General features: G+C 39.1%; 2 protein-coding genes across 9 annotated transcripts in view; both read left to right on the top strand.

The window, feature by feature from the left end:
- The window catches only part of impg2a (interphotoreceptor matrix proteoglycan 2a), a 23,633-nt gene extending 22,568 nt beyond the window's left edge, over positions 1 to 1,065 (top strand). For both annotated transcript variants that reach the window (XM_023430618.2, XM_087169718.1), the window contains exon 22: positions 1 to 1,065. This exon is cut by the window's left edge and continues 1,074 nt beyond it. The gene's annotated coding sequence lies outside the window, so the exon portion shown is untranslated.
- A 31,156-nt stretch (positions 1,066 to 32,221) lies between these two features.
- LOC111673027 (target of Nesh-SH3-like) lies at positions 32,222 to 59,037 on the top strand. 7 transcript variants are annotated; one of them, XM_023430636.2, is made up of 23 exons: positions 32,222 to 32,588; positions 39,662 to 39,841; positions 39,982 to 40,050; positions 40,154 to 40,286; positions 40,720 to 40,910; positions 42,114 to 42,157; positions 42,922 to 42,970; positions 44,191 to 44,256; positions 44,462 to 44,539; positions 46,070 to 47,914; positions 48,434 to 48,511; positions 48,922 to 49,098; positions 49,853 to 49,921; positions 52,556 to 52,618; positions 53,736 to 53,858; positions 54,231 to 54,320; positions 54,484 to 54,693; positions 55,235 to 55,340; positions 56,046 to 56,125; positions 56,657 to 56,686; positions 56,795 to 56,953; positions 57,360 to 57,482; positions 57,860 to 59,037. In XM_023430636.2, exons 1-23 carry the CDS (start codon positions 32,474 to 32,476, stop codon positions 57,973 to 57,975), a joined length of 4,194 nt encoding a protein of 1,397 aa, XP_023286404.1. In that variant the 5' UTR covers positions 32,222 to 32,473; the 3' UTR covers positions 57,976 to 59,037. The 7 variants fall into 7 exon arrangements, with proteins under 7 accessions (XP_023286404.1, XP_023286405.1, XP_023286407.1 ...); XM_023430637.2 differs by having other exon boundaries at positions 49,856 to 49,921; XM_023430639.2 differs by lacking the exon at positions 44,462 to 44,539.
- Positions 59,038 to 65,759: the final 6,722 nt, after the last annotated feature.

Raw genomic sequence — 65,759 nt, forward strand, 5'->3', positions numbered from 1 at the left:
TTCTTTTTCCTTTTTAAAGGGCTTCATCAATCAGACGCTTTGGTGTATGTTTGTAAATGTATGGTGTGGCAGACACAGGAAAATAAAAAACAGTGGTGAGGCGACAAAGACAGAGAGCATGAACCCACTATAGCTCTGGGATCCAGAAATAAATGAAAACACGTTTCACTGGAAAAACGCTCAGGGGCAAGCTGCCCAGGGATTTGATCAAATGCTCCGCTTTCAGATGTCATATGTAATGCAACAGAAAGAATGGGAAAACCAGGAAAAGCAAGCTGTGCTCTTTGAAAAGACAACCTCAAGCTGTGTCTCCTGTTGAGAAAAAAAACTTCAAGGTTGCCAGCAATTCTTCCTAAAAAATGATCTGTCCTGTGACTACTTGTTTGGCCATGATCCTGCTCCTCCTCCTCAATCTGAAACCTTCTGACAGACTAATTCTAGTGTTTTCTTTGGTATTTTCATACGTTTCTCCCTGGACTTGTTGTGCTTGACCCGTGTCGCCCCTCGAGTGGCTCCTCACAGCTGCAGCTGATTACAATCTATAGGTTTGCGTTTGTTGTCGGCCAGTGTGACCGTCAGTTTCTGTTTAGGAGGTCAGAGACAGACACGTAGATCACGTCCTAGCTTCTTGTTTACATTACATGCTTCTCATCCTCTGCTCCTCTTTAGATGTCGTCTACACAAGCGATAAACACTGGTGAAACAGACTCTTGTGACAGTGACATGCCTTTCGCAATCTGCATATACAGTTTTATTTTTATATGCGGCTTTTTATGTGTCTGCAGACAGTTTTTGTCAACACCCTCCATCTGCCACCTGGACAAACAGCCAATCATCCCATACACTGTTCTGTCATGTAAATAACACTGAACATACTGTATTATTAACAGTTGTATTGTAGGATGTGAATTGTGTGTGTCTCAAATGTTTCAATATACAAACATATTCTTTTTATACTGATAACTGTTTCACCATTTTAACTGTGTTATCATACCGTGCAGCTGTGTAAATCACTAATAAAAAAGTGTAACATGAACAAAAATAAAATGTTTTTTATAAAATGCAGACTGAGGTCCAGTGGTTAAATGTAAAAGAAGTGCATTTACTTAAGTACAGTTTTTAGGTACTAGTTTTGAGTAATTCCACTTTGTACTTTGTACTTCTACTGCATTACTTCACAAAATCAGCCTGTTATAAAATATTTCATTATAGATTGAACTGAAGATCTCAGACACTTTTATTTGTAACAGCATACATTTATGTTGTGGTATTGATACTTTTTCTTAAGTAAAGGATTAAAATATTTTTTTCACTACTGCTTACCCAAAGGGAATGTGACAGGACTTGCTCTTGCTCTTAGAGTCACTGATATATTGGCTTCTTCCACTATGCTGTTGGGCCAGGTGTTTAGTCGCTCCCGGATAATCTGAAGAGCAGATTAGCCTCATATGGATTATAGGCTCTCCTGTGGCCATGACAGTTTCTAAAAGAGTATATACCAGTAATCATCCTGTGTCACATACGTGCCAGAATCTGGCTGTGTAATTTAATGCCTATGCAAGTGCTGGACATTGTGTAAACATGCCATTGGCCTGGTGAAACAATAAATACTGAACAATGTGTCATTGTACTGCATGCAAAAAAAATTGCATCCAGCTGCCCCCTTCTTTGTTATGTTTTCAACAAAAGCATTGTTCCAGAGGTTTGGATTATATTTGGTGTGGTTTGGTGAGGTCAGTGGGTGGGATGATGACCAACGATGGCGTCATTTAATTTTTACTGATTATTAGAAAATCAAAATCACAACTTACACAACATTGTAATCGAGCAGGAGGGTGTGTCTGCTTTAGAGCTTATTGTGTTAAATGTGAATGTTGGATGAAAAGTGGCAGGCAGCAACAAGTGGTTCTGCACAGACCCAGTTTAGACTATTTACCAGTATGAAGTCAGTGTCACTTCAGCGCAGAAAAATGGAAAACACCATGTGAGGGAGGAAATCATTACTACACGCTGACAGACTGACCGGTAATGTTTTCATGCTGGAGCATAATTTGATTAGAGGAGTGAGGAACCGATGAGAGGTCGAAGGTTGTTCTTGACCAGGTGGGTTGATGTTTGCCTGTGTGAGAGAAGCACCGCTTCCAGCGTCAGACCTCTGCTGTAGTTGCTGGGTTCGTAATGTATGACAACACAATTCCTGTGCAACTGCTCTGGAAAAAAAGGGACAACTAATTCAACCCATGTTTTTAGTCAACATTGGCATTACTGCATATTGTCTGGGGTCCCACAAAGCTCCTCTCTGTATTATAATTAGTAAAGTTTTTAACTATAATAATGATAGCAAAATGCACTTTGTTTTTCCTTTTAAATATTTTTGTCATTTTCTTCTTCGTCTCAATGGGATAGATATTTTGAATTATATGTTTGTATATATATATATTTATATATATTTAAATACATGTTTGCTTTAATGCATGATTTGGGTACTGTTTGGTACATGATTTGGTCTTGTCCTGTTTTTTTCTTTTCCACAAAAGCAGTATAAACTAACAAACAAAAAACACGCCTAACCAAATCACAAGACAAAGGGAAAAAGAAAACACAGAAATAAATCGGCCTCAGGAGTTGTCAAATTCAGGCCCATATCTACAGTCAGACCTACAAGCACTACAAAATAAATAAATAAATAAATAACCTAACGACCACAGCAACAAGATAAATGTAATAATTACAGCAACCATTTTATTATGATTTTATCCTCACCTTCATGGAATTGTATAAAAATCTCTGTTTGGTAGTTTAATTTGACAAAGCATGTCAAATCTTGTGTAAAGTAACAACAAATAACTATGGCTGTCAGATGAATGTATAACATACAATTTCCTTCTAAAACGTAGTGTAGTATAAACTAGCATCAAAATAATCAAGTACCTCAAAACTGTACTTTAGTGCTACTTTGAAAGAAAATGGATTTAGTTACTTTTCACCGCTGCCGATTGTATCACTTAAGACGCGTTTTCTCAAATAACCGAAACAGCGCCCCCCTTGTAACGGCTGGTACACATTAGCCAATGTGTGTGGTAAAACATGGGTATTGCAGCTTTACCGACATTCTGCAGGAGTGAGAACAGGTGAAACTAGCATTCTTTAATTAGAGAATCATGAAGTATCAATCAGTCGTGTCACTGCAAAACACCTCTGGAGAAGAAACTCTGAAGTGGACGGTGAAAGCCAGTCATGCTGTGGCCTCGTAAGAAACATTTGAAAGTCAACAACAACTTGATTTAAATGAAACGGAGTTAGCTTGTTTTCCAGAAGTGCTAACGATATTAGCTCCGGTGTTTTTGCAACAGGTGCAGTGGGACATTGTGGACACTTCGTCCGCAGGAAAGAGACGAAGATGGATTTCGATGTCAAATAGTGAGTCAGATATACTTTTTCTTTTCTCTCTCCGTCTGAGTCTGACTTGTGTCTGTTTGTTCGCTGGTTTCTTTCCCGATAGTTAAATGTTGCTCTGTGGCTGTTGGTGTGTATTTAACACTTTTTTAACAGGTCATATTATGAACTGTTGACATCATCATCTTTAATAAATGAGCCGTTGGGACCCGATTCACCCCCACTATACATATCTATACCAGCCTGTACTCTAGAGTTGAAATGGTTGGTGGGTTAATTGATTAGTTGGTTAACTGGGAACAATTTTGATAATTAATTAATTAATAGTGTATTTTTAAAGCAGAAATTACAAAAAAATCTCCTGTGCAAGTTTATCAGATGTAAATATTTGCTAGTTTGTCAGTATTTCAGGATAGTAAGGTCAACATTTTTTTTACTGTTGGTCAGTAAAAAAAAAAAAACTATTAGAATCAACAAAATGGAAAATCGAGGATCTGTCAGTTGATATTCTACTTCAGGAGTGCACATTGCTAACAAATGTGCTATTAACCAGATTATGTAGATCCAAATGACATGGAGTAAACCTTGGAGTCTTGTGTCCTGGTTGGTAATCCAGCCTTTGCTGTAGGTTGATAGTCTGCACACGGACCCTGTTGTGTGGGTCTGTCTTTGGTTAGTATGGATTTTTTTTCCCAGTCACTTGTGAATGAGCCTGTAAGGCAGTTGCTTGTGAGAATTTCATTTCTTCATTCCTGTTTTTAAATTGTGCTGAATAATGAGTTTAAAATAGCAACAATACTGTAGAGCCTGTAATGTGTGGCATCCTTCATACTGACTACTATAGGTCTAACTTCCTGTAAATCTTCATATGGTCTCATATTTGCTGCTTTCTGAGTATCTTTGGAATTTGGACTGTTCGTCAGACAAAACAAGAATTTTAAAGACGTTACCTTGGATTCTGGAAAACTGGGCTGGACATTTTTCACTGCTGCTGGAGATTTTATAGTTAACTGGTTAATTGAGACAGTAATCTGCAGATTAATCGATAATGAAAGTGATTACAACTGGTGTCTCTGACATGTTCAAACATGTCACCAGTTCAAGCTCATGTTAATGAGTTTCTAATGCTTAGAACCAATTCTCATAAAATTGTGAAAGGTCATTAAGTGACAAAGTGATAAAACAATGTTATGTATGTTTGTTTTTTTTTTTAGCTAATAAAGAGGGTCCAGGGTCTCCAGGGCCCCAAACAGAACATTGAGCGTAAAGGTAGATAGAGTCTCTTTGAGTTTTTCTGTCTTCAGTAGCAATAAAAAGATGCATGCACCCAGGTGGTATTTACGGCATGTTGAAATGGAACAAGAGCAAGGATGATGAAAGGTCGTCTCATTTAGCTTAGACACAGTTATATTTTAAATCTGTCTCAGTAATTAATTGATGATGAATACTGATGCTGTTTTGTTATGTTTGGAGCTTTGATGGCATGTCTCGTGTTTAGGTGTCTCATATTTTTTTAACTGAACCAAAATTTTCCCCTGAGGAATTAATCAGTCAGAGTGATTAATTAATCAGTCATGTCGGTATTCGTAGCTGGACGATTTACAGGTTTTAGTGGGAGTTAACCTGATGGGGAACTACACGTCTTCCAAGTGCACAAAGTTACTAAGGGTTTTGTGTTTGTAAAGGAAACCCGGAGACCTTATCTTGTGGAATCTAGTCATAGCTGAGAAGATGTGATAAGTCTGTGGTGTGTTGGATGTGTCTGATCCAGTGTAACCACAAGAGGGCCATGTATCTGTTTATATGCTTTTAAATGATGGCTGCATCAATCGCAGCTCAATAAAAAAAATAAAAAAAATCATCTTTTGTGTTTTAGTTTGAAATGGACTGTAAAATATATATCACACATCAGGGAATTGAAAACATTATTTAAAAAAAAAAAACGAGACTCTTTAGAGACAGTTTTTGTCTTTGTTCAGTTTTTAATTCTGTAAGTCATATGTGTGTGTCGGCACGTATGTCTCAAGTCTAGATATCAGTTTGGCGAAGCCCCAAGAGTGATGGATATATGTGGCAGAAGCACATCAACTTTTAAACTTTGACTAAATACCTGATAGCATGGGATTCCAACTTTTTGGACAGACACTGTAAATACTTTCTGCTTCATCGTGAAGGTAATAAATCATAGGATTATGTAAGGGAATAGCTCTTTCCCTGTTTCCGAGGCATTTGTCTCAACAATAACAGGTAATTATACTGATAAGGCTACAGAGGTGTTATTTGATATCTCAATAAGTCTGCAGCTCATTCCCTCCTGTCTGTGCAGACTCTTGTTAAGTGTCTTATAAAAGTCTGCTGATTTATGAGCAGATACATGACGGCGTGAGCGGGAAGTGTAACCCTAGCCCTCACCAGCTGGCTGTGAAATGCTGTGCAGGAACTATGTTACCTGCTGTACCTGTGCAGCATGAAAAAGAGTTTCTCTGCACTGGTTTGCTACTGGAAAGCTGGTACCTTTTTGAATGTGACCCGATTTACAAGGAAGGCTTTTATTCACTGCTCTTACCAGCTGCCTGGGAAGGTTTTTGTTATGAGTGATCATGTTAAATTGTTATGTCTGGATGTAAATCAGATATAATAAATAATAAAATGTTTTACTGCAACAAGTAAAGCCACATGGCAGTTGTTTTTCAGTGGAAGTCATCTTGAACTGTCCAAGGACACGGACGTGACATGGAGATCATTTTATACTGACTTTAATCTCTTTCTATCATTCGTAATAGCACTTTCTTTCTCTTTCTCCTTCAGTCTCTCACCAGTCCCTCCTCTTGTCATTTCCTTTTTTAGATCTTATGACTATGTATTTTATTTCTAAGCCTGATGAGGACCCATTAATGTCTCCAGGATGTTTTCTGTGGGTGTGTGTCAGAACGAGAAGGATGGAAGGGGAGGGCGAATTGTATCGAGGGAGAAAGAATCAGAAAAAGGCACGTGGCTGGATGACTGCTCTCTTTTCGGCCCACGTGCCTCACCAGCAGTGTAATACATGTAATGGGTGACCAAGAGTTCACTGGCTGATAGGAGTGTCCAAGTCATTGTTAGCTTTTCCCAAGTCCTACTGGTCCAATAGTCATTGCTACAGATCCATATCTTTTCAGTATTAAACACCCAGTGCAGGGATACTATTCATCAAACTGCTATAAGTGAATTAACATTAATTAGCCCACTGTTTTGGTTTTCCAGCCTGCAATTTTAGTATTTTTGTTCACTCTTGCTGCTCTGTATTAGCATTGTTTCCAGACGTAGCAGGGAGCTTTTCTCAGTGCTGTTGTCAACAGGCCCACTTGACAGATATTTCCAGTTCAAGGAATATTTGTTGACATGTAAATAGGAAACTGTGTTCACCATATTCATCTTTTAAGGTGATAATTAGTTAATGTTGTGTTTACAGCTTTTTGTGCTACTGCTAAGTCTCTGAAAAGAAACAACTAATGCAGGTTTAACAGTCACATACAAAATTAGCTTTTATTAAAATTCTGTATTCATGTTTGTACGTTATATTATAAAGAGACTGTAATAGGAATGTTAATGTTGGTTGTTGTCCAAAAGCTCTCGTTTAGCAGGTCTGTCTGGCTGGTTAGTCAGCGTGACGTGTGCCTATGACATAACAGCGAAGTTACTGCTCTCTGCCAAGATTTGATTGGCTCATAGTTCTCCATCTATGTAGATGGATAACGATACTCTCGCAAAAATAGGGGCCACTGTCATGGACAAAAAATATAAAATCTTAATTTCTCCCTTTTTGGTCTTTTTTTCTTTTTTTCTTTTTTTTTTTTTCCTCTCCAAGGAGAACACATGATGTGATTTACAGAGCAGATACACATGTGTACTGTAGCAGACAAAAACAAGCAATTTCAGTTTGAATCCTAAACCTAGTTGTAAGTAAAAAGTTGCCTGATAAATGTCTCATTCTGCATTTTCATTAAATACTTGTATTAAATTTTTAGAGCATTAATTACAACTTGGAACTGGGGTATTGATGAGTTCAAGTCCGTTCTCAGCAAAATGGAGTATTTAGACTTCCTAATTTTCACCATTGAATTCATACTAGTATAGAAGCACCCAAAGCAAGACATGTTAACATCTACAGTTATACAGACTTCTGGATATACATTTAGCATAATGGGGTGTTGATTTCTGCTTGCTGTTGCATCAGTCCATTTTTCAGCCTGCTTTTACTTCTCATCCCCAAATCCCACTTCAAGCATAATTTCAGGGTTTTGGCAATTAAAGATGATGTATCGCAGTTTGTGATAGTTAAATTCCTTTCTCTTGCTTGGCGGTCGTTGCCAAGGGCTTGTCTCTCTGTCACTCTGAGGCCTGGTGGTTTGTGAGGTAACCTCTCTGAGGGTGATTTATGTCACACAGATGTTCTGGGATGAGCAGTTTTCCTGTTGGGAAGTAGTGTGCGTGTCTGTGTGATGAGTATAACGCCATTAGCTCTGATACACAGCCATCCAAAGTAGTCTTCAGGGGAAACACTTTAGGTCCTATGGCATTGTAATGAAAAGAGCTTTTCAGCTCTTTTTCCCATTAGGAGGATTTGGGTCAATCCTTTGACTATCGGTCAGAAAAGGCTGATTAGTGAGTTATACTGTATCACAATTGATCTTTGTAATCATATTCTTGCAGGTCTGTCAGACGAACTCAATTATCCCTTCATTGACACCACCTGTCAGCTTCCAAAAGTGTTCATTAGAATTGATTTGAGTTGAACTGTAAACAGGATGGGGTTTAACACTGTTAAGTATATATAAAAACATGTTTTACTACAATCTATGTTTCATACGATTTAACTGTCAATGTTATTATGTTTTATGACGAACGGACTATGGTTAAGATCGCGCAACCCTAATTAAACCCATTACTTCTAGCTTACTATTGGCATTTTATGCATTACTTTTAGGTAACTATTTCAGCCATGTATCCATCAGAGGTAATCTAAATATTTGAAAAATAATCACTCAATATTTGGATATATTTAAGAAATCTTAATTGTAATTTTTTCAGTTTATTTGAGCTATTCCATTATCTCCATTATCTCCATACACCCCTGGAAATTCCAGAAATATGCGTGGTAGGTAATCACGTTTGTGATTACTTTGCAGGAAGTTGTTTCTCCTTCATTAGATTGATTGTTATTATAAATTTCCATGCAAGAAGACGTGTTTTAAGATAAGATCTGAACTTCTATATATAGCAGTGCAGGTTTATCTTTAAAGTATAAAGTCAAAAACAGGTCTTATTGTCATCCTTCTTTAATCGGGGTTAGATTCAGACCAGGTTCTTTGGCAGCAACAGGAACCATTGGCTATTTATCAGCAAGTATCAGTAAGATGTTTGCCAATGGTTATTCCTCTGTTTTGGTGATTGTTGTTGTGTTGTACAAACACTCGGCCTACAGTAATAGGCTGGGACAGTCTGTGTAAAAAATTCCCCTTTGATGTGATGAGGCATTTGTCCCCACTGACATAAAAAAATGCAAAATGAATATTAGTTTCGTTTTCCTTCCAGTTATGTTCCTTTGCTATTATGGGTGTAATGGAGCATTTACTCCGTGACTTGATGTGTAACTGCTAAATCAAGAGTGTGAAAAACATGATCTCACCTGTCTTGTTCCAGACCTTCTGTCAGCAGAGTCAACAGCAGGGGCGGGTGGGAACAACTAGTTCCTCACAGGGAATGGATATTGCAGGAAAACCTCCTCAAGCCTGTAATAATTTCATCTTTATAGTGAAAGACAGATATGCCTTTTCTGGATTGGAAAGAAGTTGCTCTCATATCCACTGAGCTCACAAATGGATGTCTTTCACACTGGCTTGTAGTGGCTACAGTGTTAATTGTTGGAAAAAACAATGAGTCTTGCTCCCTTATTATAAATAAATGTGCTGAGTGTTTATGGGATTACGATTTTACAATATTGCTTTTGTGGAATCAGAAGTGATCATCTGGAGGTCTTTGCTGTTTTGGTTGCATAACCGTCTGCTTCATGTTGACTGTTAATGAGGGAAGACTGTCGTGTCACAAAGGACAAGACAAGATCCTGGACAAATTTAGATCAAAGTCATAAACGTTTCTGTGTGGAATAAAAAAAAACTCATTAATTTTAATCCCAAGTGTGTGCTTACATCACAGGATCTAAAATAGGAGTTAAAATGAAAGTGCTGCTTGAGCTGCTGTTCACCATATTGACCAAAAAGTTGGACTGTTGACGTTGACTAACCTCTATTCCACTAGCTTCTGTAACTCAATACAGTCTCTCATTCAGGAGTTTTGTGTTTATGACAAAATGAAACATGTTCCTGGGCTATATATAATATAATATATATATATATATATAAAATCTTTTCTATTGGACTTTTCCAACATGTGCATGACAGACAGAAAGTCTATGGCACCATACTGTGAACCAGTAAGTGCAAACACTCCAGGAGATACTCAATATGTGATTCCTACAGCTTCCATGAAAATTTACCATTGTGGGTACTTACGTAACTGTAATTTGATTTCATCCATATCCATTTTTCTTTCTTTTTTTTTACATTTTTAACCCCACATATTTTATGTGACTGTTGACCTGCTGGCATGAGCATCAAGGCAGCATTTGGAAAAGAGAGAGACACTGTGTGGAAAAAGAAAACGGTGTGAGACAGTGTGCAGACCAAAAGCCCTCTGAGGACTTCTGCTCATGTGGACAGAAGAGCTGGAGTGTTTAATTTAAGTCTGTAAATAGCAGACAGTAGCATAATAGTCGCACTGCTGATCATCATAAAGGAGTTCAACCAAACCCAAATCCTTTAAGTTAATACTTCTGCTGTCAGAGCCATGATATTACACTTTTACTCAACTCTCTACTCTCTCTCTACTCTTGCTATATTAATGTTTTTACTGTGAGGAGAACTTTTTATTTATTGCTCTGTATTCTTGTTGTTGTGACTTCTACTTGGTGAATGACGGCACATGTTGCTCTCAGTAAAAAGCCTTTGATGGTTTTTTTTTTTTCTTTTGGGGTTTCTTTTTTTCTCTCTTTTTCTTCAAATCTTTTATGTATTGTTGTTGTTCGCAGCATTTTAACAGTGTTAACCATTTTCATATTCTTTTACAAACAGTTTGCCTTTAGTGGGAGTCTGTGAAATAGGTACTTTACAGCAGCACTAAATATAAGAGTAGATACAAACCAGTCAATTAACTATGTAGAAAACTTGCCACAATCATTAATCAGCAATAAACTTGCATACATATAACATCTCAATGCCCTTTGCTTCAGTATAATCAATTTGTCAGTACTCCACAAGCAGTCTTTAATGAGCCGTACCTGTTTTCTTAACTATTTGTTTGTTTTCCTTTTTTTCGTTAAGCAAAAGTCATGTATTACCATGGACCATTTTCAAAAGCATACCAGAAGATTTACACATTTCCTGTCTTACAGGTAGCTATGGGTTTCTGGTTATTTCACCTTATGAAAATTAACTTGTTGGAAACCAGAAAGTTGGAAAACATAATCCATCACAGAGGAAATGTTTTTTTTTATACTGCAGCTGGCAACATGGATTTATTTGAAAACTCACTCTTTGGCAGTGTGTAGTAAAGGCAAACAATAACCAACATGGATGTGAGGGAAAGGATAATGTAAGGTGCTTGCTTGCTTTGAAAAGACTGGTGTTTGTCTGTAACACTGGAGTTTCCTTGAATGCACTTTCAAAGAACTTTTTCCAAATCCTTCCCAGCTTGCAACTGCATTGCCATGCATCAATGTAACATTAGCAAATAGTAATTTGAAGCCGGTTAAATGTTCACTGTGATCTATCTCAACTGAACCCATGGTGTGCTAAAATTAATGGATAGCTGTGGCTGCCTGAAGGCAGTACATCAATCTAAAAACTTGGAAGTTCAGATGTAGAGTAAAATATAAACTGCTCTAAATCAAGCAAAACTATTGTACGATCACATAAAACAACAGGAAATAAAAGCACCTCAATTAATGTTGTTAATTTTGTATTTTTTTTTTGTTTGATTAAAGGTGCTGTGCACTACATCCTCCAGGGTGTTCAGCTTTGTTGCAGCTACCCTTACAGCTTAGTTGACCACTGTATTCAACCAACTACAGGATTACAGTACACATTTTCTATCTAAATGCATCTTTAGATTAAACAGGAACAGCAATCTTTTAAATTTATTGCATGTCAAACTGTGCGAGATGAGTCTAATAAAATCTTGGTCTCAATCTGTGTCAGACTGTATGGCATCACTTTGAATGTCAGATTGTGTGATTAATATATGGTGAATCGTAATTCAAAGATGTAAATAGAAAAAATAGACAGCAGGGCTACGTCATCAGCTTGTCTTGTGTCTGTGCTGCTTCATGTTTTCAAAATGCAGCCTTGCAAGGTTTTCTTTTTTGCCACTTACACAAATTTTTTTTTTTTTTGTCTTTATTTCGACTCCATCCTTCAGTTTTGTGTGTGTGTGTGTGTGTGTGTGAATTTTTTCCTCCTAATCTTTATTAAAATGTGCACACATGTTTTGCAAGGTCAAGGTCACTGTATCCTCACAAAACAGATTTTTGGCAACAACTAAAGAATTCATATTCTAGTTATGATAAATACACTTCATACCTTTTTTGTTAAATTCCCTGTGTTAAGTCTTCACTACATATAAGAACCTGGACGGACCGGATGTAAACTGTCTAAAAATAGCAATATACATGACTGTTTGAGAGAGGCATACAACTGTAATTCTAGTTATTTTTATTTATTTATATAAGCGTCTCTCACTTATGTCAACTTAAATCTCAGATGGCCCACAGTGTAAAAGCGACTTTAGTTAAACATATATGTCACAGATTAATCTTTTTTTTTTTTTTTTTTTTTTTTTTTATGAGACAAAAAAAGATGGGGATTGGACTAACCACTGTGTGGCGGGTTGAAAGACTATGTCGTGTAACAGATGAGGAGCAGACAGTTCAGTTCTGTCAGTCACATCATGCTCCTCTCTCTTCCTCTTGGGACAGGCTGCTTTCCTGGGCCTCAAAACAGCAATAAAATCTGTGGGGCCCTCTGTAAAACACTGTCAAAGATCATATGAAAACGACAAGCATCGGTTACTGCAGCAATCCCGGATGACTGACTGTTTTCACCTGTTCTGCTCTTGTTTTTTTTTGTTTTTTTCTAAACATTGTGGCCTATCTTATTACTCTCACTCTTACTCTCTTTATTAGTGCTCACAAAGGTTCCAACAAATTATTTTACTGTGTTTGAATCTGGCACACACCAAAGCTAAATCAATCTGATACTATCATAAAAAAAGCGAGAGACTTGTAAGGAGTGGAATCAGATCTCTTAAAAGACGAAAGAAGATTTTTTTTTTTTTTTTTTTTCATAAAGCAATCAAGCATTTTTACTATATCTATATGCAGCCATAAAGCCTTTACATAACAGGACAGACACCACAAATACCAGTACAAAAAAGTGTACATTACAAAACGGCTACTGATTGTTAACAGTTACAGTTCAACTGAAAGCCACTGCACTCAACCAAGAGTAGTTCAACACCTAACCTCCAGTAAAACCATTACTTTTTGTTTCTTCGTTCCTGGCTTTCGAAGTGCTGGTAGATGGATATTGTTGCCTTTGAACAGAGCCAGGCTATCTGTTTCCCCCTGTTTCCAGTCTTTATGCTAAGCTAAGCTAATCAGCTGCTGGCTCCAGCTTCATATTTACCATACAGATTTGAGTGTTATCAGTCTTCTCATCTTACTCAGCAGGCAGATGGGGGGAAAAAACACATTGAAATGTTTCTTTTTATTTTCCAGACACTCCTTTCATGAGTCCTTTCAATGTGAGCCAATGTCTTTCAACTTTAAAACGAAAGGATAACTGTTATCCATCAAGAAAGAAAAGAAGGACATTAAGACTTCCAGCTGATCAATACCAATAATCTTTACAGCAGTGATAAACGAGTTGATGTGTATTGGTTTGCAGTTCAGAGGGAGGGTGAAGGAAGGATCCTGAACCAAGCAGACAGCAGATTTTGTACAACTGTTTCTATACTTTTTTTTTCTGCAAGCTACTCAGCCTTGCTGTCTATTAGTACTTTGGTTTGTTTTGCTTGGCCATACTGTTGAGGTATCTCTCATCGTATCCATGGTCGACAGCGATAATGTTTTAGAGACCTGGTGCTGTGAGGAGGAAATCGTGGCTTACCGACCCATCTGAAGCAGAAATAACATTCTGGGCTCAATGGGAGAGGATGTTTTAAATCATCTCTGTGATTACAATACTCCTTTTTAAAGAATCTCTTGATCCACTTAGCGTTTTCTTTTCAGACCTGATACCTGATTCCCCTCTTATTCTGCCTCCTATTCTCACAATATTATCCAAAGGTTGTGTCCGAACTAACGTATTACGATTTTTACAAGTTACACCATTTCTATTAATCTTTTTTTCTATTTATGCAAATGATGAAAAATGTCTGTTGCTCAGGATGTAGAGTGCGTTGTTCAACAGGGTTTGTGAATTGATCCTCATCTCCTCCTGTCCACATGTCGAAGTAACCTTGAGCAAATTCAGGCCAGCGCCTTGAATGAGAGACAAACTGTGACGCACTCTGGATAAAAGCGCTGTATCAGTGCAGCCATTTACCATTAAAATGGGTTGCAGCAGCTGTGCAGCAGCTGACCACAGCATTTGAAATCACATCTCAAATGTCAAAACAATCACATTTGTGAAACTGTTTCATTTGCTTTGAACAGTTCAGATTATCTCACCATAAAAGCATCAAGTCTTTTGCTTATTTATAGTCGCCTATAAATAGGCTACACCTTTAGAGTTGCACGTAGGCAGATTTGTTACCTTAGAACCAGGCAGAACCAGTTTCCCCACTGTTCCCAGTCTTTATGCTAAGCTAAGTGGCTGTGGTAGAGTGGTATCACTTTTCTCAACCAACTCTGGGCAAGAAAGAGAATTAACATGTTTTCAAATTATTGACCATAAGACTCAAAATGGTAATAGAATAAATACATTGAAACTAATACATTTTGCAATTTGCTATGTATGAGACAGGATATGAGATGTTGCAGAGTAAGATCCTATGGACTAGTATTTAGCTCCGTGGTGTAAACATATTTTTTTATCACCTACACCCATCCATCTTTGTGTTGGGTTTTTAATAGATCAGAGCTCTGTTCTGATCAGGAAGTGACAAACCCCTCAGCCAACTGCTGATCTTAGTAATGCTGATATTATTTGGTTTCCAGCCAATAGTAAGAGTTGTTTCTGACAGACATATGGACACCAGATGGTCTTTTGCCCAAACAAATCTTCTGTGGCTTTAACCAGTGTGTGTGTGTGTGTGTGTGTGTGTGTGTGTGTGTGTGTGTGTGTGTGTGTGTGTGTGTGTGTGTATGTCTGCATGTGTCTGGGTATGGTGTGTGCAGAGTCGGCCAGGTGGATTAAGGAATGTTATGGAAAATTAAAAAGGCCTGTGAGGGAGAAGGGCCAGTCGGGGTGACTGTGGCATTTGGAAGTGGGGGCAGTTTTTCCAGTCTGTCCACTGTTTGCCTCCTGGTCACCTGCTCACAATTAGACCTGGATGTCTGTGCTCTTTTCTCCTTCTATGGCCTCAGCAATCACTGTCCAGACGGGGCCCCTCTCACACACATCAAGGACTGGAAGCAAAGCAGTAAAGTAAACCCCAGATATACACTTTCATGTCAATGAATTTAGCTTTATGATTTTACTGTCAAACGTGCAGCACTTCATAGATACGATAGGTAAGATGTTCAACTGCAGTGGGGTCCAAAAGTCTGAGACCACCTTCTTGTCTCAGACTTTTGGACGCCACTGTGTGCCAGGGTATATTCATTACAGAGAACTGACTTGGAGTCATTGTCACAAATTTGATCACGTTTGACAGGAGAAAATATGAATTTGCAACTCAACTTTAACTTTTAACTCGGTGACTTGAGATTTAACTTCAGCATTAGCCTTGTTACTTGGAATGACTTACACCTCCCCCAAGCCTTTTTAAAAAATGTAGTCTGCAGCAAATGAATATTTTACAGTGAATGGAAATACTTTTAATCAATTTAATCAACAGCCCGTCATGCTGTGTGAACAGGAGAGAGAGATTCGTTTGGCAGAGCACACCAAATAACAACTTGTTTAGGACTTGAAACATAAAGCTGATGTCTTTACTTGTGATTTGAAAAACAATGACTTTATCCTACTTCCTACTTATCCAGTTTTAAATCATTCATCCTTCTCACAACGCCTTCATGAAGCTCTGTAGGGGTTGTAAAGCTTTGGCTACAGACCAGTTCCAATAATGGTGTTTAGAAATAGTCTGAACTTCAGACTAGCTTTAGATTGGTGAATTAGACTAGTCTGATTTAAGTTTGATTAAGTAACTGTAACTGTGGGATTTGCTGGCTTTAGTTGACCCAGCAAACAGTGGGGTAAATATTTTTGCTTGGTGAAAGACTTAAAAGATAAGGCTGGCGTTATTCTTTAAGTCAATATATCCAATTTTAAAAGACCCAACCTGTATTCTCAATTTATTTTTTTTTATAAAAAGTCTTCATAAAAGCTGGGAACTACAGTTTTACCAGATGTTACTCAAACAGTAAATAGTGCATTTGTTGGGAACTATTTTGAAGTCCAGATTGGGTGTTATGATTATTTATGGCTGCAGGATGGTGGATGTTTGATTGACTCAAAAGATGCTCTAGTGCTCATGTACATTGCATTAAGGAATACTATATCACTTTGCGCAACTGTGGCATATATTAGGGTGTTTTCAATAGTTTCTGCACAAAAATGGAGCTCTCAGGCTTTAGCAACTTGGATAATGCAAGATATTGGGATACATTCATTTTTTGTTTTGGTCTCTACATGGGATTGGTTGTTATAAGTCATTGTTTTCCAAATTTAGTGTTTTGTTTGCCTTGCTCTTAAAACAATAACAACATTGATCTCTTAAGTATAATTCTCCAACAGACAGACGTTTTCCATCTGGATAAAAACCATGTGCCCCTACAGATGGAACTGCTTTGGGGTACATTTTTTCTTCTGTCAAATGTCTTATTTCACGCACAGCACATTGTCCATATGGCCTTCTGAATCTGTCTTAGAGTGGTTACTGCACCACAGGTAAAGTTTGAAATCTATAGCAACTTTGACTTAAAATTACTTACTGTAGCCTTAGAGTTAGTCTTTATGTATCCAGCTCCAAGAGCAAGAGCAGATAACAAAGGCAAAACTATTTTGTTATTTTGAATTGCAAACGTTGTTTATGGTTAGCTTGTTTGTTCAGCCTTTCATAGTGCAAACAAACACCCACATTATGATACAACAGACTCGCATGATTCATAATGTCATCTTCCTGATTTTGACAGTAATTATCGCCCATTTTCTGAAACACGGATCTATTACATGAAGAGTGACTTGTGTGTTTTGTGTTTTGATAGAAATTAATAAATAAAAGTCTTAGCGAAAGGTTGAGTTTATTGGAAAGAGTCCAACACCAGAAACGGGTCTAGAGTTCAGCCCAACTGTCTGGCAAATGCTCCAGGAGGTACTACCTGAGGCTGGCTGTTTCAAATCCTCTTTTCAGTGGCTGGAAACTATTTTAATGGGAAACACAGGGATGGATAATAAAAAAATAAAAAAAAAGAGTTAAGAGCTAGAACTTCCCTCTTTTCCAGGCCCAATTAGATGTTGGCCTGTTTCGGTCGGGGATCTTTCAGCAGTTTTTCAGGGAATCGTAGTTTATAACACCAGCAGCACATCTCCTCTCCACAGTGAAGACAATATGATGCCCTGAGAGACACAGAAAGAGGATTAAAAGAATTCCTGGGTCACTATTGACACTTGTGTTTCATCTGACATGCCACTCATAATACCCCATTTGGTTATAATGTTGAGGTATTATGTAATAATTGCTTCTGGTAAATTGCTGGATAATGTGCTTATTTGTATCAAATTAAACGCAATCAGGCATTAGCATGGTCATTACAGACCTGGCCCCAGATGCTGCCATGGAGAATATCATCCACATGCTGCACTTGATGTCAGGTTATCTGCAGTTCACTGCAGCCCATTATACTTTCAGTTACTGTGGGATCCTTTCAGGTGTTTATTCGTTCACTTTTCTGCTGGAAGCGGTCATGCACGTTTAGGTGAGGTCAGGGTTTATTCCAGGAATCTTTCTCTATTGGTTTTGACTTGTTTCCTTCGTCTTGACAATTATTCTTGATAGTGGATGAAACCTGTGGTTGTGATTGCATTCTTAAATTCAAACAATAAGAATGTGAATTATGTGTGTAATAGGAGCTTGAACTTGGACACTGTGTGTGTGTGTGTGTGTGTGTGTGTGTGTGTGTGTGTGTGTGTGTGTGTGGACCGATGTGCAGTTGATATGTGTTGGGCTTGTTTTTAATCATGCAGCCACTCCAAGAAAGAGTTTGTGTGCGCCTCCACTTCTTGGAGAGCTCATTTCCTTTTTTTGGTGGCAGTAATTGTCGCCCACTTGTGCATTAGTAGCCCTTGGTTTATCTTACATTGCTGTCAGATCCAAAGATCTGTTTTCTTACACTAAATGTGATTTGAAAATTTTGGTTGTTTCTTGGATTTTTAAGTTTCTGCAGCAGTTGGCTCTCAAAACTTGGATATTCAGAGTGTCCTGAAGTGCACCAACAGCAAACATTTTCTTAAAAACAAAAGAAAAGAACCCCACTGCAAAGAATTGCGCATTAAATGATAACATACCTGTAGCTTCGACAACAAAGTACTTGAAAGCTGACAAAATGTTTTCTGTGATGGATTACACTTCAAGCAAATGCAAGAGGGTTTTTTTTAAATTTTTTTATATAGCAAACTGTAACCAATGGCTTCCTTCAAGTTAGGAAAATCAATTTAAAAAACCTTATGGTGTGCTTTGGAAAATGGAAAGTAAAACATACTCCTTGTGATTTGCAGTTAATGGGCTAAAACATGCCAAACCATTGTGGTGTCATTTGTTTCTATCGACCAAATAATTAATTATAATTTAAGTATCATCACCCTCAGCCCTGGTTTTTACACTGCATGAGGTGGGATAGTTTGAATATTTAGTCTTAATCCTTTAAAAGTCTGTGGAGGATGGTATAATCACTTAGGAGTTAGCAAAGCATCGCTAAAGCCTGAAGTGTAAAAGAGTCTGTAATCTCACACATCCATTTGTTGTTGCTCTTGAAGCTGCAGTGTGGTGCTAAATTATGATGGCATGTTAAAGATTTTCCAAATGCAAAGAGTCACGGTCTATTCTTCTGTATTAAAGCCAGTCCTTCCCCAGCTTCTATTGTTTGTAATCCTCCCCTGCAGAGCAGAAAATCCACTCTTTATGTGAGTCTGCGTGAAGGAGAACGGAGTACTTTTGTCATTAAAGGAGATTGAAAACATAGTAAACAACCACAGACCGCTGGCTCATGAATCTCCCTGGCAGTGGAAGGACATCCCTCTGCACCACGAATACTGCTTCAAGCAACGTTTTTACTTTACTGGCTCATCATTGGCTGTCCTTGAGAGCTACTTCACATGCAGCTCCTGAGGACACAGAGTGTTTTAACTTAAGACAATGTGCAGCAGTGTCTGTGCTGATTGGATTCATCACATCCAGACCTCAGTGCGCATGCAGCATGTGCTGATTGTCTGAGGGTGATTGTGAACAAATCCCACATTTTTTTTTTTTTTTTCTTCCTACCTGCTGAGATAATACTTGGGGGTACGTGCACCTGCAATGACCTGCAGCAGTGCCCTGGTGTTTGTGGCATCTGTTTGTTCAGTTTATATGATTGCTAGATTTTTATCAGTTTTATTGTTTAAGTGTTTTTAATGTTTCTATCTGTTTCTCTGGCTGCCAAACAGAAAAATATACTAAAATAATGTGGTAAATCACAACAAACCCTGCTCTGTATAATAAACAGATATTAAAGAAAATATAATCCATCCCCTACTCCCAGAGTGTCTTGTCTTCTGGTTTTTTCTTTTATAGTCCCATCAGCTATAACTAACAGATATAAAATACTCTCTGCAAATTCTCAAGTGAACTCTCTGAGGAAATGGTAACATGAGCTTATATAGCATACCCACTCCTGACCTTATTTCTTAAAGCAGCTGCAATTAATATTTTTTATAATAACAAATAATGGATACTGTTTTGCCATAACTGTTGGATATGTAAGTAAGCATCTGTTATGAACATGATATTGTGTGTAGGTTGTTTTTTCTCAAGAAGTACTTGGCAATTAAAATATTTGCAGTGGAGCACCTGCAAACACTAAAATGACTCGACTAAAAAGATATTGGTAATTATTGTTTAGTTATTGGCCTTGATGCTAATAATCGGTATTGGTCATTCCCTATTGTGTTCACAACTTGTTTTCTGCTGCCCCCCAAAAAGTTATTGCTAGTTTAATGTTTCATGATTTTATATTATTTTATATTTTATATGATTTTATTATTTTCTTGGTTTTCATGGTTTTTATCCTCTTTCACTGTTTCACTGCTGCACAATTACCCTTTGGGGACAAACAAAGTATTTGGATATTGTACAGACACAGTTAACAGCTAAGATCCGGGACTTAACTTCATTAAAAACAACATTTTTGGTGGTAATGTAAAATAAAAGGGTTGTGTTTTTTTTTTTTTTTTTTTTTTAAGATAATCTGGCTAAACTGTTGGCTTGTTTCCAACCTGTATGATCATCTGACCACTCGTGTTTCCTGCCCTGTCTGACTTCATTTATGTGATGTCAAGTTTCCAGGTCTCTTTAATTAACCTGTGTAACGTGAGGAAAATGTAATGGTTGAAAACTACATAGATAAGACACAAGTTGTAATAAATTTGAGTTTCCCATGTGCTGTTGAGCCGAGTTGAAGGAATTTTCATATTTGATTTTTTTTTTTGTCTTTTTTGTCATATTTTAACCTATAAGAAAATGTGTTTGTCTTTTCTTTACTCTGTGAAAAAGTTTTTTCTCTATCTACTGCTTTCTGTAGCTTTAACAATCGTATTCCTTCGGTCTCTTCTTCTGTCTCTTCTTATTTTGTTCCCTCAATCTGAATCTGTTATTTTATGAATTTTGTGCCAGCACACGAAGCAGTAACTAGCTCTGCTCCTGCGCCAACCTTCCACTGTTTGACATGAAGACAAATAGATGAAACCCCACAGAGACACCTGTTGAGAGTTATGTGCATCTCCTGTGAGGTCAAACAAGGACTGCTCTGTGTCCATGTAGCGCTTCTTACTTCATCATCTGTCACATGTAAATTTACTCTGGTTCATATCCAGCCAAATTCTTCATTGGAAGATCCCTTTTACTCTACAGTCCAAATTGTTTTAACAGATAAATGAAAGGATAGAAAAATCATTTACTCCAAAGTGTGGCGTTCGTATTCTGTTCGGTAAGTGTGAAATTATGTGATGATGTGATGTGGGGTGGCTGATTATTTTCCACAGTCCAGTGCACTGGCATCCAATTTGCTTTCACCTACTGAGCTGAGCTGCACTAAATGTGCCCAAATCTCTCCTGTCTTCCTCTGCTCTGTCTTCCAGGGCCTGTCTTAGTTTGATCCCGTGGTTTATTTGTCTTAATCACCCGGAGGAACAAAGACGGAGCCGAGACCAAAGAAGGCTTTACTGCAATCATATCACCAAGCCAGGAAAACAAACTCACTTCAATCAGAGGTTGTGTGTCCTTCTTTTCTGTTCTGTCTGTCGCTCTCCCAGTTGCTGAACCCTTCTCTGATAATTTATTTTCTTGTTGTCAAGTCTAGGTCTAACACTATTTCAAGATGGCTCTACACTAGCTTGGCATATATGTCACTGAGATCGAAAGAAAACATTTAAGATACATTAAGCTTACATTTTGACATCACCATCATTCACTCAGTATCCAAAATGTGTCCTTGGTGAGACAACGGATACTGTAGCTGTTGTACTAAGGTCATCGCACAGCGTTTGTTTTATTTCTCAAGACCTTAACTATCACAGTAACACAAACGATGAAGTGCAGGTTAGGAATGAGGAGTGCAGACGTGTACTGTGTACAAACACTTCTAAACAATTTATCTGTTGGCTTCTGAAGGCCTCCTGTGTTTGCTCCGCTGTGTGCGCACTGAGCCACTCTGCAGGACTCGTGTACAGTACAAGGCTGCCCTCTGATAGCCCGCCAATGTTCCACTATAAAACATTATTTCATGAATGTTTCTTAACTTTAAAACTAAATATGATGCTGGATTTTTACTCGAAAGAAGGTAGAGGTGAATGGTTTTCAGTGTGTCAGGGCCTGAAAATGACTTTAGCATGATGTGCATCTGCTATGTGATTTTAGTCATAAATGTGTTGCGTAAAGTATCACTGTTTTAACTGTCAAAGACGCACCCTCTTCCCTGTTTGACTAGTCTGTGTTTTGCATTTGGATGCTTTATGGACTAGTGGAATCATGGAGAATGCAGTGCATATTGTAATATATGATGGTTGAGTGGTTAGTAGCACACCTCATTGAGCTGCAAGTTATGTTTGTTTTTTTCTTTATGCATTCTTTTCCTCTTATTCAGGGAACAAATATTTTTCTGCTGAAGGAAGAGTTCAACTTTTTGGAAAGATACTTATTTGCTTTATGCCAAGAATTAGATTAAATCCTTGTACCGATCTCATCTTTGTTAAATATGAAGCTACAGCCATCAGCTGATTAGCTTAGCTTAGCAGATAGAGTGGAAACGATGGGGAAACAAAGCCCCCATCCAAAGGTAAAGTTAGGTAAATCCACACAATCAGAAAAAACACACCACCAGTGTTTGTAGTATAGAGACTAAACAATCAAGCCACAAAAATATACTCAAAGATCTTTGTAGTAACACTGACAAGAGCAACATGTCTCACTCAGCACTTCAACAGGCTCCAAAAAAAAAATCTGCTTACCACCACGATTTAAGTGCAGTAATTAACACACAATATCTTGTTTATTCAATTTGTGCCCAACTGAAGTGTTACACATACAATTTCACTTGACGTCTGGTCACATGGTAAAGTGCATCATCCATTCTCCTTTTAGTTCTCTCTTTGGTCTCAACCAACCCCTGTATTCATTTGCTAGTTTCTGTGCCTGTCTGGTGCTGCTCAGGTAGCAAACAGAAGGATTATCGGAGCTCTCTGCTCTAAACAGATGCCTGCTGCATCTGAAAATGATTCTAGCGAGCGTAGGGAAGTTGCTGGCTGAAAAACCATAATAGTGAGCTGAATCATGCTTTAATGCTCTGTAAGAACTGAGGGGAGCTGCAGAGTTGGGCGATAATGCTCTGTGGGTTCACCACTACGTGAAACCCCTTATTTACATGCAAGCAGTGGTGAGGTTACACAAACACACTGTGAAAAAGGCGTGTTTGTGTGTCTGTGTACAAATTCGAAACAGAAAACTGTAAAACTCACAATGTGTGTGAAAGGTCTAGTAGATTTTGAAGGTGGAAGATGGGGTGGGCTCTTCTGCGATCCAGGTGGGCTTGCATACATACACAACATATTAAATGTTTACCATTATCATCAAATGTAATTAAAACCCACCTGGGCTGTGGAAGAGCCTGCGCTGTCCTCCATCTTGAAAATCACCTTTCAGGACCTGGAGCGGAGATGAAAGGAACGGAACCGCTCTCTTTGATTAGACTCTGCTTTGTGATTGAACTGTTATTGTCAAATCAAATTCAGGTGTAAAAACAGTTTTCTATTTGTAACTTCAATGTCTTACACATAGTGTGGGAACTTTGAGCGCTCAGGTTTGCCAGCAGTTTTCTGCTCTGTATCTGTACACAGATGTTCACCAAAACACTTCAGATTTCACAGTATCTTTGTGTAACCAAATACCAAATACAAATCTTTTCTACACATGCACAAACTTGAATTTCTCATGCAGATTCATTTTACAGGTTTACCAAGGGTAGTTGGTGTGCATCCACCGGACATTGTATTGCAGGATTCTTCAAACAATTGGGAGTTAAATAACATTGCAGTAGCAGAGAAGACAGTGTGTAAAAAGTGGGACATTTATGATGCCAGCATGTGTTTTTGTGTTGTCGGATCAGAGCCAGGTTCTTACTTTATGCCGGTGGATTTGTCTAGTATTCTATCTGCTGTTAGCTCTAAGCTGCAGGCCTGATCCTCCCATGTAATGTGGTTATTTATCTCTCAGATGGAGGATCCATCCTGACAGGCGCACTCACATACTTAAAGTATGCACGCTTACACAGGCACAGTGAGTGTGCACACATATACACACAAACAAAGCCACACAAAATGAGAACCACATTGAGCTTTTGGTCGCTCTCTTCTGCTCTCTGAGACAAATTTAGAGTGGATGAATTATATTTGTCTCTTTTCTCTGTCCTCTAGTCCCCCTAAATCCTTCTGCTTCATCATCACTGTTGTCCCCCGTGGCTTTCCAGAAAAAAAGATTTACTGATTGCCACATGGCAGTTGGCAATAACACGAGCCTGTCCATCAAATGTCATCATATTGTGGTTGCGGGTCTCATTTTCACAAAGGAATTACTGACCCTGGACTGTGGTGATGGGAACATTTTGAACATACCGATCAAGTATTGTCCGTTATGTAGGCTTTTGACTTTTCAAAAATCCTCAGCAGATGTTGGAAGACACACACATGTTGTTCACCTGTTTTTCTTGAGTGTGTGTGAAGTTTTACCATTGTGTAGTTGTTGAGCAACAGCCACAACTGTTACAGTAATCAGCAATGAAGTCATTCTCAGCGTGGATCCAGGTATTGCTGCGATCTCGAAATTTATGACTTAATATTATTATCAGCAACATGACAGTGATGTGATAGACTGCTGTTACCTACACAGAAAGTGTGTTTGTGTGTTTGGATATACTGTATGTGTAAGTGAGGCTTTAACCTCTGAGAAACTGAATATTTGGAAGATTATTCCATACATCATATTTTCCACTTTGCTACAGAATGCAGAGCGGAGCTGGTTTATCTGGCAGGAAAACCAGACTTGCTGCACTACCACACATCCTGACAGGCACATAATAAAATTACAAAAATGGAGCACGGTCAGAAGTCGAAGGCATTCTTTCAATAAGTGCATCAGTATAGAGGTTATAATATAGAAATGCGGTGAAATGGTGATGACAGGAAAGTCTGATTTCCATGGTGTGGCATGAAGTAGAGTGGAAGTATGAATATGTGTCTTTTAATGTCTGCATCATTTTCAGCCTCGAACTGCTCTGACCTGGTATGGAACACTGTAACTCAATAAGCCACTCCATCCATGGCATCAGCAGATCGGAAAAAGTGAGTGGAAAAAATCTAAATTATTGTCTTTTTCCATACTCAAAATCACAACCAGTCCAAGTGAGGAAACTTGCACACTCGACTGAGCTGTGAAGGACCTTCTGCTCTTGGCCACGGCAGCAAACGTTTTCCAATCGCCTGCACCTAGTTGAAGGGAGAAATTGAGGAGGATGCAAAAAAAAAAAAAAAAAAAACCTTAAAATTTCAACTTGTCAGTTTCATATTGGGAGAGATTTTGTGTGAGGCTTTCACTGAGTGTTTTTCCACCTTGTGAAGGTGATTCCTCTTCAGGGAGCGTGGTGGCTGTTAGCCTGTGGATGAGAAAGAGAAAATTGTACTATTTCTATCAGTAACATTGACCTCATGGAAACTGATGTACACATAGACTAATATGCAAGTGTGTTCTTGGTACCCATCCCTGACACAGTTTTCTGGGACGCGTGGCGCATGTTGGCAGGTGAGGCTGATGATGTGTTGAAAAGCAATAAAATGAAGAAAAGGAATGACAAATCTGTGATGACAAAAGCAGAATGAGGACAGCATGCCTGACCCATTCTCCTCTATCCTCTGTATTCGTCACAAACCCTGAGGGAAGAAAGAAGAGCTGTAAAAGCAATATGGTCGCAGAAAGAGAATAAAGGATAGCAAAGTAAGAAAAGTAGGATGACGCTTTAAATTAATGACCAAGTGAGAGAGACACATTCTTATCATTTCTTTAAAGCCTCTGATTCTATGTGGCATCATTTTATAAAACAAAGTGTTGCCAAGAACTGAAGTAAATTTACATTCAAAATTGGGTAGAAAAACGCAATATTCTTCCCTCACAGTAGAACATCAAAAGTGACAAAGGTCACTATCGGTCATCTCCTCTGTCCGCATCCCTCTGCTGCAGTTAACGTTGTCCGGGGGGGGGGGGGGGCTGTCTCAGACTGCTGCTACAAGTTTACAAAAGTTAGTGGCAAATGAAGCTGCATTCTACAAGATGTAAGTTTTCGTTTTAGCTTGTTTATAACAGTACACTATTAGCTTAATGTTGGCACGCTGCGCTTGTGTAAAACAAACTGGTGGATGTTGAAAATGTAGCTTCATGTTTAAATCTTGTCGAACAGGTGGTACTTGCAAAGGTTGTGATGACACTCACAGAGCTTGAACCGTAGTTGTTGTCCAGCTCCACCAAGATGCGGTACTTTTTTTTCCCGATTCATATGGCTCAGGCGCTGCACCTTGAAAACCCTGCATGTGTTTTGTGATGTGTCCATTGCACATGTTCATATCCTGATGACGATGAAAATAAGATATATTGGTCGGCACTAGTATTAACATCCGTCTTCAGTGATCTGATCACAAGTGGACAGCTTTAAGTACGTCAGTTCACACCTGACTTTAAAATGCGTCTCAACATGCGTCTTGATTGACCACTTGTGATTGGATCTCACTTCCCAAATAACCTGTTCATGCCCCACTCGCTTGCTCTCATACGCACCATAAATAAAGATGGACGTAGCATCCGTGACGTCACCCATAGGTTTCTAAAGAGAAATTTTGGAGCTCAGAGTGGGCCGTTCCGTCATCGTCATCTTGCCAGTACCTGACTCCACCGAAAGAGGAGGGGCTCGTTTTTGGTGTATGCCGGCTTGTGGCAGGCATATGCTCACCTGTCTGTAACTCAAAGTGGCATTCCCTCAATTATGCAGAACCATAAGCCTTAATAAAATGTAAACAAGTTAGTTATATAAAAATTCACTCGCGTACAGTTGTCATGAAGGAGGAAGTTGAACATAGAGACCAAAAGTGTGTTTTTTACCAGGCTGTGAACATTCTCTGGGCATTTTCACATTGGAGTCTCTGGGGATTGACTCGCTTTTGGAGCCAGCCTCAAGTGGCCATTCAAAGAACTGCAGTTTTTGGTACTTCTGTGTTGGCTAAATTTTTCAGCCTTGGAGGTTGCCACTTGACAACACACACATTAACAACGGACCAGTCCATCAATTGGCTAAAAACAGCCACACATACCTTTTTATTTGCATATAAAGTGGGGAAGTGAGATCTGATCACAAGTGGTCAATCGAGACGCGTGTGGAGATGCATTTTAAAGCCAGGTGTGAACTGACGAACTGAGAGCTGTCCACTTGTCATCAGATCACCCGAGGCGGATGTTAATGCCAGGTCTGAACAGGGCCTATGAAACCTTAGCCGGACTAATCAGACTGTGTCAGAGGACGTCAGTAGAGTAGGCGGTTCTTCAATGTGGCCCAGGATGCATTTGTGTTCACACTGCTAAAAGTATGTGGACACATGTTGCACAGACCACCTCTGAATGTGGTCTGAGTGATCAGAACTATCGCCAATTGCTCATGCCTTAGCAAATGTCAAGGCAATATTTGACTTGGTTTCCCATTATTGTATTTACTTATTTGTAGTATTAAATTAATACTAAATTGAGTCTGCCTGCCACAGTTTAACGTATATAACTGCATATAAATGACGCTTGCAACAACTGAGCACACACACTCCGAAGAGATCGACAGCGGCAAAGAACACGCCATTTAGTTCAGTTTCTGATCCTGCTGCTTTATATGGTGGAAAATACAACTTCTGGAGTCAATGAGGGACACACTCGCTTTTTTGGTCACTCTTTCTGTCGCTCATAGGGTAAGGTAACGTTAACGTAAAACACAGGTGTAGTGCTGCCAGAGCTCCGCTACTCTTTCTCCCCAGATGAAATAAAATATTCACAGTTCTCATAATCCGCTTGATATTTTATAAACATTTTAAGCACTTGAAGACCTGATCATCACTAAACCGTGTGTCATGTAGAGAGCTAATAAAAAAAAAAAAAATTAAATGGTCAAAGTTGTTGTATTGACATTCAAGGTGTCAATATGCAATCATGCATTGACTAAAACTGATGAATACATTGTTTATTGCCTATTTACTGTACAATCTGTGGAGTGGGTATTAGCATTCTTTCCTACCAGTGACCATGTCTTTTGTGACACTGGGAAGTACCAATGTTGGAAATTTTCAAAAATCCCATATACTGTTCAAGAGTAGGCGGTAAAGGGAGTAATATAAAATGAGTCCAGGAGAAATGAATACAACACAGATAATGAAATACAAGTGTTACTGACCTTGTTATCTTTGCTAGTAGCTGTTGTTCAGTTGAACTCTGCATTTTAACACTGCAGCTGTCTTTGTTGTTCTTCATTCATAGTATTTTTTGCAACTAACTAACTGCAGAGTTGACAATCTGCTTCCTGTTCACATTGGCTCACGCATGACCAGTGTACATGATTGCTCAAGTATATATACATTTTCAGGTGGGATAGTATAGACGGAGATCATTTCTGATACGGAGCTAAAACGCTTGTCTGGACAGAGATTGTTTTTGTTTGAAACCCCGTTTTAAAATGAAAATGTAGTAGTGTGGACGTAGTCTAATGCAGCAGAGTAGGGAGGGGGGAACCTGGAGAGACAGGAGAGGAAAATGCATACAGATACACACACATGACACTAAGGCCATAGCCTTTTGGAGGTTTTAACTGCCTTTTTTGTTTTTCGTCATGAAGTAAATCTGCAACTTTCTATCTCAGCTATATGACCTGCTGGGCAGGTGCATAGGAAAATTAAACCATGTGAAAGAAAAGGTTGGTTTCCTGTTCTCTGTCACCACTGATTTTATGAGGGACACAACGTTTTGGTCGTGGCCCTTTGTCAGGCATCTGTCCAACAGTGTTCAGAGATTCAATCTTTTCTTAAATAAACTAAAACAGACTATCACAATATTCAGACTGAGTGATGGATCATGTGGCTGTAGAAGAGGGCCAAGAGGCAGAAAGCTGAGAGATGGAAATACATAAGCATCAGAGAAAGTTCTTTCTAAATCTGTTTTATAATTGGTTTTGGATTCCAAAATTGACAAACAGCAATAAAATCCTGTTCATTTGAGGGGAAGTCAAAGTAGCTGCTAGAAAATGTTACTTCCTGACACAACAAGACACCATTAAATTTAACCTCATAGACAGACTGGCAGAAAGAGAGAGAGCGAGAGAGACACCGTTCGAAGGCCTTCAGGGTGTCACACCTGGTAACACAAACTAGGTCAGTTACAGAGTTGGAGGCCAATTATGTCTACAAGTGGATTGTACTATTGATACAAACCAGACTACATTCCGCAAGAAGAGAAAGTGGGATGAAAGAGTAAAGAGGGGGAGGTGGCAGTGACAGCAGGGATGACAAGGTGAGGGTGGTGGTGGACAAGGAGAAAGAAACAACTGCAAGGAGTGGGAGGAAAAAGAGGTGAGGGGGACTAGGAAGAGTAGGATAGGGTGGAATGCAGGGAGAGAAGATTAAAGGTGAAAGAAATGAGGAATTTTTGTGGCTGATGAAATAACAGTGCTGGAAAGTAACTAAGTGCATTTAGTCAAGTACTACACTTAAGTAAAGTTTTGAGGTTGTTTTCTGATCGACGGCCCTCCCCCCTAAAAATGCACATCTATAGCCCAATGTGTGAAATCCAATATTAAGTGCCTTTCAAAATAAAACTGCACATTTTGAAAAACAGTTACTGCGGTTTCAAGTGCGTTTTGCTGATTAATACTTCTGTACTTTTACTTTAGTGGGACTTTGAATGCAGGAATTGTACTTGTAATGGAATATTTTCTTATAAATGTATGTGTTTAGATAAAGGGTGTGACTACTACTTCTACCAATTGAAAAAACAAGATAGTGGGTCGTTAATCTGGTCGTCTTTATCTGCCATGTTTCCCCTCATCCCAGTGTTATTGTGATTTCATAGACAAATAAATCCTATCAGCAAAACGGGATAAGTCAAACTGGCTACACCCCAAGCTCTTTTATCATATTCAGTATGTGCAGTGTATGATTCATTGGCGTTTAATGGGTTCTGGCGTGATGAAGCCTGGGGTTCCACTGTAAAAATCTGTTTGGGGACTTCCTCTGGAGACACACCTCCTCTGGAGCGCGACATCATTTCCTGTCTCGTTGGATGACATGTGGGATATGATCAACCGCAGTGGAGGGTGGAGATGTTGGAATACACACACTAGCATGCACGTGCATGCAGACGTGTGAGCCTTGCACAAACACACTAACTTCTTGTCCTTGAGGCCCAATTCTGGCAGAGTGTTTTGGCTGACCAGGATGAAAACTGGCTCCAAGAACCACACAAACATTTGCGCACAAACAGATGCAAAAACTGAACTCACTTGCTGTAAACAATGATATACGTGCGAATTTGACTTCAAAGAAAGCGCTTGTTGCAACACTGTCATCATGTGTTTGTGATGCACCAGAAAGTCTTGTCTGCGTGTGTGACACATGGCTTCAAGTGGCACATTTTAATCAGCTGGTCTGTGGTGCTTGTGATGTTAGTGTTTTATGCCATTGGCAGAAAATATATTTATGGATAGGAAGATGAGAGACATTGTTTCCATTGAATGTTTTTTTCTGTTTTTTTTTAAATACACACAGCTAGACTAGTCCAATTATCCTTCAACTTATCTTGACTAAGTGTGTGTCTGTGTTTATATCAAACTGGTGACTCAAATCTGGGAGACCACTCAAGCTATAGAGGCCTGTCTCTTTTGTGTGTTCTGTGGTACTCCTGAATGTAACGGTTCCTTTAAGGAATTAGAGTTGTTTTAGGGTTTTTAGGTTAGGATTGAAGTTGAGGTCGGGGGCTTATCAGGTTCAAGATATAATGAAGAATATAAGAACCCTGGTTATTGATATGTCTGGTTGTTTATAGCATTATCAGGTTTCTGATCATCTGTGTATCTGTGAGTATCTTTGACTCCTCCTCATTTAACAGGCTTTGCCATTTCTGTGCTGGCTTGCATGTGTTATCAGTATTAGATGTTAACTTATGGTTGCCTTGACCTCAATTTATGATCCAATATTTATTTTAATTCTTTTTTACTTCATTATACAGCTTACAATGCACACCTTAGGCTTGCATTAAAATTACATTACATACCATAATAATACAGTGACCAGGCCACCAGAAACCAGCTGTGTTGAGGTAAGTCAGGCAGTTCAGAAAAAATAAAGTGGTTGAGATGTGAAGGAGTCAAAGACACATCTGCATGCAGCAGCCCAGTATCCAAGGACTTAGGTCCTTATTGAACAGTTTCGCTCCTCATGATCTGTGTCCGATGTCAACATTTAGTGCCAGCACAGGACGTAGTGGCAGTGTATGTTGCAAAGCGGAAAGTAAGAGTGACTGACATTCATGCAGAAGACCAGAATTTATTTATTATTTCTCACATTTTCATTTGGCCTTGTTACCCCCTACGAGGCAGATTTACAGACGGACCGTCTGTCGCCATGGTTTCAATAATAAAAGGTAATGGCTTGGTTAGGTTTAGGAAAAGATCATGGTTTCAGTACTTCCTTAAGATTACATAATCTCACATTGTCATGGTTACAATAACAACAATGTGGTTAAGTTTGTTGAACGGTCATGGATAAAATAAAGAAACTTCTAGTTTCACACTGTTATTGAACACCAGTCTCCTGTGTGAAATTTCTGTGTTTTGTTGACCCACCCATGCACCCCAACCTGGGCTCCTTTCTTACAGGAGGACAGTTTCATAATTTTGGTTCAGTATCTCTTATAATCATTCTGACAATTTGGTTGTAGAATTTAGGGCTTTCAAAGGAGATTATGACTGTAATCAAAAGGTTTGAAGATCGGTAACCTTTTTATTTTGGGTACATTATTTTAGGGTTTGTAGACAAAAATGTGTTTGCTTGTAACAGGTTAAGCAAGTGCTTTAGTTTCCTAACCCCTAACCATATCCTAACCATATTGTATTTGTTATAACCAAAATATTTCCCTAATTTCAACCATAAACAAAGTTGTCATGTAGAGATAATGTAGAAGATAACAATTGTAGACATTGGTACTGGTCGGAAAAATGCATTGGCAATTAGCATGGTTTTGCAGACTCTTCCAAAATTGATGTTTTGTCTGGTTGATGCGTATGATGAGAAACCTGGATATTTTTAGAGCCGTGTTTACATGGGTATAAATAACCAGATTTCTCAAGGTCCATGTAAACATCATATCCTGATTATGATCGAATCCAGGATATTAAAGTGCATGTAAACATGCATTTTGAGCGAGGAAAGAAACAAACAAAAGTGTCAAAAGGTCTCTGCAGATGGAAAGCAGGATTTGTGGGAACACACTAGACTAACCAGAGAAAAAAAGCAGAACAAAAAGAAGGTTGAGGAGGGCGGGAGCTTGGAGAAAGCTTTCACTCCTTTTCCAGAGAAAGAGTGTGTGAGATGGAGAGTGAAAGAAAAAGAGAGATGGGGGAGGGAAAGGAGAGTGGGTGTGTCTGAGTCTTGACTATCCCCTCCCTCTGTTATAGAGGTATAGATGGTGCAGGAGCAGCTTGCTGCATCCACAAGTCCAGTCCAGTGAGCTGCACTAGTCCTGAGAGCCACCAACTCAGAGAAGTAGTCCAGCCACTCCACAAACATCCAGTCTGACTCCTGCAGCTGCAGCACACAGTACCCTCAACCTGTTACTAAAGATTTATTCTATCAGCGAGTGACCACTTCGTGTTTCTGTGTCTGTGTTGTTGTGAGATCAGATCACAGCAGCTTGTTGCACCTGAGACTCAGAGTCGGCCACAGCAGAGATGATGATGATGAGGATGAGGATGCACCACTCACACACCTTTCTGGTCCTTCTCCTCATGGTGTTCCTCACTGGGATAGTTCTGTCTGGTCCCTCAACTCCCCACAGGATTAGAGGTAGGTGATACCTGCACTCATGTTATTGTCTTGTACTTAAATATCCACAACAGAAAACATTATTGATCACATGTTATGCATTTCTTGTGTGGACCAATGCTTGGTCATAATGGTCTTCTCTGCTTGTGGATGTCCTCTTACAGTCCAAGATCGATGCAAGTGAAAGTGATTGTCATTCTTTGTTAGCCCTGTGATGCACTGATTGCTTTTCCATGGTTTGGTGGTTCCATGGTCTCTGCCCTCTGCCAAATGCATGCTCAGATAGGCTTGAATAGATAATGTCATAGTAAGATGGATATATGACAATAGTAAAGACAACCATTTACTGCAAAGTACATTAAGTAATGGATGCAATTTAATAAATCTTCGTTCTAATATCATAAAGAACGTTGGAAATGCCTTGCTTGCAAAAATGAAAATGTTATCAGCAGTTTCTAATTTGCAGAAATCCCCAAATGCACAAGATGAACAAAAGTGATGAAATATGCAGATAGGTTCCAAGAGCTGTTTCGATACTGTCTTCTGCTTCAGTAAAATGCTATTGAACCCCAACTCTAAAAGGAGCTTTCCTGTCCTGAGCCACCTGTCAGGCTTTCACACTGCCTTGATTAGAAACTGTAAAAACAGTTTTAACAATCCCTGTGGTTTATCCAAATTTCCCTGTAATGAGGAGATCAGGCAGACGCAGTGAAATAGGTCAGATACTGTTTTTGTAAAAAAAAAAAAAAAAAAAAAAAAAAAAAAGTTCCTCCAGGTTTGGGGTCAGGGGGTTAGGCTTGTAGACAACCCAATGGGATGGCTTTCCAGGAACCGTGTCCATCAAGCAGACAATCAGATGAGTTTTTTTAAGTTGGCTAATTATTTTCATTTATTGCTTTAGGCAAGATATTTTTATTGTTTTATTTGTTTCAAACAGTCTTTAAAGTCTTTAAAATTAAACACAGGCAGTGAAGTACACACGTAATTCTTTGGCCAGTGCAAACTACATATGTCCAAAAGGTTTCCAAAGTATCAACAGCAACATAGGGAGTCATCACATCACCTTTCATCACCATGCATTATATATAATAACAGACAAAATCAATGAGGTTTTTATCAATAGTTTGAAGACAACTCATGTAAGAGCGCCTCACCCCCCATGCAGTGTTTTCTTTCCCAACAAACCATAAAGGAAAACCATAACCAAGACTTATTTTACTAGATTATAGTTTATTCAATCTACTCAGTCTGATTAGGAATCTCATGACATTCATGGAAAACAGCACATTTTCCACATACGTTTTCCATATTGTCTCATTATCCCACTGCCGTGTCAGCACGCACACACACACACACACACACACACACACACACACACACACACACACACACACTCACACTCACACTCACACTCACACTCATGCATAGACACTGAATTCTGCTTTCCATCTCTGTGTCTATGCTTCACAGCCATGCTTTATTTTTGCGAGTTAAACTTAGACGTCCTTTGAAGACTGTGATGGTAGTAAAAGTGATTTGAGGTGAGCAGACTGGAGTCAGTATAAAAAAGGGTAGGGCACATTGGAAAGGGTTGTGTGTATAACTTGCTGGCTGAACTTGGCTTGCAGGCAGTTCTCAGTGTGCAGCTTTGGGACTCAGATGAAAGGGGCTGTCTGTGTTTTTGCTCTGGGAGGAGAGTTAAATGTCCATATCTCTGTTCCTCTTGGATCAGCACATGGTTTTAGAAGGAAACATGTTATGCAAAAAGTGTGTTTGCTTTATTGTGTCATAGATATTATGCATAATATGCTGGTGTCAGAGTTGCACTGTTTGATGATCTGCACTTCAGAATGAGTTGAATCTCTTGTAATGCAAGACATTATTTGGCACTAACTCACTTCAGGATAATATATGATGTAGAAACTGCAGCTGAGCAAGAAAGAACATGGCCTCATGTCCTGTACACATTAATGAGAGGGAAATATGAAAGGAAAGTGGAAAGCAATGGAGATTAGAGGACAAGACAGATGAATTCAAAGCACTTTAGGAAGTTGAAATAGGATCAGGTTGATGGAAAGATGGCTGGTGACACATAAAGGACGACAGAGATTGAGTGAAGGAGGGGAAGGATGGGATGGAGTAATGCCACAGGGGAAAGGAAAACAGCTGTTGCTCCGTTGAATCTGTCAGGGGGGATATATAGAGTGAGACCAGAGAGACCTGCATGGAAGCAGCCAAGGCAGGGGGGAAAATGTGGGAGTACAATCCCAGACACGGCTCTTTCCCGCTTGGGGCACAAGGTGAGGCCTCTTGTGAGCCCAAGAGATGTGATTGTTCCAGAGAAGGATGGGATCAAAGAGGCTCCAGGTGAATTACAATAGATATTCAGAGGGCTGAGTTACCCCAGTCTGCAGGCTCAGGTTATTCCCATTAGAGCCAATATATGTCATTGCAGCTCGTTTGCTCACCAACTTATTTCAAACCCTTGCTGATCAGGCTGGCACAAGGCTCAGAGAGATTTTCACACTTTATTGCCTTAAATGAAGGTGCCTGTTTTACCAAAGGCCATAAAACATCTGTCTCCGTCTTTGCTGTGCAGGAAGCCAAGTTATCCACTCCATCTCTTCTCTTCCAAGACAGAAACTTGAGAGGCTGAAATACTGTACACCAGAGCTGCGTAAAATCACTCTGACTCAGGGCATCGTGCATGCAAAGGCATGATATTGTGTGTTTGTGTGTGTGTGTGTATGTAAGTGTGGTGGGAAGGGTGTCATCTACAGTGAATTAAATTGATTCTATGGATATGTAAGTGTGTAATACATGGGGGTTGTTGAGCAATATATTTCCCCAATCTAGAGAGCCTCATTTGCTCAGAGGGATTTACAGTCTGTACAGCTCAGCTGCAATGTCCAGCTGCTCAAGCCTAACTGACATGACTTCATTACTGTGTCACTTCCATCCACCAAAACTACCAGATTTAATTTCAACAAAGAGCAGAAAAGGTTCTTTTCCATTGCATATTGTGAAAACAATACAAGCCTTGTATTTTTTTTTTTTTTTTTTTTTTTTTGAGGTTTTGCTACAGATATTTATAGTTCATTAGTTTACACATCAGCCTCGTCGGAAAGTCTTGAGATGATCTCAGTGAATTTATTCTCAAAGTGTTTACTCTACTGCAGTCCTTCTCCACATCTGATCCCAGAGAGGAGAGAGAGACAGTGGAGCACGAGAGAGCTGCCGATGGTGGAAATCTATGGTTTGATAATGTCAGACTGTAAATCAGGATGTGTTGATGCCCAAAGTGCACATACTGTACAGATGCACATTGGAATATTTATTTTTAAACACAGAATGTGCTTAAAATATATGAAGAAAATATGAAAATATGAAGAGAGCGTGTTATCCTGACAACCCCATTAACCTAGTCCCTTTCCCGGAGGATCATCCATCACTGCTGATGAGCCAAGATAGACCTCTCCGCTCAGCCAAGATTGAGTTTCCAGTTTCAGGGTGTTTCTCTTTTTCAGGCCAGCAGGATTACATTGTCTGGCTATTTGTCCAAAACAGGATGAATACAATGGTGAAATGTTTATTGAACGATGTGGCATTTGTTTATTCCATAATCTGATGTGTTTATTGGCTGACTGCCAGAATTATGATGGATCGGCTTGTATAGTAATTTATGAATTAGTCATGCTTTCTGCTCGAGGGGGATAGACTGTGTGTCATGATGTTTTAATTGAAGGGATTAGTCTTCACTGTGAGATTACAGTATTTAATAAAATAGATTGTCATCCCCATTGTGAATGGCACTGTTTTGTGAAGCTGTCTCCAAAATCTGTCACCAACTCCTCATAACATAAAGTTGAACTATTAAAACACAGATTTATTCTTTCCCTGTATTATGGCATAGTGGCATATTTTTCTGCTGCTGTAAATATTTCCCTGTGGTAGATTAGTTGTTAACATTGATGGATTATGAGACGATGGGCCCCTGGGCACAGACATGTAAAAAAAAAAAAAAAAAAAAAAAGACACCAGATTGATACGGACACAAAAGGACTGCAAACCATTTTGTCTCTCTGTAGTTTTTTTATTTAGGTCTCAGTGTGGTTGTTTTAAGTTTGTTGGTGGGCATTATGTGTCTCTTAGTCCCCGTTTTGCATCTTTTTTGGGTCTTGTCATTTAGCGTCTCATTGGTATAGCTTTTTGTGTAGTTTTACATCTCTTAGTAGATGTTTTTCTTTGTGCACATTTTGCTGTCTCCTGCTTTCCTTTTACACGTCTCTTTGTATTCGTTTAGTGTCTTCTCATAGTCGTTGCATCGACTTTCCAACAAGAAATGTTAACAACTTCAAACAGAAGCTCTGTTCTGCCTAGCAGACCTTTTCAGTCGTCCATCCGTAGCTATAAAGGGAAGGACTGTGGATTTAATTATACTTTAGTTGCAAGTCTTTTATTGAGGTTGTAACTCTTCAGTGATCTCATGTGTTTGACAGGGTCAGAGTCACCAGCAGAACTGCCCTCATGAAGAATTCAAATTCAAATTGTTTTTTCATTATTTTCTTCACATTTCATCCTCACAAAAACTTACAACATGACTTTGTGGCCTAGCAGTTTTTTCTGATTAGAAAAATGTCAGTCATTTTCCTCTGTACCGTAGTTGATTGATCACCAGGTCTGTGACTGGATCTGTTCCTAAAGCTTTATTCATTCTACTCTGGAAATACTGATAAGTCTTAACAGTCCCTAAATGGTGTGTGGGCCAAATGGCCGGGCCTTGGATGGGCTGTCGTGGGACCGAGCCAGTGTTTGCTTGTACTGGAGTTTAAAACATGCTGCCACAAGTTTCCTAATGTTACATACACTCTCCCCTCTCCCTCTGAAACCAGTCTCACTCATGTTTTATTGGAAATATTGATGAGAAAATCAAAACAAATGCAGTTTTGATAGGGAACACATAGCTGGAAATGCATGAGGGTATTTTTCAAATCCAGGGCTTCCCCCTCTTCCACTGTCAGTGTCTGTTCTGGCATCTGGCAGCTGCTGGAATCATTCCTTATGAAAAGTTCCACTATTTCATTTAATGCTATGAAGCGTTAATCTGAGCCAAGGACATGTGCTGTGGAGAAATATAGTACAAGTCATAATCCAGGCAGAAAGTCCTTTGTTTTAAGCCTTGTAGCCTATAGGAGGTGGAGGTTTAAGCCCCCATAGACTCATTTGTAATTTCCACTGTGGTATAAAAATGATAGAAACAGGGGAGATGGAAATATGATTTAATTTATTGGATTCCTCCCGATTCTAAAAAGCAGAAACACAATAAAATAAACAGGTTTCATTTAACAAACCTGTCTATCTTTCTATCACTAATGGTCACTATTTATCATCCAGTATCATCAAGTATTCACTGGTGCTATTTATTGTTTTGCATGTGCACAAGCCAACTGTCAGTCGCACTTCCTGCCCAGCTGCATTCATCTGTGTTTTCTGATGCATGCATGCCTGTTACAAACTGGCTAATTGTTTGCATACCCAATTCTTGGCTAGTTTCAAAGGACACATGGCAGAGGCAAGTAATGAGAGAAAAAAATAAACAAATTCTTGCATGCATTGTGTTTGCAGAGATTTAAGAGTTGCTTGTCTGTTGACTAGCTATGGCGTGCTTCACTATCATGCAGACTCAAAGATCAATTCAGTTTAGCTGTAATTACAGGGAAGAATGTTTGGGTTTGGTTAGTTGGCAATGACTGCAGTTCATCACTTAAATGGCATACAGAGCTGTGATGAATGAAGACTATCATCCCTCAGCCTGCCTTTGGCAGAGATGCTGCCGAAACTGAGTAATAAGAAAAATGTTAAAGTCTGAACTTTACAAAAATCTTAACCCCCCTCTGGAAATTGGAACACAGGGCGATTCTAAACCCATAAAAGACCATTAACACCACTAATAGAAATATAAACAGTCTCAAAAATATGTCATCTTTCTGTTGTTTGTTGTCGATGAATGAGCCTTTTTAAATCCTCAGCTTTGCAATCCACCCTGTGATGCCTGTCCTCATCTGATATCTGTCCCCATGGAGGCTCTGCTGATTAGGACTGTATTCTGTAGAAGTCACGTCTGGCAGAAAATGTGCAGTTTCCTGTAAAGTGACATCAGTGTGTGCGTGTGTGAATGTGAGAGACAAAGAGAAAGAATATTGTCTGTGCATGTATTCTCAAACCACGGTCTTATGAACTCAACACAAGCTTAACGTTGCCTTTCTGACCTCAAGTTTTAATAGCACATGCTCACAGATTCAGATTTACAGGAACAGGATATCCATTTCAAAAGCCACTTCTGACAGCAGACGCATGTCTTGCACCCACTTACAGATCATATAGAAGCTGCAGCATACACAGTGATGCTTGTAGGCGGCAGACCCTTAATGTTTGTTCTCTATATAAAAGTAATGTTCTCACTCGGTTAGAAAGCTCTCAATAAAAAGTGTTTTTACGTACTTCTTCTAGCATTGTGCTTTCTTAATAAAATCACCATTATTAGCTCTCAGTAAAACTTACACCTCCGCAAAACTTAAACCAGCAGCAAATCCAATTTGACTGAATGTACTCCTAGAGTGTACCTGTGAAATGATGGAGAACAGACTGTGAGAAGTGTTGAATCTGGAAAGGTGCAGGTTGTTAGAAAACATGTATGAAACTCCTAACTCTTTCTTGCAAGCTTTCCATTCAAGAGAAAGAAGATTGTTTGAGGGTTTTGGATTTTGATTTGCTGATCTCTGAGTTAATTTATCCCAATTTTTTGTCATGTTGTATTTGTGGCATTTCCTATGTATATTGAACTTAGGAACTATGATATTAAACTGCATTTCCTATGGATACTTGCATGAAAAAACACAGGTGTGCTGTATTTGATGTCATTAGAAGCTCTGAAACTCCTCCGGGCAATTATTCGGCCTTCAGTGACTGAAAGCATTTTATCATTAAATAGTTCCATTGGACTTCAGTGGGCACAGCCTCCTTTTCTATTGCCTAATGTCCAGAAAATATTTGGAAATTAAATGGGACAACGGTGTGTTCTCTTGCCTCACCAGTGCGACGTCAGAACATGAAAGTTCGCATCAGCGCCACAGGAGATACCATCGTGATGAAGTTCTTGCGTCCCAACGCTGACACCAAGCTTGAGGGCTACATCCTGGGCTACGGCAGCAGCATGTTCTCCAAACAGTTCATTCAACTTCCTGAGAATGGGCAGCCATATGAGACTGAGTTTGGTAAGAAACGCTGTTGTGTGTTTTGCCTTGTTTTATGTTAACTGTATCTTGACCTTTTCAGTCACAGCTGAAAGGGAGACAAGTGCGCATGCTCAGGATCTACAGAGTAACTATCTTCTAGTTTGTTCTTCTATTTTTAGATGCTGAGCCCAAGTACCTCATTGCTGTTCAGCCCATCCCAACCAATGAGGTGAAAAAGCAGTGCACAGGTAAGGCTTGTACAAGAATTTTACAGGAACAAAATCCCCATCAAAGTGACTTGCATTAAGATGGACATGTATACATGTATAAGATGCGTCCATTCATTCTCAGGTAAAGTGAACCTGGAGAAGCCGCTACACTTAGTCATTGGGTCGGTGACACCCACTTCAGTCCTCTTATCCTGGGGGACACTGCTGAAAACCCCTTATGAAGGCAACATCATGAATGACTGTCTGGAGGATGGGTGAGCTTTCACACTAACACACCCACACACACGTCATGCCACAGAGTACAGATGCACGTGTGCATGGAAATTTTTCAGCCTTTTCACTTCATGTACCCTGGCTGTATTGTACATTTGGTAAGCATAGAAACAGATGGTGAAAAGGTGAAGTTCATCCACATAACACAGTTTACTGAATGTGACCCAGTTTTCCTGCTCTAAAATAATTCACTGTATTTATATGAAAAGCTTGGTCTCATCTCGCCTTGTGGAATAAATCTGAATGAAGACATAGAGGCATACACACCAGTCATTTTGTGGGTGGGGTAGAAGATTTCTGTCCCAGCATCAGGACATTATACAGTAACTGTGCGGTTCATACTCTGGCAGTAATATACAGTAATACACTACACAGCATCTTCTCAGCATCTCTTGTCCTTTGTCTTTGTCTCAGACACTATACAGTGCGTTATCGTGAGAGGAACAGGAAATGGAACTACCAGACCTGCCCAACGAGTGACACGGTTATTGACAATCTGAAGCCCAACACAGTGTATGAGTTTGGTGTCCAGCCCAGCTCTAAGGACACTACTGGAACGTGGAGCAAGCCGGTCATTCACAACATTAGCAGGGGGGGCATTGAGGGTATGTTTGATGTCAGTTTTCTTTACACAATCCCCTCACCCCGTTTGAGTGGCCAAGCTACCATTTGCTATGAATGGAGAGGGGAATAATATCACAGGGAAAACAACCTAGTATCCTGTAAAACTAAAGGCCATTAGGATCAGTGATGTTTTGTCTCAAGGCGGTAAGTGAGAAATGAGCAAGACCCGAGTGACTTTGACAAGGGCCAAATTGTTATGGCCAGATGACTGTGAAACATCAAAGTCGTGTGGTGCTCCTGGTCAGCAGTGGTGAGTACCTATCAACAGTGGCCCAAGGTGTGACAGGGATGTGCTGGAGCAAGTCTGATCTGTGGCAGCTCCGCCTCTCAACTTACAACTTGGCGCCAGATAACACAGGGCACCTTCAGAGGTCTTGTAGAGTCCATGCCTCAGCGGTTTGAAGCTGAGGCATGGACTTAAGAAGCAGCAGTGGTCATAATGGTATGGCTCATCAATGTATATGCATATATGGTAGAGTGTATATATAGTTTTTGAGAAAAAAGAGTAAAGGTGGGTTTCATCAACAACAAAAATATTTCCTATATGGTCTTCTGTTCTTCAGAATAAAAGCAGAACATTTTTGATAGTGGGGTAGTTGTCAGTGCTTTAATGTGGTATTTAATCATCATAAATGGAAGCACAGCTTGATAATTAGTGTGAGAAAATGCTGGAAGTCTTGCTGTTATTTTTGGGTCAAAGCAGGAAGGGCCCCTTCTATTTTCAGCCAGATTTATCATTTGGTCAGGAGGATTTCTGGTTGCCTGTGGCCACAAAATATTTTGATTTTATTACATGTTTCATTAGGAAAATCCTGTGCTTTGTTAGTCACTGGTGTAGAGCATCACTTCATGTTGTTTCTGTTCTGTCTAGTTGTAATAGTCTAAACATTTCTGCATGACTTTTCCTGTGTAAAAATCTGTTTGTTCAGTCGGTCAAGTGAATACATAATGGCCAATGCTGACTAAGTGTTCACCGATGCTTAGTCAGTGCTAGTGACCATCGTGACATCATGTATATACGCAGTATAATCCCTGAGACACTGAGATATCAGTGTTACTGAATCAAAACTATCTTGTTTTAAGATTAATACACATCTTGAGCAAAGTATGTTTGAAATATGGTTTTATTTGACTTTAGTTCCACTTTACTGACTTCTTTACTGAATTTTCTCTTGTGTTTCTAGAGAAGGCCATCAGGAAAATCTTTAAACGGCCTCTCACTCCTGTGGTATGTATTGGACACACTTTTTAAAATTTCTTACCAGGGCATTACAACTAATCTTATGACATGTTACATTAGAATCTTATTGTATTAATATGTGGATACAGGTGGTAATAGTTATGTGCTAAATGAAATAAGTGTAATAAACTGAGGGAAGTGAGACTGCACAGGTACACTTCCTCTATTCAAAATAAATATTTTTGGGAACAGGGTGTGTATTTGGAACATGCAGTATACTTTGGAGTCTGTTTTGTGCACTTTAGTGAGCTTATGCTATTCTCAGGCTTGTTTGCCTCATTAATTTTCCATCCAACTGCTCAATGGAAACAGCATCAGTGCAGCCAGGTCTGGCCAAGCCAAGAGAACAGTTTGTAGCTAGCTAACTTCTGGAGTAGAATAAAAGAGAGGAAAAAAGGGAGATTAGACGGAGGGACAGGAGAGGAAGGATAACGACGTGGAAATGAGTTGAAAGGGGAAAGGTGGCATTGATTTTCTGACAGGGCATGGCTGCTGTGTCACGTGCTCCTGGCCCCAAACCCATAAAACATCACAGCTGTTGAGAATCAGTCGCAACACTTGCCTTTCTAGAAGGAAACTTTGAATAACAAGCTTCTCACCGGAGACATCACCAATTCGACATGGAGTCGAGGGCCTAAGAGTTAGGCAACAAAGAGAAAAAGAGATGAAATTGAGGATTTTGGACTTGTTGCATTCATTACTATGACTAATGACCAGTTCTTCCCCTTGTCTTCTTGTCTGTCACCCACCAGAAACCTTTAACGCCAGGTCCAGACTCCTTCCCCTTTGCTTCTCGCCATGGTAAGCCAACAGGAACACACTGCTTTGGTTGCGTTGCTTTGGTCAAACCCACTGAATACTTTTTAATACAGCAGCAGAACATTTATGATTTATCACTGCTCAGAAATGTCTGTTTCAGCCCTTCTTACTGACCCCTGCTTTAAGACTCAGCACTGGAAGAATTTTAACTAGAACTCTGATTATTATTTTTTTACAGACAGAACCTCATTATTTTCACTTCGCCCTTTTTTAAATTCACAATTTTGATTTTGCGGGTTTATTGCAGATGCCAAGTACAGTAAAGCTTTTTTTAAACTGTGTGTCCATGATGATAGGCTTTGCATAAAATATTATGCTAAAGAAATCAAGATTTGTTTCAGATCGTATTATTATATGAAGGCCAATATACAGACATACAGTATATAGACAATAAACACAACCAAGTCTATAACAAGCTATATAACAGCTATTTTGCATTAGTGAGACATCCTACTTTACCAGAGATTTAATGCAGCTACAATCAACAATGGATCAAACAAATATGACAGTGTAATGCAATGATGGTCGCTCATAGGGATGAGCCCAAAGGCAATTATCACCCTGCTCAGTAGTTTCCCTCAGCTCCATAGTTAAAACTTCTGTTTTGGTTTTACGGCCCATATCTTTTCTGTTTGATTCACTCTCACCCCAGCAGGCAGCTGTTTTCAGCAAAAAAAAGCTCCACACACCCACAGTACAGTACCTGCCCAGCAGTTGGTGAAAAAGCTTTTAGCAGTTGAAGAGCTGGATGTTCCTCCAGGAGTTAGCGAAGCCCTGAAAAAGTGCTAAAATGAGAGTGAATATAAAGTATGACTTTCTCATTCATGGGAAAGTGGTCTCAGACTTTTGGACTCCACTGTACATTCACCAGGTAGACAGAAACACAATTTCAAGTAAATGTTTGTTACTCTGTAATTGCTGGATGTGGAAATATGCAACTGTTTGCTAACAAGTTCAATATCACCTTAAAATGTGACGATATACTGGACAGTATTAGAGTTGTGTTCACAGCTTGTTTCTGCTGCCCCCTAGTGGCAGATGATTGTTTATTTAACCATATTGTTCTTAACATGCCTGCCATGGATATTGTTGGAACCAAGAAATATAAATGCATTAACATAATTCCTTTACCTTTTTTTGGACTTTGAAGGCATCTTAAGTTGACTCTTTGACTTTAATCTTTTCTCCTTTGTCTTTGTCAGTTTTCCATAACAAGACCCAGGGCAGACTGCCCGTCTCACGGAACATAGCCCCAAAGACAACTCTTGGTAATGACTTTTCTGACCTAAAACAGAGTTCAACGGTCAGAAAAAAACTCTTGACCCTACGTCTGACCATTGCACTTGACTTTTTTATTACTATCCTGCTGGAAATTACAGCTCATTGTTTACTGTACATGAACTATTTTTTTGTACATTCTATGGGAGTGATAACTTCTCTCCAAGGTCTGTTAACATACAATATATTTCTCAGCTCCAACCACAACTACTAAACAGGAATCTCTGTCGACCCCTGGACCCACACTGCCTGTGGTCACCAAACAGCCAATCGGTAAACATTGAATCATAGTTCTCTTTGAAAAAGCTTCACGGCTCTCATTGCGGCTGCAATCATAGACTTAGTGGACTGTAATTGAGAGGCTGTCAGTGCTTTACAGTGTTCTTCGTAATTAGCTGCATGAGCAAGAGTGGCATGCTATGAGTAAGTACAGTAGCTCAGCCCTCCCAGTGGAAACCAGCTGATGTTGTCAGCTATTTAGGTTGCAATCAGCGCAAGATAGGTGGCCTTGGCTGCATGGCATTTTATTAGAACAAGAAAGCTTGAAAGGAGTCTTAATGATGGTTTTAATGATCTGTTTTTTCAGTTATTTTTTACAATGACTGATTTGCACATTATAATCTACACAATTTAATCACAGGAAATGACTTGAATCGGAAATCTTTTGCACAAGCCCACTAGCCAACAGCACTGTTGAGGACCATTCCCAGTCCTTGAGAAAGAGTTGACTTTTAGCCAGCTCTGAGAACCTTGTTGGGTGCTATTTTGAGATCAGTCATATCTCAAATATACTCATTGTCTTTCTTAATTGTCCTGTATCTGCTTCTCATTTCTTTGCCACTTATAAATCCATCATATTTCTTTTAGTATTTTCAGTAAAATCATTCGAGAGTTTTGCTGACTACAAACCTGAAGCTTTTGCATTCAATGCAACGCAGGCATTGGTGTGTAGTCTGCATGAGAAAACTGCATGCACTAGACATCCCTCTCTCCAGCAGGAACTTCAGTGGAATATCAGAATGTCGTCTTCTTTTCTTGAACCTGTATTACCCTGTTTTCCTGTGTCCCCTTCTCCAAAATGTTTCTGCTATTATATTCTCAAGTAACCTTGGTTCTTATCAAACTTGTCTTGCCTGTACAAATGCTGGTGGGCAATAAAGAGAGGTATTTTAGACATTACATTGCATTAAATTGAGAAGAGGCTCCAAATGCCTGGAATACCCTGTTATCTACTCTTATGTTCTTATTTTCTTCCTTCCTTTTTCTCTGTGATTCTCTCTCGCTGAGGTGAATACCTGATCAGATTGAACAATCAATCAACAATTTAGAATAGTCCATCAAAATCACAGCAAGCGATCAATCACCAACTATAAAACCCTTATGTGTTATAGTATCTTAGAGGCACAGCCAATGGATTTGGATGGCTGTCACTCACAAGCATCCTGGCCATGGTAGCTGAGTCTGTCTGTAGTAACACGGCTGTTACATTGCAAATACCTCCATATGGTCTGTCTGCCTTTGAAATTGGACCCCCTCTATCAGACTCTTGCCAGTTGTGAGTTATTGTTTAACCTGTGCTTCAGTCCAAGATCAGCTCTGTGAGTTCTTGGGCCAGTAGCTGTTGGCACTTCTGCTGATCTAAATTTCAGCTGTTCCCAAACTGTCTTTGTCTTGTTTTCATAATTTTCTAGATAATAAAATAATATTTTGTTTAGTTTCATTTTGTAAAGGATCCTTTCACTCACAATATTATATTTTACATCACAGTGTTGTGGCTTAATGGCCATATTTTCTCTCTCTTAGACAACCCAGGAGGAGGAGGAGACCTCTCCAGATCTGTCTTGCCTCCTTTCCTGGAAATCCCATTAGCTTCCAAGCTCCACCCTCCACCACACATTACACCCACCATGGCGTCTGTGCCTTTCCTCCAGACAAATGCGGATAAACATGGAGGGCACCCTCTGAGTCAACCACGACAAAAGCCCCTCTCACAGCCTTTACCAAACCCGCAACTCCAACCCCAACAACCTCAACTAAAGCCCCATGGGAAGGCTCAACCTCAACCAAAACCCTATTCCCCATCTCCCAAACTCCCAAAATCACAACCCCAATTAACATCCCAGCCCAAACCCCAGACACAACCACAACCTGGACCAAGATATCAGCCCATACTTAACACCCAACCACGACCCAAACCAAAATCTCAGCCGATACCCAAGTCCGAACCACAACCTCTACCTACATCCGATCCCGTACCCCAGACCCATCCACAACCACAACCACCATCCCAGCTCATACCCCAGACTCAACCACAACCAATATCTCAGCCCATACCCAAGATCCAATCAGAACCCAAACCAACATCTGAGCCTGTACCCCAGACCCAACCACAACCCCAACCAACATCCCAGCTCATACCGCAGACTCAACCTCCAGCACGACCAAAATTGCAGCGCATACCCCAGACTAAACCGCCAGCACGACCAAGATCGCAGCTCATACCCCAGGCTCAATCTCAACCACAACCCCATCCACCATCCCAGCCTGTACCCCAGACCAAACCAGAACCAACATCCAAGCCTGTACCCCAGACCCAACCACAACCCCAACCAAATTCCCAGCTCATAGCCCAGATTCAACCTCAAACCCAACCTCAAACAACACCTCAGCCCATACCCCAAACCCTAAGTCAAACACAACCCCAAGCACCACCCCAGCCGAAACTCCACACCCAGCTTCAGTCACAATCTCAGCCAAAGCCACATCTCCAATCCCAGCCTCAAACCACAACCCAGCTCCAGGCTGATCCTCAGCCAACACCCCAGCCCAAACACCTGGCCCAGCATCAAACACAAGCTCAACTAAAGACCCAGATCCAGCTTCGATCACAAATTCAACCAACTCCTCAGTCCACACCTATGGTACATCATCACACACCTCAAATAACACCCCAGCCAATACCTTATACCCAGCAAGCACTGCCAAAAATTCATATCCAGCCCCAACCTGAACCGCAATCTCATTCTACAGCTCAGCCACAAACCCAAACACGGCCTCAACAAAAGACCAACACACAGTATCAGCTAAACATCAAGCAGCAGCCTCAGGCTGAGCCAACATCTAAACCAAAGATATTTTTTTCCCAACCCAAGCCTGAGACGCAGGCACAACCCAAGGACCAAACCAAGCCCAAAACACAGCCTCAGCCAAAGGGCAAACCCAGGCCCCAATCACCACCTCAGCCAAAAATACAGCCAAAGCCTCAACCACCACAGCCAAAAAAGCAACCAAAAGCTCAACCACAACCTCAATCAGAAAAGCAACAAAAGCCTCAACCAAAAAGGCAACCAAAACTTCAACCAAAGGCCCAAACCAGGGACCAACAACAAACCCAGCCAAAAACACAGACACAGCCCCAATCACAGCCTCTAACAAGGATCCAGACCCAACCCATACCTCATTCTCAACCCAGTCCCCAACCACATCCTCCTCCAAAGACCCAGACTCAATCCCAGCCTGAACATCTACCCAAGCCACACCCTGCATCTAGGCCCCAACCACAACCTCAACCTGGGCTTCCATTTCAGTCTCAGACCAGGACCTACTCTGATCCCACCAAGGTCACCCCAAGGCAGACAGTTCCTACGGGTAAAGACCCTACATTTTGCCATAAGCAAATTGAGCATTAAGACCTTATCTCAAATTACATTTTAAAAGGGGCATATTGATTGAAATTTCAGTTGAATTTGAACTTTTTGCAGAATACAAAATCAGATAGTTATTGTCAGAATCCGGTTAATAAATTCCACAGCTTTTCAGGTAATCTCAATTAATTGGTAAAAATATATCCCCATCCAATAGATTTTATATTTAGAAACTACTCCAAAACATGATTAAATGTTCTCACTTGGTAAAACAAACTGAGCTCATATACACATAAGGTGGTCCTCCAGAGTTCAGAATCGTCTGAGTAGATGTAAGCGTTTACTCTTCATGGATATCATAACCAAAACAAACACCCTTTCTAGCTGCATTGATTTAAAACATCATTTAAAAAATCATCTCCTTGTGTTTTAACAAAGGGTAGGATATGCCCCCTTTAAAAGTCAAAAATATTTTCATATACATTTTTATCTTAGATTAAAAAGTGAGTTCTCTTTCATACAGCTCCTAGTCCACCAGAAGAGGGCAAGCCTCTCCCAAGACCTGCCCTGGCTACAGAGAAAGCCGGTAGTAACAATCATGGTAAACACCATGACATGTTTGTCGCATTACCATCTCTGCTTTTTTGTCAAGCCACATGGAAGCCCAGTGCTTTCAGTTGTACTTCAAACCACTGGATGATACCACTGCTTCCCCATCTCCATCTCCATTCTACCACCCTACACACCCCACCCAATCCATTACCCCTGCCTCCATATGTGCCTCCATTTTCAATCCAGCACAGTCACCTCACCCCTGCCCACTCACAACCAGACCAGTCTGGCTAACTTTTGATCTCATTTATTCCTCACTGTCATTTCATTCATTGTCCACTCCTCTACATTCTTTTTCACTGATTTGCTCTATCATTTATTCCATTTAGGTAAAGCTGTCAAACTCTGAAGAGGATCATCCTTAACCTAACATCCACAATTGCCTTTCTGCATACGTAGGTACTGGCATCCTCAGATCATCCATTGCTGAAGATCCTCGTTCTCCCATTAACTCATCAGTTCCTGCAGCAGGAAGAAACACCACACGGGTTCCTACTCATTCCACTCGTGTTGGTGTCAGACCAATCTCTCCATCCAAGACATTCACCTCTTCTCACAGCTCCAGCACACCTGGGGGTAATGGAGTCCTCACTTCCCTTCCTCTAATTCCCTCTTCCCAAGCAACTACCTCAGGTCATCCTCTCCTGTCAGCACTCACTCACGCTCTTGTCTGCAGCTGTGCATCCACAGGAGAAGACAAACAAACTCATGCCTCTTGATTTAGCACATGATCTGTGTTTGAATGCATACAATAGACATTTAAATGCTTGTGCCTTTCTCTTTCACTAGCTCTATCTTCTGCTTCACCTCCTCTCACAGTCCATATGTTCTCCACGCTGTGCCACATGTGCTTGGTGTGTATTTCACACCTTTACCACAAGCAGTAGTAGCGTCTCGGGGGTCAGGATCGTTAACATGATTTACAGTCCCTCATGCTGGCCGGGCGGGAAGTTTAGCCACAGCACTGGCCAGGACACACCACATTTTACACCAACCATGCCAAGCCAAGCACTGTGCACACAGTACAGCCGCTGCAGCCAGTCTCTCTTTTTCTCTGTTTCTCTTCCTCTCTCAACACACTCACAAACTCCCCAAAGAGTTACAGAAGAACAGAAAGTCAGAAATGTCAAGAAATAGTCCATTTGTATATCCAGAACATCTGTAAAAACAGGTTGAAAACACAAACAATTCTCAAGCTTTATTGTTGCTAACATTGAACAGTAAGAAAAGTAAGAAAATACATGGTGAGACAGAAAGACAAAAGGCATTTTTTCCTTCTGACTTTCCTCTGACACAAAGCATTTTATAACGGACCTTTTTCTCCCTCCAGCAGCCGATGGGGCGCATCATAGGGGCAATGCTCTTCCTAAACCTGTGGTGTGGTCCAAAGAAAATCCTGGTAAAGACAAACCAAGATGATCACCTTTTCCGTGTTCCCCATTCACTAACCTAAGAGGCACTGTTATGTCCCGTCCCACACAAGTCACGTTGATCTGTGCTTTTGTTACAATCCTCTCATGCTCTGTGATTTTTCAACTTGTCTGTCAGTGTGATGTTTTGTGTCTGTTGTCTGTGTTGTCCAATATGTATAGTCCCAGTAGCTTATACTTGACTGAGACTGAAGCTCTATATCATTCTAATTTTGGTATACACCTTTCCTCTCCACATTACTACCGCACATATGGACCTATAATCAGGAAATAGTTTGAATTAGTCTGAGAATAGCTTTAGCCTGCTTCTCATGAAAAGTGACTGTGGTTTGCCCCTTTTTTTGGTCAATCACATTGTTTCCATTCAGCCAGACAGGCTCAGTTAATTAGAGTAATCGACTCCATCTCAAGTAGTAATGCAAACCACCACATCTTATTAATTGTGACGCTCTGCTCACTCCTCGTTGTTGGGAGTTGTGAAGACAGGTTGTGCTTCAGTCCCATGTCACAGCTGGTGTGTGTTATTTCTGGAAACTTGGACAGTTTCAGAGGTCTTCAAGGAGTCGCAAGGCTCTCTGGAAGCAACTCTACAGAAAAGAATAGTTTTTTTTTTTGCCTGCCACCCTGCACACACATCCAAGCACAAAACTCCCTAGTGAAGATGTAATCTTCATATAGTTTACTTTCCTGCCTCCATGAGGTAAATAACATGCAACTAAATTATTACTACTTATTCCAAACAGCACTCTGCAACTTTGTATTATACACAAGCGCAGGCACAGAATGTGCTTCTGGCAAACGTGAATTAGAGTGCGTCCTCGACAGTTTTATAGAGCTCTGTTTCACATTGGCATTTCAACTTGAAATAGTTTCAAGGCTCTGCTTGTAGTGGACTGCCGTGTGTAAAGGACAGTGTCCATCTGAGAAATCTGAGTGCGGTACTATATTGCATTGCAATGCGGTACTGGTATAATATATATAATAATCTGTCTTGATCGCATATATTTTCACACTCTCGCCCTGGGGATGAAGTTTTCTGACAAAAACCACACTCACACCACTTGCTGCTGTTTTAAATCACAGAGCACAGGCCCTGCCTGCTGTTTGAGTAGTTTATTGCGAGACGGCAAAAAAAAGAAACTGTCGTACCCTGACTAGAATCTTTTATATACATCGGAGACATACATATTGTTGACATCCCATCTTATCACATTACATCACAATGCTGTGTTTTCATTCCCTGCCCAGTTAACCATGACATCACCCTTTTGAGCTGTCAGTTCTTCATACTTCACGTACCTCTGTCTTATGTATTTGTGTATTTTGTGGCTGGCATTTACACTTCATCAACCTATTGTGTGACTTTATATATGAGCATATGATTGCCATTAGCTGTCAGTTTTGCCATGTATGAATCAGAGGCTCTACTCAAGTGTATTAGTGCAGATGTTTCAGTTTGTCTTGATAGCCTCAGCTCTTTTCTCTAGGGAGGAGATGCCAAAGATCACTTACTTATGCCGACAAGGGGAAGGTCAGCTCCAGAGAGGAGGAAACGAATCCAAAAGAAATGTTTTTGGGGTGTTTTGGCATCAACGATCAGTCAGTTACAGAATCTTGTCAACAGAATGACCAATAATGAATCTTTGAGATAAGAAAATGACAAATGTTGAGGGGAGTGGATGCTCTGGAAATGAACCCTTCACTTAAAATGGAATATCACTAAGCGAATACAACGTGTAACAGATATTTAATGAGTCAAGCCTTCCAGAGCTTCTCTACCTCCTCTAAGATATCACAACAAAGATTAAGGAAGATTATGCTTGTTCAACAGAATTAAATCATGGCAGAACCCTCACATTGAGAAATAAGAGTTTGACAGTTTGTCACAAAGGTGTTTTCATCCAAAAGCCCTGCTCTTCCCTGTGATAACTTATCCCATTCAGTTAAGCCAATTCATTTCTTTTGTTCATTAAAGCAGTCCAGAGTGAAAGTGATCTGGTCTTTATCTCATAGCTTGGCTTGATCGTTATTTTATTGTACTTTTTGTGCTCTAGGGATTTTCCTGAAAATTTGGTGGTCAAACTGCATCAGATCCAAAAGAATTTTAATTCAAGGGAGTTGAAATCATAGAAAAAAATTTACTGGACCTGATACCTTGGTTTCCTGTTTTAAGATTCACTGAGGATTTTTAAATTCCTGAGTTATTCTTCTGGGGATTTTAGTAAAAGTGGTTAAAGCAGTGGTTTATTGTTTCAAGGTTATCAAGCACAGACTGGTTTTCATTAGTTAAAGACCATGGCAGTGTTTTGTGGCAGCACTTCACAAAGTGACTTTTCAGCATTTCACATGCAATGTGCCTGGCTTTATGTGCTTCATTGTTGCTTTTGTTACGCCTGTGTTTGTACACTCATTTATTCAACACACAAATGTCTCTTCATGAATCTATAAACTTGATGTTCTTTCATCATTATTGCACTATTAAAATAACCAACAGCACTTGTTTTCAGTTCTGTATCTCCTCTTAGGTGCCAACCACCTGCTGTTCTGTTTCAGTTGGATTTTCTAATCTGAAATGGACTCTTGTTTCCCATGATTCCCTGCAGTTCTGCGTCCCCCTATTCCTGTCAACAAGAGACCCAACCTGGTGGGGAAACCCAGTGACCATGGTGAGGGCACAGTGATGGATGTACTGACCACTGAATACTGCTGCACCTTGTCCTATATACTGTAATTATACATACAACATCAAGCCAAGGGGAATACTTGACTTAAGCTGCTTGTTAAAAAAGTGTGTTTCACTCACTCCTTAAGTTAAGAAAATATTTTATTCCTGCCCCTCTGTAAACCGATTTAATTCAACTATGTACCATATTGGAGATGTAAGTAACAAAACAACCCAAGTTGGTATTTTAAATTCATCAGGATAATATGCACAGTAAAGGAATAGCTTGACATTTAGGGAAATACCTTTATTCACTTAACCACCAGGAGTTAGACTCCATGAAGTCACTGCGCCCAGCCAAGGAATAGTCCTTAATAGCACCTGCTTTTACTCTGTGTCCTTGTACAGATTAAGCAAATGGATGTTTGGACAGGCTAGCTGCTCTCCCCTGTTCTTCCTGCCAATCTAAACTAACAGGGTACAACAGCAGGTTGTAGCTTTTCTTTTTTTTTTTTTAATGAAATCTTTGACATGACTCTGGATGAGCATCGCGTCAAAAATCTATCGATCTTGTACTTTACATGTTGTTTTGTTGTCCAGATGCCTTGCCACTGTGAAAACACCCTTTTTTGTTTATTTGTCCCACATGATTTATTCAACTTTAGTCCACTACACATTTTCCCACAAGGTCAAAAAGTCTCAGCTGCCTCGACACCCCTCACAGTTTCAGAGCCACTATCTTAAGTTGTTGTCTGCAAATAACGGAACAGCATATCTCAGCTGCCTTATTGCTAAGGCTTTTTCTGGACTTCACTGTTTTCACATAAGTCAGCCCGTGTGCGTGTTCATGTGTGTGAATATGTGCATGGTTCTGAGCATCTGGGCATCTTTGGTCTCAGCAGATGTATTCTGGCAGACCTTTTTCCCCTTTAAAGAACACAAGAGATATTACTCAACAAACAATCTCTGATCTTTCAGCAGCCAGGAAAAAAGGCCACTGAGTTGCTCAGTGAAGATGGCCAGAGCAGATGGACCACAACTGTGTGTGAGACTGTGAGTCAGATGATGAGGAGGGTGAAGAACTGATCACTTCTCCTCCTCCTACTCCTCTCTGTCCTCAGATAAACCCATGGACCTGAAACAAGGAGAGAAGGAGGCCATCTTGAAGCCATTCCCTCTCGTCACAGCCAAGCCCAAGCAAGAGCGCAGACCGCCAACAACCACCTCTGTCCCAGCACTAAACAGTATGAGTAACACAACTTTTAATGTGTTGTCAAAGGAACTGCTTTTATACCTTGATACAAAATCGAGTACCTCCGTGAGCTTCAGAAAATATGTGATTGAAAAAGCTATGAATGAGAGTATGAGTCAATACATGCACATTGGTAATACTCAGGATATATTGGTGATTAAGCTTGCAGGTACAATAAGAGAAAGAAAAGGAAAATTTGTAATATTCAGAGGCAGACAAAAAGCCTCAATGCAGGCCACAGCAGGTGCTGGGCCTGCTGGCGGTTCCCCAGGGCCAGAACTGTAAAAATGAGGACAGCGAGAGCTGCCAGGGACTGCTGGCACATCAACTGAACTCTAACTCCTCTCTCCTGTTTCCTTTTCAGGCAGCCGTTTTGACATATATGAAAACTCATCCATATTCAGGCCCCTGCCAGCATCAGAGGTAGACTTCATGGGCAAGAAGCGGTTTGTAGGTAAGAAATCATCTGAGCCCCTTTACATCTCCACTGCAGGTTTAAAGTCTTCACGTCAGCTCTGTAGCAATGCTACTCACTACTAAACAATGAATAAACAAAATGGTGGAAAAGTTAGCATGCATAAATTAATAACTGCTGTTTTTATTGTTCCTGTATACAGCTCCCCATGTGATCTACAAGACTGATAAGAGGCCAGAGGAGCCATGCTCTATCACCTCCTCCCTCGCTTATTTCCCTGATGAGGAGGGCAGTGATCTGAATATAACCGGCCCTCCCCGTATCCCACCCTCTAACGTCACTGTGGTTACTGTGGAGGGATGCCCGTCTTTTGTCATTCTTGACTGGCAGAAAACCGACAATGAGACCAGAGGTATAGTGCATGCAAACATGCTAATATTTTTAAAGACTGACAGAACTAGGCTTTGCTCTCAGCTTCCCAATCTCCTTATGTCGGTGAGTCTTCAGGGTTCAAATTGCATCTGGGTGCCTGGATCTTGTTATGTTAGTTTTGTTTTGATGAGTACTTCATTGGACAATCAGTTAATCTCTGTCACTCATAAAACATTTTTCCAAGAGATTAATTAAGTGATGGCCATGGATCACAATAAGCCAGACTTGATAAAGTGTTATAATTGATCTAAAAAAGCATTAACACATGATTTCCTAACCGTTAGTAAAAACTGTTACTAGACAGCGGTAATTGTTAAACCTTTTAATGTCAGACCCAAACCCAAATCTCTCATCCTGCCTCTCTCATCAAAATGTCTCACCCTGTTCAAAAATCACTTTTTTATTGTCATTTTCAACTGGTAACAAAGCAATGAGGTTAAATTATTTGTCGCTTATCAAAGCTGAAATGTAAAATTGTGTTATTAGAAGATCCCTCAGGATTTTTCTGCCTCCTTTGTCAGAGTATGAAGTTGTATCCACCACAAAAGGACCACATGGAGAGGAGGTGTCCATACTGACGACCAACCAGACACACACGGCCGTGGAGAATCTCAAACCGGAGAGCAGGTATGTGACTTAGACGTCACTATGTTGGACAAATCATGTCATGGAAAAACAGGATAGACACCCTGCCATTTACAGTTTCTTCCTTTAGACTTCCAGTTCAGATACTCTTACTTTGGGAGCAAGTGCAAGGTTTACATTACTGTAAGGCTGTCTAAATAAACCCATCGCTTAATGAAAAGTGTATGCTTGAACTACTGGATGATTACATAAGTAAGGGTTGCTGTAGCAAGAGAGAGAGACAGGTAATATACTGCACTGAAGAGCTATTAGTGAGCTACTTTTAGGGGTTTGTTCAGAGTCATTTGTGCTCTTGCAGCTCATGCAGATGGCCAAAGTGACACAAAAGCTGAGGAAATATGGGTGGAGAGGGTCACTGGGTTTTTAATTAGATCTCGGCATCTGGAGTCTCAAAATTCACCAGAACCCACCCCTGGGCTGGGTTTGCTGTCCCAGATTTTGCCAGGACATCTGAACGCAGCACGTGGAATAACCATCAGCTGTGTGTGTGTGTGTGTGTGTGTGTGTGTGTGTGTGTGTGTGTGTGTGTGAGAAAGAGAATGAGTGACCCATAGTTAGCCGTCAGAGGAATGAAAATATGCGTCCCAGATCTGGAGCTGGGAGTAATTCAGATTGAAAAGTTTGGTTTATTGCCTTTATTGTGTATCTAACTGAACTTTCTTTTTCTTAATATGTATTCTATTTCAGTTATGAATTCAAAGTAACGCCAAAGAATGAGCTGGGAACAGGGCCCTCCAGTGATCCTGTGTCTTTTAGCACCGAATCAGGCAAGTTTTACATACTAATCCACTAAAGTCACACTAGTGGATAACTCTGAAGTGTTTATTCTGACAGTGGAGACTGATTAGTTGCACATTAATGCCACCGTACATGTTGCTAATTATGAGGCAGCAATTAGCATTGCTTTGAATCTCAGAGGGTGGGCTGTTAGGCAGTTGTTAGTCTAATGATTTCAACATGGCACTGAGGTGTGACTGATTAAGACTCTAGGGTCTTGTCAGCTCAACAGATGTCCTCTGAGGCTCATTTGTAACAGACATAAATCATCCACCTGGTGATCAGAGTGCTATGAACAAAATCAAATTTGCACCAGTCGTAAAGCAGTTGATCAAATGTTGTGTTTTTAAACTGACAAAAACAACACAGAGAGCGGAAAGCTGTCCTAATGCAATCAAAGCCCTGCCTTTTGGATCTCAACATTGTAGGTCTAGGTTTGTCCAGCACAATGAGTCACGATATCTCATGACTATGTCTAAGTGCTAAGTTGCTCTGATTGTAACTTTCTCTCAAATCTCTAGCGGATCCACGAGTGAGTGAACATGTTTCAGGTAAATATTGTCCTCTTTTTGAAAATATTATTAATATTTTCCACTAATGTTGAACTGTTTTAAATGTTGAACCTTATTAAACCTCACCCTCTAATGATTTAATCACAGGCAAAGATGCCATTTGGACTCAGTTCCCCTTTAAAGCAGACGCCTACTCTGAATGCAGTGGAAAGCAGTATGTGAAGAGAACCTGGTACCGAAAGTTTGTTGGGATCCAGCTCTGCAACTCCCTCAGATACAAGATCTACCTGAGTGACTCGCTCAATGGTAATCACACCGAAACGTGAGCGCAGCAACCAGCTGCTTACTTTGGAAGACATTAGATCAATGTCATCAATGCTGGAACTTTCTTGTTTTAGTTATGTAACAGTGCATTTTTGTATCCAGAAGGTTTTATCTGCCTGAAGGGTTCAAATTGACCTAACCCAGTGAGGAACATTTAGTGAAGAATGTGATAAAACAATTTCAACAAAAGACCCATTTAGTAGATAGCCTACTTTCAGCTGTATCATACAATCTCTTCAGCAGATGTTTCACACTTGACATGGAACATTACATTTTTTGATGTATGTTGCCTTGATGGTAATTGCTAAAATCGATGCTAGAAGATCAGTGATGTGACATGATTTTTTCAACAGCCAAATACTTAAAGCTGCCTCTTCCATCTCTGTAGGGAAGTTCTACAACATTGGAGATCAAACGGGGCATGGTGAGGACCATTGTCAGTTTGTAGACTCCTTCCTGGATGGGCGGACTGGCAACCAGATGTTTGCTGATGAGCTACCAAGCAAGCTAGGTATTTTAGTTTGCATTGGTCAATAACACAATCAGTGTCTTTCATTGTGTGCACTGTGATTGTTTCTAAAGACAAAAACACTTTTCATAGACCTATGTAAAGCATTTAATTCTGCTGATTATAATATTTTGCTAGAAATATGAGCCCATTAAATGGTTTTCTGACTATTTCTTTGAGAAAACCCAGGTAGTAGGTTCAAATGGTGCCAAATAAAGTGCTCTTAAAGTTACTAAAGGTGTTCCACAAGGATCTATTCATGGTCGTCTTTTATTCATCATATACATAAAAAAATATTATTGCTGCCCCTCCAAATTGTAATATTCATTTTTATGCTGATGATGCAGTTTTATATGCCATCCTTTCTGTCTTTGTACCAGGATTCTACAGAGCAATGAGACAGGAACCGGTCAGCTTTGGAGAGATTGGGGGAAAGTCACATGTTACCTATGTAGGCTGGTATGAATGTGGCACACCCATACCTGGAAAGTGGTAAGACCCCACAGAGCTGTCCAGGAGGATGACTTCTTAGGTGGTGAGGAAGAAGAAGACGCCTATCTAGCCCTGAAGGGAAGTGGGCCTTTCTTTCATGTTACCATGGACACTGTAGATGGGTCTGTCTGTTTGAACTCGGCTTACTCTCTCACGTGTGAACCTCTAGGACTATTAGGTGTCGCAAAACTCTATTGAGTGCATTTGTAACATTGGTCTCAATTTCTCTATTTATCAAAAATATCACAACAGAGAAAAGAATGCAGGAGTTTAAGTGAACCAAAGTGTTGAATATTCAGTAATTACAGAGAAAATGTTGGGAAGCTGGCTCCCAAAGTGTAATGACGTGTATGATATTATTTATCAAGGGTTTGTTATTGAATATTCTGTGTGCTCAGGCTTTTGAAATAAGTAAAAATTGTTCCCAGTACTGGCATGTCAGTGAGCACACACATTGCTCATTTGTATACAGAAAGATGCCAATCATACTTTCATTGTACATTTTGACTATGTAAAATACAAGTACACACAGACATGCAGAGTCGATTTTTGCTGGCCCTAAGGGATTATTAGCCGTTGCAGTTTGCACAGTATTAAACTTTTATTCATATATGTATATGGTGTGAAATACAGTATATATACCAGTGATCACAGATAGTTTGATACATTACAGGTAAAAGATAAAACAGTTTAAGCCAAATTGTTGATCTATTGTAAGAAAACCCAAGTTTGAGCCCAGAGTTTCTATGGGGTCACATAGAAAAAAAATAATTTTGTATTTTTCATGCCCGTGCAGTCCTATATTTGATAAAAGAATGAAATATATATATGTTTGTGTGTGTGTGTGTGCGTGCGTGCGTGTCTGTGTGTGTGTGTGTGTGTGTGTGTAAAAATAGAAATAAATAAACTGAGCTTCAATGTGGAAATGACATAAGCAAATTACATAATTTATGTTTTTGTGTTCAAACTTACTTCAAAGTGGTTTTTCCACATCTGTCATGACTGCAGTTGTTTTTGATGCATCATGTATGTTTCCAGCAATAAATCTTGTTTTTATATTTACTGATATTCATTTCCATTTGACTTCAGTGCCTTTTATGGCAAATTAAAGGTTTAATATTTTGGTAAATACACTTATTTGCTGTCTTGCGAAGATTTAGATAAGATGATTGATATGCACTCTCACATTTGTTGGGTAAAATTTGGTAAACAACTAGTCTGGCTCTGTCAATAAAATCCACCAGCAGCAATTCTGAAATTTAATAATTTGTTGTTTCTTTGTTGTTTCTTTGTTTAATCCATACAAAAGTATAAAAACTACAATTTGCTTTTTTACAGGGTCTGAACTATTCCTTGGTCAGTACCATTTGCCAGGCAACAAGAAGAGACTCCAGTTTATGTACCAAGAAATAGTCCAATACCAAACTCTGACTAAAAAAGCAATTTGTTTTTATACCTCAGTTTTCAGTGTACAGGTTAAATGAACAACATGCACCTGGTCAATTAGTGAGCTTTAGTAGTGCTGATAGGTGCACAGAGCCAGACTAACCAACCTAAATTAGTGTACAGAGATGGGATTACTGGGATTATTTGGATTACTGGGACCCCTGGGCAACTACCTCCAAATGCTCCAGGCTTACTTCATATAATTTCTATACACAATTTAGGAATTTCTGCAACTTGATGTATCAACTATGCCCAGTCCTCCATCTTATAGAAGCACCTGTATGGCCACAAAAACAAATGTTTTCATTATCAATACACCTGACAGTTATTTTCTCAAATGATCGATTGATTGTTTAGGGTATTAGATATCAGGAAAAAAAGGGAAAAATTGGGTCATTAATTGCTTAAGCTCAAGTTAATGTGTTCAAATCTTTTTGTTTTTGTCTGACCCACAGTTTTAAACCTCAAATTTGTGAGTTTACTATCGTAGAAAGCTGGGGAAATATTCACATTTGATAAGATAGTACCTGCAACGTTGCTTAAAAATGACTTAAGCATTTATCAAAATCACTTCAGATGTAGAGTACTGGTTGGTGTTTTTGTTCTTAAACTCTGACCTGAAATGGATGCACCACAGGATGAAGGATGTAATGCAGAATTCAACTCCAGGGGTAGAGGACATTAACCAGACTTCATAAATCCATAAAACTGTGCTGACTAACTATCGATATTGCAGACCATTTACAGTGGACAAACTCATCTAAAAAGTGATTTTACTTTGGCACAGACTACGTGGAGAGTAAATACACACACTTCTCTGAATTATCTTTAATAAACCGTGTGTGAGTAATTCCTCGCACTCAGTGAGACAGTTTGACATGAAAAGACCAACCACATGCTCCCATGCCACATGTCCCAGCCAACCACAACCCACAGGCAGGAAAACAAAATAGGAATACCAGCATTACCACACTTTTCCAAATTCATGTGGGGGGAGAGGGGAAGAGAGAAGCCAAACTTAACTGAGACATGAACTCAGAAACCACAAATAGAGATGGAGCGGGTGTTAAGAGAAAGACGGTAAGACAACAGTGCCAAGAGCAAGGGCGTAGGTTTGCATATGGACAATAGGGACAGGTCCCTACCAATATTTTGGGAGGACAGAATTGTCCCTACCAATATTTGAGTGAACTCGTTCACACTATGTTTGGAGTGAAGTCATATTAGATCATTCCGATGTGCCCTCCAAGAGGCTACGTCTCCAAGACAACCGATTTAGGCATACTAGCATTTGATTGACTGAAAGGGCGGGGGCTATCTGAAGCCTCACGTTGTGAGATTATCACAGTGGTACCTAACGTCACCAGAAGAATGTCAACTGATGTTATTTAACCATGTGAGCTAGGGTTAATTAGCGAGCTAAACCTGCCATCTGTCTTCTGTAGGCTAGCAGTCAGGTTGCTAGCAGGAATAGACATAAAATAGTGGATATATCAAAATATGAGTTGAATTTCTGTCGAGAAATCCCATGAAAATGTCACCATGACTACTATGACATTTTTATGTCTTATGCCTACTATGATGTTTTTATGCCTTACCTTACTATAATTTTGGGCGACATGGAGAGCAGTGGTTAGAACCATTGCCTCACAGTGAGAAGGTTCTGGGTTTGAGGCCCAGGCCTGGGGCCTTTCTGTGTGGTCTTTGTATGTTCTCCCTGCCCCTGCGTGGTTCATTGGTGGGTACTCCGTCTTCCTCACATAGACATGCACAATAAGTCAATTGATGACTCTATTGCCTTGCCATTCAATTAATTTTTATACCTTACCATACTATGACTTTTTATTCTTAAGTATACTATGACATTTTTATTTTTACACTTTACTGTACTGTGGCGTTTTTGACTTTTTATGCCTTTTATGCCTTACTATACTATGATTTTTTTATGACTTTTTATGCCTTACTATACTATGTCATTTTAATGACTTTTAAAGCGTTACTATACTATGCAGTTTTTATGCTATACAATACTGTTGTTTTTATGACTTTTTATGCCTCACTATACTATGTCATTTTTATGCCTTACTATACTTTGACGTTTTCATGAGTTTTTATGACTTACTATACTATGTTATTTTTATGGCTTTTTATGCCTCACGTTACTGTCATTTTTATGACTTTTTATGCCTTACTATAATATGACGTTTTATTACTTTTCATGCCTTACTATACTATGTAATTTTTATCCCTTGTATGCCTTACTAGACTGTCGTTTTTATGACTTGTTATACTGTCGTTTTTACGACTTTTTATTCTCACTATACTATGACGTTTTTATGCCTTACTATACTATGTTTTTATGCTCTACTTTACCATAACGTTTTTATGACTTTTTATGCCTTACTATAATATGAATTTTTTATGTCTTTTTATGCCTTACTATACGAGGACGTTTTTATGACTTTTGATGCCTTAATATACTATGACGTTTTTATGACTTTTTATGCCTCACTACGCTGTTTTTATGCTCTACTTTACTATGACTTTTTTAAGACTTTTTATGCCTTACTATACTTTGACGTTTTTATTCCTTACTATACTATGACGTTTTTATGACTTTTTATCCCTTACTATACTATGTTTTTGTGCTCTACTTTAGTATGACGTTTTTATGACTTTTTATGCTTAACTATACTATGACTTTTTTGTGACTTTTTATGCCTTACTATACTGTAACATTTTTATGCCTTTCATGCCTTACTATACTATGACATTTTTATGACTTTTTACGCCTTACTCTACTATGACGTTTTCATGACTTTTTGTGCCTTACTATACTACGTCATTTTTTATGACTTTTTATGTCTCACTACGCTGTTTTTTTGCCTTACTTTACTATGAATTTTTTAAGACTTTTTATGCCTTACTATACTAAGACTTTTTTATGCCTTTCATGCCTTACTATACTATGACGTTTTTATGCCTTACTATACTATGACGTTTTTATGACTTTTTATGCCTTACTCTACAAAGACGTTTTCATGACTTTTTATGCCTTACCATACTGTGATATTTTTATGCCTTTCATGCCTTACTATACTATGACTTTTTTATGCCTTACTATACTTTGTTTATATGACTTTTTATGCCTTACTATACTATGACGTTTTATGACTTTTTATGCCTCACTACGCTGTTTTTATGCTCTACTTTACTATGACGTTTTTATGACTTTTTATGCCTTAGTATACTATGACTTTTTTGTGACTTTTTATGCCTTACTATACTGTAATATTTTTATGCCTTTCATGCCTTACTATACTACGTTATTTTTTATGACTTTTTATGTCTCACTACGCTGTTTTTTTGCCTTACTTTACTATGAATTTTTTAAGACTTTTTATGCCTTACTATACTATGAAGTTTTTATGACTTTTTATGTCTCACTACGCTGTTTTTTTGCCTTACTTTACTATGAATTTTTTAAGACTTTTTATGCCTTACTATACTATGACGTTTTTATTCCTTACTTTTTATGTCTCACTACGCTGTTTTTTTGCCTTACTTTACTATGAATTTTTTAAGACTTTTTATGCCTTACTATACTATGACGTTTTTATTCCTTACTTTACTATGACGTTTTTATGACTTTTTATGCCTTACTATACTATGACGTTTTTATTCCTTACTTTACTATGACGTTTTTATGACTTTTTATGCCTTACTATACTATGACGTTTTTATTCCTTACTTTACTATGACGTTTTTATGACTTTTTATGCCTTACTATGCTTTGACTTTTTTATGACTTTTTATGCCTTACTATACTATGACTTTCTTATGACTTTATATGCCTTACTATACTATGACGTTTTTGTGACTTTTTATGCCTTACTCTACTATGACGTTTTCATGACTTTTTATGCCTTACTTTACTATGACTTTTTATGACTTTTTATGCCTTACTATACTACGTCATTTTTATGACTTTTTATGCCTTACTGTGCTGTGTTTTTATGCTCTACTTTACTACGACTTTTTTTATGACTTTTTATGCCTTACTATACTATGACTTTTTTGTGACTTTTTGTGCCTTACTATGCTATGTTTTTATGCTCTACTTTACTATGACTTTTTATGCCTTACTATACTATGACGTTTTTGTGACTTTTTATGCCTTACAATACTACGTCATTTTTATGACTTTTTATGCCTTTCTATACTATGACGTTTTTATGACTTTTTATGCCTTACTCTACTTTGACGTTTTCATGACTTTTTATGCCTTACTATACTGTGACATTTTTATGACTTTCATGCCTTACTATACTATGATGTTTTTATGCCTTACTATACAATGACGTTTTCATGACTTTTTATGCCTTACTATACTACGTCATTTTTATGACTTTTTATGCCTTAATATACTATGACGTTTTTGACTTTTTATGCCTTACTATATCATTTTTTTTTACTTTTTATGCCTCACTATACTATGACGTTTTTATGACTTTTTATGCCTTACTATACTATAACATTTTTATGCCTTTCATGCCTTACTATACTATGACGTTTTTATGCCTTACCATACTATGACATTTTTATGACTTTTTATGCCTTACTATACTATGACGGTTTTTTGACTTTTTATGCCTTACTATACTATGACGTTTTTATACTTACTATACTGTGACGTTTTTATGTCTTACTATACTATGACCTTTATCTGACTTTTTATGCGTTACTTTGCTATGACCCTTATCTGACTTTTTATGCGTTACTTTACTATGACGTTTTTATGACTTTTTATGCCTTACTATACTATGACTTTTTTATGACTTTTTATGCCTTATTATACTGACGTTTTTATGCCTTACTATACTATGACGTTTTTATGCTTTACGTCACTATGACATTTTTATGACTTTTTATGCCTAACTATACTATGACGTTTTTATGCCTTACCATACTATGACATTTTTATGCCTTACTATACGATGACGTTTTTATGACTTTTTATGCCTTACTATACTATGACGTTTTCATGACTTTTTATGCCTTACTATACTGATGTTTTTATGCCTTACTGTGCTGTGTTTTTATGCTCTACTTTACTACGACTTTTTTTATGACTTTTTATGCCTTACTATACTATGACTTTTTTGTGACTTTTTGTGCCTTACTATGCTATGTTTTTATGCTCTACTTTACTATGACTTTTTATGCCTTACTATACTATGACGTTTTTGTGACTTTTTGTGCCTTACTATGCTGTTTTTATGCTCTACTTTACTATGACTTTTTATGCCTTACTATACTATGACGTTTTTGTGACTTTTTATGCCTTACTATACTACGTCATTTTTATGACTTTTTATGCCTTTCTATACTATGACGTTTTTATGACTTTTTATGCCTTACTTTACTTTGACGTTTTCATGACTTTTTATGCCTTACTATACTGTGACATTTTTATGCCTTTCATGCCTTACTATACTATGACGTTTTTGACTTTTTATGCCTTACTCTACTATGACGTTTTCATGACTTTTTATGCCTTACTATACTGTGACATTTTTATGACTTTCATGCCTTACTATACTATGATGTTTTTATGCCTTACTCTACAATGACGTTTTCATGACTTTTTATGCCTTACTATACTACGTTATTTTTATGACTTTTTATGCCTTACTTTACTGTGACGTTTTTATGACTTTTTATGCCTTACTATACTGATATTTTTATGCCGTACTACATTATGAAGTTTTTATGCCTCACTATACTATGACGTTTTTATGACTTTTTATGCCTTACTATACTATAACATTTTTATGCCTTTCATGCCTTACTATACTATGACGTTTTTATGCCTTACCATACTATGACATTTTTATGACTTTTTATGCCTTACTATACTATGACGGTTTTTTGACTTTTTATGCCTTACTATACTATGACGTTTTTATACTTACTATACTGTGACGTTTTTATGTCTTACTATACTATGACCTTTATCTGACTTTTTATGCGTTACTTTGCTATGACCCCTATCTGACTTTTTATGCGTTACTTTACTATGACGTTTTTATGACTTTTTATGCCTTACTATACTATGACTTTTTTATGACTTTTTATGCCTTATTATACTGACATTTTTATGCCTTACTATACTATGACGTTTTTATGCTTTACGTCACTATGACATTTTTATGACTTTTTATGCCTTACTATACTATGACGTTTTTATGCCTTACCATACTATGACATTTTTATGCCTTACTATACTATGACGTTTTTTTTGACTTTTTATGCCTTACTATACTATGACGTTTTTATGAC

This window comes from Seriola lalandi, unplaced genomic scaffold, assembly GCF_002814215.2.
Source record: "Seriola lalandi dorsalis isolate HSWRI2012SDOR001 ecotype SW California unplaced genomic scaffold, Sedor1 jcf7180002054908, whole genome shotgun sequence".
Lineage (NCBI taxonomy): Eukaryota > Metazoa > Chordata > Actinopteri > Carangiformes > Carangidae > Seriola > Seriola lalandi.

Coding starts and splice junctions, on each gene's coding strand:
- LOC111673027 (XM_023430636.2), top strand. CDS start 32,474: ATGATGATGATGAGGATGAGGATGCACCACTCACACACCTTTCTGGTC. Junction 49,922..52,555: donor GTGGTCCAAAGAAAATCCTG/GTAAAGACAAAC, acceptor GATTCCCTGCAG/TTCTGCGTCCCCCTATTCCT. Junction 56,687..56,794: donor AGTGAGTGAACATGTTTCAG/GTAAATATTGTC, acceptor ATTTAATCACAG/GCAAAGATGCCATTTGGACT.